The 69143-nt window shown below is 52.9% G+C and overlaps 3 protein-coding genes, 1 non-coding gene and 1 pseudogene across 6 annotated transcripts; 1 reads left to right on the forward strand and 4 right to left on the reverse strand.

Moving 5' to 3' along the window:
* Positions 1-1543: 1543 nt before the first annotated feature.
* On the reverse strand, positions 1544-7891 carry RRP7A (ribosomal RNA processing 7 homolog A). 2 transcript variants are annotated; one of them, XM_016210252.2, is made up of 7 exons: positions 7796-7891; positions 6704-6846; positions 4982-5107; positions 4193-4310; positions 3940-4037; positions 3328-3526; positions 1544-2873 (listed from the first exon to the last, which is right to left on the reverse strand). In XM_016210252.2, exons 1-7 carry the CDS (start codon positions 7866-7868, stop codon positions 2788-2790), a joined length of 843 nt encoding a protein of 280 aa, XP_016065738.1. In that variant the 5' UTR covers positions 7869-7891; the 3' UTR covers positions 1544-2787. The 2 variants fall into 2 exon arrangements, with proteins under 2 accessions (XP_016065738.1, XP_016065737.2); XM_016210251.2 differs by having other exon boundaries at positions 2785-3526.
* Positions 7892-9882: 1991 nt separating this feature from the next.
* POLDIP3 (DNA polymerase delta interacting protein 3) lies at positions 9883-31957 on the reverse strand. Of its 2 annotated transcripts, none has more exons than XM_016210249.2 (9): positions 31855-31957; positions 23709-24099; positions 22927-23013; positions 21920-22015; positions 19658-19837; positions 19032-19109; positions 15898-16027; positions 13053-13119; positions 9883-12096 (listed from the first exon to the last, which is right to left on the reverse strand). In XM_016210249.2, the coding sequence occupies exons 1-9, from the start codon at positions 31911-31913 to the stop codon at positions 11919-11921; spliced, it is 1266 nt and encodes a 421-aa protein (XP_016065735.1). In that variant the 5' UTR covers positions 31914-31957; the 3' UTR covers positions 9883-11918. The 2 variants fall into 2 exon arrangements, with proteins under 2 accessions (XP_016065735.1, XP_016065736.1); XM_016210250.2 differs by lacking the exon at positions 31855-31957 and adding an exon at positions 31222-31524.
* Positions 31958-32295: 338 nt separating this feature from the next.
* LOC148093953 (U12 minor spliceosomal RNA) lies at positions 32296-32445 on the forward strand. The gene has a single exon (XR_015714167.1). It is a non-coding gene; the product is annotated as a U12 minor spliceosomal RNA (small nuclear RNA).
* Positions 32446-35812: 3367 nt separating this feature from the next.
* CYB5R3 (cytochrome b5 reductase 3) lies at positions 35813-60483 on the reverse strand. Its single transcript, XM_087814955.1, has 9 exons — positions 60416-60483; positions 51941-52072; positions 48722-48794; positions 48255-48361; positions 45946-46075; positions 45410-45493; positions 45103-45188; positions 41262-41361; positions 35813-36952 (listed from the first exon to the last, which is right to left on the reverse strand). The coding sequence occupies exons 1-9, from the start codon at positions 60434-60436 to the stop codon at positions 36780-36782; spliced, it is 906 nt and encodes a 301-aa protein (XP_087671081.1). The 5' UTR covers positions 60437-60483; the 3' UTR covers positions 35813-36779.
* On the reverse strand, positions 42942-43003 carry LOC148093954 (U6 spliceosomal RNA; annotated as a pseudogene).
* Positions 60484-69143: the final 8660 nt, after the last annotated feature.

Below are 69143 nucleotides of genomic sequence, written 5' to 3' on the forward strand. Positions count from 1 at the left end.
TGCTGAGCACAGGGCTTAGAAGGCATGGGTCAAGATATGCAAATCCAAACCACTGCACACCCACCAGGATGGTTATACTCGAACCGAGACAACAGTTTACATCCGCAGGATGGGGCGAAGCCGGAGCCCTCACACGCAGCCATGGGATCATAAAGTGTGGCCACTTTGGCAAACAGTCTGGCAGCCTCTCAGCATTCAGTTACCACCATGACCCTCTCGCTTGGCAGTTCCACTCCCAGGTGTAAACCCAACAGTCAGGTCCGCACGCCTTGCACACGATGATTCAGAGCAGCCTCACTCAGGACCGAAACGGGGAGGCGACCCAAATGTCCACCCGCACAGTCAGTGAAGTACTGACGCATGCTGTTCGTCCACAGCACGGATGAGCCTCGGAAACATTGCGTTCAGTGAGAAGCCAGCCACGGAGCGCGCACCACAGGCTCCCATCCCCGTGCCAGTCCAAGTAGGGAAACCTATGGACAGAATGTCACCTGGTGGTGGTGAGGCTGGCAGCTGTGTGTGGGAGGGGGAACACAGGTTTGGAGTTTTGTGATTTTTTTTGAGGTGAGGAAAATGTTCTAAAATTGACTAGTGATGATTGCACAACTGAATATATTACAAACCATGGAAGTTGACAATTAAAATGGGTGAAATTATCTCAGTAAAGCTATTTTCTTAAAAAGGGAAAAGCATGGACTCCCGCTGTTCACTGGCTCTGCCACTCAGGGGCAGTGACTGTGAGCGGGTTGCTACTGAGTGGCTGAATCTCAAATTAAACCTGAGCGTCAAGGGACCCAGCTGTGGGCAGGCAGGAGGGTGCCCACCCAGAGCAGAGGGCACTACCAGAGGTGGGCCTGAGATGAACCCCAGTTCCTTGCCTCCCAGAGCAACCCAAGGGTTCAATAACGTGTGAGAGAACAATGGTGACCAGGGGAACATGCTTTTCATGACTGACCACCTGAAATCCATCCTAGGAGAGGTAGGTGCAGGCTCAGGGTGGCTAGGGTCTAGAGGGGGCATCGGCCCTCTGGGCTCCACCACGCGGGCTCTTTCTTGCATTGGGGTCCCCGGTCTGCCTCAGCCCCCACCCCTAGGCCTTGCTCCCAGCTGTGGCCACTTACAGATTAGCACAGGAATACTGTTCGTTGGCAGACTCTCCAAATTTTACTGTCCTCATACCCACCAGGTCAAGCCCTACTCAGCCAGAGGCCATCCCACAATTTTCTAGGGTCCCAAATGGGAACAGAGGACCAGCCCCCTCATTGGGCGCTGGCTGCAGGGGTAGGGTGGGGGGCTCTAAGTTGGAGGGCTGGGAGCCACAGCACGTTACCATCACCATCCACCACAGACACCTGACCCTGGGGCTCAGTAGACATCTTCGTGTCCTCACGAAAAGGGAGGCGTGTGTGTGGCTGGCCAGCCAACAGGTGGCACCTTCCTGTCTTGTCGGCCTTTCTCCCAGCAGGAGCAGGTGTGAAAAGCTGCTCCTTCTCTCTCAAGTGGGCCTCATAGGGTATCCTTAATGATGTACACACACACTGAATAACTGCAAAGGCAGTGTTTATTAAAGCATATCTCATTTTCAAAACTGAGCCACCAGCCATTAGCATGTATACATTTTTGGGGGACACCTGTAGAACCAGCAGCACCCCGACCACTTGCTGTTCTTCAGCGTCGCTCCGCAAGTTCACAACTCAGAGTGGCCCAGGACCCCAGGGTTCAGACACTCCCATCCCAGTGAGGTCTTTCTCATGACTTGGAGCGAGCACTGAATCACCAAGGGGTGCTATGCATAGATGGGCCTGAGAGCTCTGGGTCAGTCCCGGTCCTGCAGCTCACCGTGGGGGACACTTCTGAACCACAGGGAGGCAGACCACTGGAAAGCCTCAGCACAGGCGCCCTTGGAGCCCCCCCTCTGGGCCACACTCCACCGCCTGTCCCCTTCCTCTCCAGTGGTTCGTTTGTGGAAGTCCCCGACAATCACTATATCCACATGAACCAACCAGATCTCGTGGCCGGTGTCATGAGCTCCTTCTTACAGCGCAGGGACAGGATCCCAGCCTAGCTGTAGCCCTGGGCCTGGGGCTACTGAGACTTTGTGCTCTCAGCTCACCACCCGGACACCCAGCTCCCGCGGCCCCCAGCCAGGCCAGCTGCCATGGAAACAGGCCTCCCTGGTCTTGACCAGCACGAGCTGGAAGTGGAGGTGTGGGGTGAGGTTTGTTTCCAAAATTTGTGTCTTCACAGGGGGAAACCATGTCTGAATTCGGGGTAGTCTGTTTTGTGGATCATCTGCAGTGAGCTGGTGGGGCTGCAGGAAGGAGGGGCTGGGACAGGCCTGCCTGGCCTGCAGCCCAGCAGCTTCTGCAGCCTCTTCCTGCCGTCTGCCTGAGTGAAGAGTAAACTGTTCTTGTATTTTCTCTCATTGCTTCTGAGGCTTCACTGCAGTGGACGCTTGCCCCCTGAAGGTAAGGGGGGACTAGAGCAGACACTTAGCTTTTAGAGGGGATCCAGAGACAGGCTGGGAAGAGAGCAGGAGTGGGAAGGAACCACTTCCTGGGCCAGTGGCTTCCTGAGGCCAAGTCCTCATGCCAGGCCGGCCTCACCGGCACTGGGCTCAGGACAGTTGAAGCACAAGGACTGAGGGGTGACACTGTCCTTCACCCTGCTGTGTGTGGGCTCAGATTTTTGGTGCTGTTTGATGTGGCAGCCGCTTAGCCTGGGCAGTCCAGTGAGCATCCAGGCCTTCATGTCCTCGCTGGCCACCCACTACCCACCTGTGCCAGTTCAGTAGGGACGAAATCTGCGTTGGGCTCGCATCAGTTCAATCCTCTGCTTGTCCTCCTCAAACTTCTTGCGCAGTTGTGCGAGATCTGGGGCACGAGGGGAAAAAGCGAAATGGCCAGAATCAGACATGCCCTGTGGGAGCTGAGCCCCACTGCCCCCCATTAGAGTTGGCCTGCCTCTGCCCCCACCATACACACACATGGCCACAGCCTTCTCTACACCCACAGCCAGCACCTGAGATCCACCTTCTGCAATCTGGCTCCAGCACTAACTGCTCAGGGGTCTGGCTGTCGGTCCTAAATCCCAGGTGCCTCTACAGCCCCAAAGACCCAGGGGCCCCCACAGCGACCTCTGGGGAGCAACAGGGGGGCCAGCACACAGGTGCTGCTGAGCTGGGACCCCAACCCCAAAGCCTGTTGGGAAATCTGGGCCTAAGGACACCCTGGCCCAGATTCCAGGTCCAGGGCCTGCCACAGGCCTTGTCCACAGGGCCAGGGGCCAAGGGCAGTGGGGCAGTGGATGGGCTGGGGGCACCCTTACGCTCCATCTTGGTCTCGCGGTGCTGCCAGGCGTAGAAATTGAGCAGCTCCTTGCGGGCGCGCTTCCGCTTCTCCCTCTCTAGCACCCGAAGGCTGGCTGCCTCTGTCCGGGGGAGTACAGGCCGCCGGCCACGGCGGGTCACCTTCACCCAGCCCTCATCGTCAGGGACTCCTTCCTCCTCCTTGGCCTTAGCTTCCTCCTGCAAGGAACAGGACCCTGTGACGGTGCCAGGACTCGCCCTGTAGCCTCAGGAGCACTTCACCTCTATTCCTCTCCAGGCTCCCCCCACCCCACACATCCAGAATCTGCTCCCAAGGGCACCTGCTGCTCCCTCTACCCCAGCAGTGTTGGTGCCCAAGTTGGGGGGTGGAAGCAGACATGCCAATGCTGCCTCTTCCTCCAACCTCGGACGGTTCTTACTCTATAGACCTAGAGACTAGACATTACCAACTCAGGTGACCCAGGACTCAGCAGGCAAAAAGGAAATTTAGACTCTACATGGTGACCAGGATAGGCTGCCAATTCCCCCTCAGGTGCCACACAACGATACCTGTGGCACCGCCTTCCCCATAGTGACACAGGTGACATGCGGCCACCCCATAGAAGCCCCACCTCGGCTATCTTCTTGTCATATGCCTCCATGAACGTGTCCACTTCAACCCTCAGGGCCTCTGGGTCCGGCACGGAGTCTATATAGTCACTGATCCACTCTGAGGGAGCAGGGAAGAGAGAAACAGGCCTTCCTCAGGCTCAGCCTCCCACACGGTGTTCTCAGGGCAAGTGAACATGGCTGCTGCTGCCCCCACAGGTTCTCCCGCCACCCCAAGGCCCAGGAAGGAGGCCCCAGCCCTTGCGCAGCACTGACTGTGAATGCCGCTCTTCACGGGGTGACTCTCTGTCGAGACCAGCAAAGGGCCCTTCAGGGCTAAGGCAGCTGGCACCCCACTTGGCTTCTGGAACACCACGTAGGCCACCTGGAAGCCCTGGAGGGAGGGGGAGGTGTCACAGTGCTGGGAGCCTCCCTTTTCTTCCAGCCGCCCACAGCCCACACCAGGCACATGCGTCCCACCTACCCTCAGCCTGACCTGACTCTGGACCAGGGGAAATGTGCAGGGCTGTCCCCAAACGGTGACGATAACCAGGAGGTTGTCCATAATCCAAAGGGGAGGGCTGTGCTCCTGGTTACCCAACATGTGCCTGTTCCCACCAGGGGCTTTTCTTTTAGTTATGGGGGAGATTCAGAGAAAAGGTGCTCACCCCAGGCCAGGAGTGGATGGACATGCAGGGCCATACTAATTCCAATTCCACTACACCGGCAGGTGTGGGCTCCAGGGACACGGGAATGACAATGGGGCCACTGCAGCCCTGACCTCAGAGAGGCCCTCAGGCAGGGGGAGGAGATGGTCTCTGAGCTTCCACCCAGGACAATGGAAGAGCAGCAGGAAGCTAAGGGATGTGGCAAGTCTGGGGTAAGGAGCAGAGGCTTTTCCTGCCAGCCCTGCTAGACCACACACTGCAAGGCCTGGCCCAGGGCACTAGGGAATCCTCTGAAAGTCCCACTGCCACCAGACACCACCTTCCCCTCACTCCAGGGACACTGACCTAGGCCACCCCGCACCCCCATTCTTGCAGACCCCAGCACTTGCAGGCTTACTGGAACGGGCTTGGGGTGAAAAAACTTCGACTTTGGCTCCTTTGGGATCTCAGTGAGCTCGGGCTTCCCCTGTAATTCCACTGACTGGACGGAGCCACAGGGAGAGAAGAGGCGGGACAGCGACTCCTGCCAGGGCCCAAGAAAACAGTGTGAGTGGCTGCAGGGCCTTCCAAGAGCCTCCCTACAGCCCTGGAGGTCTGTGCCCAAGCTGGGGACACAGACACGCAGGGAGGGCCTGGAAGCCACACCCTCCTCAGCGTGGAGGTTAAAACCCTACCCTCCCAGGGCTCGTGGGAACACACCTCCCCTGGCAGGAGGAGATGGAGTGAGACGGAACTCAGGTATAAGGTTTCTGGCTTTGTGACAGGACCCTGTGGAAGCACATGCCCAGATGTGTTTGGTTTTCTCACCAAGTGAAAGAGATTTCTCACTTTGAAAGGGCACCTTGCTGAAAGATCAGTCTTTCCTACCAATTTCTCTGGGTACATGATCCCAAAAGTGGGATTAAGTTCTAAATTTTTAAAAAAAATTATTATGCACCCTGGCCAGGTGGCTCAGTTGGTTAGAGCATTGGCCCAATGCGCCAAGGTCGTGGGTTCGAACTCGGGTCAGGGCACACACAAGAATCAACCATCTCTCTCCTTTCCACCCCCATCTCAAATCAATTAACAAAACCATTTTTTTTAATTAAAAAAAAAAAAAAAGCCCTAGCCAGTTTGGCTCCGTGGTTAGAGCGTTGGCTGCGGACTGAAGGGTCCCGAGTTCGCTTCTGGCTAAGGGCACATACCTTGGTTGCAGGCACGATCCCCAGCCCCAGGCCGGGGTGCATATGGAGGCAACCAATCGATGTGTCTCTCTTACATTGATGATTCTCTCTCCTAACTCTCTCCCTTCCACTCTCTCTGAAAAGCAATGGAAAACATATCCTCCAGTGAGGATTAAAAAAATTTTTTTAAATTATCACAAGAATAGGTAGGGACATTATTTTTGGTGTTATTCTGAGTATCTGATTTTATGAAACCACCAAATAAATTTTACTACTTGAATCAGCCTTTTAAAAACAGAGTTAAACCTATGCTGTTGGAATCAGGGCGATGGTTAGCCTTGGGGGGCGGGGTACGAGCGGACCTCGAGGTGCGGGTGCTGCTGACATGGGCACCATCAGCCTATGCAATACGGGCTGGACACTGCTGCCCAGGCCTTCCCCATACATACATTATTCTTCAGTCAAGGTTAAAAAGGACACCCTCTCCTCTTAATGGTTTTTTCTCTAACTATAATCTTTTAGAAACTGATATTTCTTTTTTGGAAAAAGAAATTAGTTTCTCTTCTATAAATTTACATAATACTAAATTTAGCAGCTTTGTGGAAAAAAGTTGCTATGTCTGGAGAGATTTAGAAGTAATTTTGTTTTCTTTCAGTTTTCCTATTTTTACTATGGACATGCACCACTTTTAAAATCAGGGGAAACCAACATGCAACTGAAACAATTCTACGTAATAAAAAGCTTTGGGCTCCTTAGAATTATGTTTTTAAAAGCACATCTTTAAAAAGCAAATTTCCTGTCAGGAGAGAGAGAGGCTGCCCTCTGGATACCCTCCCTTGGGGCTTCAGTTAGCTGCCTCCATCTCACCACTAAGGGCGTGGTGGGGGCCAGTGGAAGCCCAGCTCCCCCTGGAGCCCCACCCGAGCCTATGGGCTCCCTCCCAGATACCACCTCACCTCTGTGCAGTATGGGGGCACGTTGAGGACAAAAAGGGTCCTCTTCTGAGGCCAAGAAGACTTGGTGCCCTCTCGGACTCTGTGCTCTCTCATATACAGGTAATGGGAAGCCTGCTGCTTTTCAGAGAACTTGATCGGAACGGCTGAAAGGAAAATGGGGCAGGGAGGGATGGCATGAAAGTCAGGTTCAGGCTGCCCCTTTCTAGTCCCCTGTCCACCCACCCTTCCCTGAGCCCTCCCTCTACGAAGGCCTGTGCAGGGTGCTATGCAGTCTATGAGAGTGAGCGAGCAGAGAATCTGCCCAGGACTGGTGGAGGAGACAGAATGCAACGGGGCAATTATTGCAGGTGCGGAGTGAAACAAGAGGGAAGTTTGCTGCTGCTGCTGCTCGTGGGGTAAATACCAAAATCCTTAGCGTGGCTGGAGGCCCAGCTGACCCTGACCACCTCTGTGGCCTTTTCTCACACCATCCTCCCCCCACCACTTAAATCTGACTTTAGCACGGGCCAGTGGGGCTCAGCCGGCTGGGCATCCTCCGCGCACCGGGAGGTGGCCGATTCCGTTCCCGGACAAGGGCACACGCTGGAGGTGCCGGCTGGTGCCCGGTAGGGGGCGTACCGAAGGCAGCCAACCGACGTTTCTCCCTCTCCCTTCCTTCCTCTCTAAAAATCAGTAAAAACTGTAAGAAAATAAAACAAAGTAAATCTGACTTTAAAAAGAACTTCCTGGCACCTAGGGGGAGGAGAGAAGTCGGGGGCAAGACCAGAAGCAAGAGAGCCCGTTGGAAGGGCACGTAGCTGCCCGGGTGAGGGCTGACGGCCGGAGGTGAGACGTGCCCGCCGAGCGGGGTGAGGTGCAGAAGGACTCGCCCTGAGGGGGAGCGTGGACAGAGGCGGGGTCACCCAAGGGAGGCCCGGGCCACAGTGGGTCGTCCGGGGACAGTCTAGCCGGACGAGAGCAAGGCGCCGGGCGGTGCTGGGGGGCCCGCGGCCTCACGACCTTCCGGGGCCACCGCCGACCCCCGGGCCGTCTCTGGGCGCAGCCTGGCCGTACCCGGCCCCGCGGCCCCTCGCCTGTCCCGCGGCCCCTCACCTGAGTAGCCGGGCGGGCTCGGAACCGCCTCTTCGGCGTCCCGCGCCGCACGCTTCCTCCTGCGCGCCACCATCTTGCCGACCGGAAGCCGCACGGGCCGCTGGGAGCTGTGGTTGGAGCCCGGACCTGCGCGTTTCCATGACAACGGCGCCGGGTGAGGTTCCCGGGCTCTCCGTTACAGGCCCGCTTCTCTGGTCCCGGTCTCCCCAGCGTTCAACCTTCCTTTGCTCAGAATAAAGTCAGCGCATAAATCTGGGAATAATGAAGGCGTGGACAGGGGCCGTTAACTGGTGCGAACTCTACATCCATCCACCCACCCACCCGCTCACAAATAGCAGTGAATGCTCAAGGCAATGTCCTAAACGCTAGGGCTACAGAAGGGGAATAAAATACAGCCTTCCTGGAGTTTATAGTGTAAGAAAGGAAAGAAGCAGTAAATATACAAAGCAGCAAAATACAAAGCATATGCATCAATGCAAAGTGCTGAAAAAGTGGAGTAGGGGGAGTGTGGTGAGGGGAGGTGTTGAAATTTTAGGTAAGGTGAAGGCTTCTTTGAAGTGACATTTAAAAAATATTTGAAGGAGGTGAGGGAACAAGGCATTCAGGGGTCTGGGAGAAGAGTATTCTGAGCAGAGGGCCGGGCAAGAGCAAAGGCCCTGAGGCTGGAGCCTCCCTGGTGTGGCAGAGAAATGGCCAGGAGTCCATGTGGCCAGGACACAGTGAGCCCGAGGAAGAATCTGAGGAGGCAGGGCCTGGCGATCCCGTAGGGTTTGGTAGACCACTGGAAGTACTTTGCTACTCTGCCTGTGTGATGGGGGCCACTATGGGACTTTTCATTTTTTTTTAATGTCTTCATTGATTTCAGAGAGAGGGAGAGGGATATAGAAACATCAATGATGGGAGAGTCATTGATCAGCTGCCTCCTGCACATCGAACCTGCAACCCTGGCGTGTGCCCTGACTGGGAATCGAACCTTGATCTCCTGGATCCTAGGTCCATGCTCAACCGCCGAACCACACCCGGCCAGGGAACAAATCATTTTTTTTAAAAATGTATTTTTACTGACTTCAGAGAGGGAGAGGGAGTCATTGATCAGCCGTCTCCTTCATGCTCCCTACTGGGGATTGAGCCAGCAACCCAGGCATGTGCCCTGACCGGGAACTGAACCGTGACCTTCCAGATCCTAATTCAGTGCTTAACCACTGAGCCACGCTGGCCGGGCGGAAGTATTTCACTTTTATTACCATAATAAAACTATATGGGAATAGCAAATGGAAATTGGAATGATTCCTCAAAATTTCAGTAATAAAATTACCATATGATCCAACAATTCCACTTCTGGGTATATGCCCCAAAGACTGGAACTAGGGTCTGAAAGTTTTTTGTGCAGCCATGCTCACAGCAGCACTATCCTCAATAGCTGAAATATAGAAGCACCCCAAGTGTCCATGAGTGGATGAATGGGCGAGCAAAATGTGGCATATACACACAATGGAATATTACTCGTCTTAAAAAGGAAGGAAATCGACGTGCTACAACACAGATGTACCTTGAGGACATTATGGTAACATCAATAAGCTCACAAAAGGACAAATACTGTATGATTCCACCCATGTGAGTAGTCAAAACCACAGAAAGTTGAACGGCAGTTGCCCCCACAATGTACCACATGGCTGTGCAGGGAGCGAGTGCAGGGACTGGGGCAGGGAGGAAGAATGGGGGGTCGCTGTTGAATGGGTAGCTTCCGCTCTGCGAGATGAAAAGGATCACAGGGATGGATGGTGCTGCCGGCTGCACACCCACGAGCTGTATACTGGCTGGTTAAGCCAGTGAAGTTTGTGTGCGCTCCATCCGTCAGGCTCACCCCGCTTCGCACTGGCGAGCCCTCAGGCCCAGGAGGCACCGAGCTGCCTGCTAGGTGCTCCCACAGACATCAGTGCTCACACCTTGGCCGTGGAGAACTGGGTTCCGTGAGTTCTGTGAACTCTGCTCCAAGGTCAGCGCTGGGGAGTAGTAAAGCAAATGCAAATGCCTGTTTCTGGTTACTAAGGCCACTCAGTGAAACTTAAGAAATGACAGCTCAGAGATAGGAATAACAAACATTTATTCAGAAATGTGTAAGTAACAGAGTCTTCTCCATCCCTTAATACCTCTTCCTCTTCTTCTGAACGAGATGGGGAACGCAAGGGAGTGGGAAGAGGGACACAGGGTGGCCCCCACCTTCTCTTCTGTTTTCCACGATGCCATCCTGTAGACCAGAGGATGCAAACAGGCTTCACCCCACAATGTACCACATGGCTATGCAGAGGACCAAGTCCAGGTGGCCAGGCACTGCAGCTAGCTCAACACCACTCTGCCAACAGAGCAGCCTGGCCTGGGACGGGAGGGAGAGTGACCACGCAGGCAGAGTGTTTACCATCTCGGCTCGAAGCAGAGTCCAAGTGTGGCCAGACTGCTCTGGACCTGAGAAACAAGGTCCTACTGCCTTGGGTGCTCTATGGGCCAAGAAGTTTGGGCGAAGTATAGGAGGAATGTCTTCCAGCTACTGAGAGAATTAGATTTGCACCTGCTCAAGGGGAAGAACTGCAATGTTTAAAGAACTGGAAAGGGAGCACCAGGCATACTCCTTGGACTTGTCAGGCCTGGGCAACCTGCGCTGGCAGACGGAGCTGTGTTCAAACCCAGGGTCCTTCTGCTTGACAGATTTCTCTCTCTGGAGTTTCCAGGCTTTCTTCACTGGGCTGGCCCCAAGCAGGTCATGAGCAGCTTAGTGTCCCAGCCCTCTTTACTTTCTAGGTTTGTGCCTTTCACAGCACTTGCTACTGGTCCTGTAGAGCTCCCAGAATCCTGCTCCCCAACTCTCTTCAGCTCTGCCAGCCTAGACTCCCTTCACAGCCCCAACAAACCAGCCGGAGAATTGACAGTGACTCTGAAGCAACGCTGTCTGGTATTCAAGGGCTGCCCTGGGTTCTACAGTTTTGCCCCAACTCTGTGGAACCATGCTGAGTAACCCACCGCTTGCCTGGAAGGGCTGCTTTGCTCTCTCAACTCCCTCCTTACCACCCACCATTCCTTTCCCCTCACTGCCCAGGCAGGAAAATATCCCCCTGGTCATGGATGGATGGGTCACTTACAGTGGTGATGACAGTGACCCTTGGTGGTAGCTGCATATGGGCTCCCGGCATCCCTGACTGTTCTGCAGACATCCAAGGCCAGAAAGAACAAGCCAGATGCAAGCCAACATCTCCCCTTTCAATAATCGTTCAAACCCACAGTGTCAGAACTAGGGGAGAGGTGGCATTAACATCAAAGCCAGGGTGTGATGAGCGCCAGGCTAGTGAAAACTTGGACCAGCAACGCAAGTCATCCCAGCAGTGACAACCAGAAGTCCAGAGAGCTGAGGTGGAGCACTCAGCCTAACTGGAAGGAAAAGGGAAACATGACCCTGGGATTTACTGAGTTGCCTGACACAGCATGGCCCTCCAGCCAAGAGCTGGGGTGCACTCTTCCTGTCAGAGCAACAGCCTCACCCCACCCTTGCCAACAGGGCTCTCCAGACCAGACTCGTCTGGAGCCAACTGTGGGGAGAGGACAAGAACCTGTGACCTGATGTCCACCCAGGTCACCTCCACCGACCAGGCAGGTAGGTGGCATATCTTTGGGGCTGACCTGGCTCCCATTAGGATGGCAGGAACTTCCATTCTACATTTTCTTGAAAAGTTTAAGAAAAAAGGAGGCAAGCCCCTCACCCCTGGAGATAGCAGTGTCCTTCAAACAGCCCCGCCCTGTATTCCATGGAGCCACAAGAAAGCACGCAGAGAATCCAGGATGCCATTTCTAGGTAAGAACTCAGTTTGGGGCTGAGGTGAGGGGGAGAGATACTCTGAGCAACACAAACCTACCTTGGTGAAAAGGTGGAGGGAGAAGAAACACATTACAGGAAATGTTAACATACAGAAGAGCACAGGGTAGAACTCATCACAGAAAGGAGGGTCTGTCCAGTGAGGAAGCTCTCTACCCCCACCTGGGGCCTCCAGTCCAACGGCCCATTGGTCACAACCTTTGCTTTGGGAAACAGAGCCACCCTCCTCTGCCCCCACTTCTGGCTGCCTCACTCCCCCGCTTAAAGTTTGATTTTGAATTCTGTGGGCTGTGTGGTCACAGCGGCCCCCGAGGACTTGAAGAGCGCCTTTAGGATGGTGTCAGGGTCCACTTCGGCAGGAGGGTTGGACGAGGCAGCAGAGTTCACCCTGCGAGGCAGCTCACTTTCCTTTTTCACTGAGGGGCTGTCACTCAGCCGTCTGCGGAGAGCACAGAAGAGTCAAAATCCTTGTCAGTTTCCCTTAGATGGGGAGGGACCCGTTGGGCATGTTACAAGTCAGGCACCGAATGTACTGCTTTCTGTGCCCTGTATCTCATTTCATCTTTCCTGTTTGAGAAAACTGAGATGCAGTCTGCTGGGAGCTGGGGTGTTAAGTTTAGAAAACAATGCGCTTCCCTCGGGGATGGTTACACACATGATCGTTATTATACATTCGGAGAAGTCTTGAGGTAAAGAAATCAACTTAACTCTGTTTAGCCCAATTATTCCCAAACTTATTTAGGTCATGGGATACACATTTTTCAGAATACAACTTAGTTCTGCAATACAGTTTAAGAAGCTTGTCTAAATCACACAATTCAATATCCAGGGTTCACATTCCAGTCTTTCTAAATTTCAAAGTCTATTTCAGGCCTGTCCCGTACTACCCCACCCACCTTGGCAAGTCTAATATCTTCCCCGGGCCTCTGTCTCGTTGTCTATAAAAGGATGTCCTGCCAGTCTAAACGTTTTATGCATCTCAGTCCTGGTCCAGCATGTATGCCCAGGCGGGTGGGAGAGAATGTGGGCCAGCAGCCAGCACCATCTCCATCAGAGCCATCACAGGAGGTGGAGTTCTCCGTCCCCTTGGACAATGCACCCAGTTTTGCAATGAGGGGCACATCTGGCCTGCTCTCCATTTCTTCTCAGGTGTTTCTAGATTAGACTGGGAACAGGTCTTAATGCTAGCCCCTGTGAAGCCAATTCCCTGCAGAAATGACGAGACAAGCCACGTTGTACAAATCTAAGCACCCTGACTAACCGCCTGCCATCAGAGCACAGGAAATGGATGGAGCTGTGATGCAGGCAATTTACCCCTCAGGATAGAGAGGTGATCGCAGAGTAAGCGAGGAGAAAGCTCCATGCTGCCCCCAGACCGCTGCCTCTGGGACTTACAGCAGGATGGGCTGGTCAGAGGTGATGATGTTCCCGTTCATGTGAAGGTTGCACTTCATTGGTTGCCCTGAAAACCCGAAAGAGAAAAGGCTTTGACACAAGACCACAGCTCCTCACACTAAAGGACAAGACTGCCACCTTCACCACTAGGGTCAACACCCACCACTGGCAGCTCTGGCCCCACACTGGGGATACGGCTGCCAGGTTCCAGCAAAATCCAGGACTCAGAAAATCCCAATGTGTGAGGCCCACAAAACCTCGGCAACAATAGCACCGAGAAGCAACATGAAAACAGACCTTACTTCGCACCGGAGGAGAGAAGAGCAGGAGTAAGGGAGAACCTGGACTCGGTGGGAAGCCCTTTGACCTTGCTTATGAAGTGATTAGTGAGGGAAAATGTTTGTGCTGTGAAATTAAGATCCAAAAGCCTATGTACAGACTTCCACTCGGCCCAGGTAAGGTTACCTGTGCTGAGTAATGCATTCCCGCTGTGCGTACGACATGACAGGGAGAGCAAAACAACGAAGGTAGATAAAGAAAATTTTAAAAAAACAAACTTAAACATTAAAAAAAAAAAAAAAGAACAGCACAAAAAGAGGGAATAGAGCCATACAGAAGTAATGTTTTTATCTCACTGGACTTGTTAGTATTAATCTGAAATAGATTCTGATTATCTATTGGAGATTCACTTCATATTCAAAGATACAAGGAGGTTAAAAGTAAAAGGAGATACCTATCACCCAAACAGCAACCCCAAGAAACCTAGTATCAGCTAAAATAGACTTTAAAACAAAAAATGTCACTGGAGATAAAGAGCGATATTTTGTAACTGATAAAAGGGTCAGTCCCCTAGAAAGAAAACAATTAGAACAACTGTAAACTTATGTGCAACTAACGACAGGCTCAAATACACGAAGCAAAAGCTAACAGAAGTGAGAGAAGTAAACAATAGTTGAAGGTTTCAACACTTCACGTTCAGTAATGGACAGAACAACCAGGCAGAAGATCAACAAAGAAACAGAAGACTTGAACAACATAACCCAACTAGACCCAAAAGACATCTACCCAACAGCTCCAAAACATCTACTGTCCCAAATACTCAGAAGAAAATCTGGGCAACTCACAAACATGGAAATTAAACAAAACAATCTTAAATAACCAATGGATCAAAGAAAATCACAAGGTAAATTAGAAAATACTTTGAGATGAATGAATATACAACATATCAAAACTTAGGGGATGAGCCCTAGCCGGTTTTGCTCAGTGGTTAGAGCGTTGGCCTGCAGACTGAAGGGTCCTGGGTTCAATTCTGGCCAAGGGCACATACCTTGGCTGTAGGCTCAAATCCCCAGCCCTGGTCGGGAGAGTGCACGAGGCAACTAATCAATGTGTCTCTCTCACATCGATGTCTCTCTCTCTCCCCCTTCCACTGCCTCTGAAAAGCAATGGAAAAAATATCCTCCAATGAGGATTAAAAACAAACAAAAAAACTTAGGGGATGTGGCTAATGCAGTACTTGGAGGAAATATATCGCTCTACATGCATATATTAAGAGGAATAAAAAGACAAACTACATAATAGGAGAAAATACTGACACACCATTTATCTAAGAGACTCATATCAAGAATATAAACAGATGCCTGGCTGGCGTGTCTCAGCAGTTGAGCATCGACCTAGGGTCCAAGAGATCGTGGTTCAATTCCCGGTCAGGTCACATGTGCCAGCTGCAGGCTCAATCCCCAGCAGGGTGTGTGCAGGAGGCAGCCGATCAATGACTCTCTCATCATTGATGTTTCTCTCTCTCTCTCTCCCCCTCTCCCTTCCTCTCTCTGAAATCAATAAAGATACATTTTTTAAAAAGAATATAAATAGAACTCTTACAACTCAATAATGAAAGAAAACTCAAAAAGTGAGCAAAGATTCTGAACAGACATTTCTCTAAGGAAGATACACAAATGCCCCAAAAGCACCTGAAAGGATGCTCATCATCATTAGTCGTCAGGAAAATGCAAACCAAACTCCCACTGACTGTTTTATTACTTTCTGTCCCTTCATTGCTAGCACAGGGCCTTTCTCCATAGTAGATACTCAACAAAGGAACAAATAGGTGGATAGAAGGAGCATGGCAGACAGAGTTCCTCTCTCTAGGATACCCAGAGACAAATGGGAATCTGAACTCAGTGAAATCAGTGGTTTACTCACTAGAAGTTGAGCTTGCCCAGGTGCCAATAGTTAGACGATGCTCCAGGCCATTAAGGAACCTGTGTCCTAGCACTAAGCAGTCTCCTAGCACTGAGCAGACCAACATCTGGAAGGGGGAGGCTATGGCTCCTGGTGTACCTGCCAAGACTCAAGAGAACCATTCATGGCCCGGCTGGGCGTGGCTCAGCGGTTGAGCGTCGACCTGGGATCCAGGAGATCGGGGTTCGATTCCCGGTCAGGGCACATGCCCAGGTTGTGGGCTTGATCAATGACTCTCTCATCATTGATGTTTCTATCTCTCTCTCCCTCTCCTTTCCTCTCTCTGAAATCAATAAAGATATATTAAAAAATAAAAATTAAAAAGAAAAAAAAAAAAAAGAACCATTCATGGAGAAATGGTGTTCCCCTAGCTTAGGTGCTAGGTTGTGTGAAACCCAGGGCCCTGTGGGAGAGGCAGCTTGCAGGTCAGCATCACCCAGACACACCTCCCTGCCTGGTCTTGGTGCACAAAAGGCCCCAGTGGTGCGAATGCACCAGGATAGCCTCCCACCCACCTCAGAGGAAGGCTTGTTCCAAAAGCCTGCTGCCTGACGGTAAGCAGTGAGGAGTGGGAGGTGAAGGAGCTGCTTTCTCCATGACTTACCGTCTAGACACCGATTATTGTATTTCTTATATGCAGTGATGGCATCATCCTTCTTCACAAAGACCACCTCTGCTACTCCAGGATGGACCAGTCGAGCCCGCTTCAGGGCTCCACATACACAGAAAAGCTCCTGCAAAGAGCAGAGGGGTGAGGGTTGGGGGAGAATTTCGGGCCATCACCCTGCCTGCCTGCCATTTACACATCCTGAAGGCTCTGAGTTGACTGGTGGCTGCACTACAGCTGAATATGCCCAGGGCCCAAGACTTCAGGGAAGCTCCATTTTAGGTGGTGTGCTTGGGACATCCACAGGCCTCAGCATGGACCAGAAGGGGACAAGCTCTGCTGGAGAAATGGGCCTGAGCTTACAAACTGTGGAGTCCCTGTGACCTTCAAAAAGTCACCCCTAAGATCCTCCTGCCTCAGTGCCCACTTAATTCCTCTATTTTTAGGGATAATAGTTATGGAATTTCTCTCAGAGAACTCTGTCATGAGAATGAATGTACAGACTTATTTAAAAAAAAGACAGTGGCTGCCTGGCCAGTGTGGCTCAATGGTTGAGCGTCAACCTATGATCCAGGAGATCACAGTTCAATTCTCCGTCAGTTCAATTCTCAGTCAGGGCACATGCCTGGGTTGGGTGCTCGATCCCCAGCAGGGGGCGTACAGGAGGCAGCTGATCAATGACTCTCTTATCATTGATGTTTCTCTCTCTCCCTTCCTCTCCCTGAAATCAATAAAGATACATTACAAAAAAAAGACAGTGGCTAGTATGTCGTGCAGGAATCTGTTAGAAATAAATTCTGGCCCGGCTGAGCGTGGCTCAGCAGTTAAGCGTCGACCTGGGATCCAGGCAATCAGGGTTCGATTCCTGGTCAGGGCACATGCCCAGGTTGCGGGCTTGACCAATGACTCTCTCATCATTGATGTTTCTCTCTCTCTCTCTTTCCCTCTCCTTTCCTCTCTCTGAAATTAATAAAGATATATTTTTAAAAATTAAAAATTAAAATAAATAAATAAATAAATTCTGGAGTTCTATAGAGTGACCAATCGTCCCAGCTTGGCTAGACTGAGGACATTCCCAGGATACAGGACTTTCAGTGCTAACCAGGAGGCAGCAAACCCAGGACAGCTGGTCACTCTAAATCAGACCAACTTGGATTTGATCTCCGGGGCCCTGCCTCTCAGCTGTATGACCACAGCTCTAGCAGATTATTCATGTCTCTGAGGACGTTTTCTCTTCTAAAAAGCAGCACTGGTCTAGCCTACCTTCCAGGGTTGCTATAAAGCTCAACTGAGAACTTTTTAAGGTAGTGCTTTGTACACACGTTATCATTTACTCCAACCCCCCTTCATTTTACAGACCAGGAAACTGAGGCAGAGAGGGAACACAATGTGGAGACAGACCTTTACAAAGGCTGATGAGTTAGTACCCAAGCCATTTCTTCACCTGCAACTGCCCTTTGCAAGGCTGTTATGGGATAGACACTCAATTTGTTTTTAATGATAAAGGAAAAAATGTCAAATATCAAAACCAAGATATGGAAATGAATACCGGGTGTGATCCCAATTTTATTACTGTTGTTCTTTTAGCACTACCTTTTTGGGTAGAAAAAAGTGAGGGTGATGGTTACTGGTAGTTTTCTTTGAGTGGTGATCATCAGAGGTAATTAGTTTTTCCACTATTCTGTATTTTCAAAGATCCTGTATACAAAGCGCCTGGCACGTTAAGTACAGTGGTACCTCCATTTTCGAATATAATCCATTGCGAAAGACCGAGTTCTGAAACGTTCAAAAACCGAGGGATCAACAGCCGACAGCTAGGCCTCAGGATCTTGCCCTCAGCAGAAGCCGTGTGGCACGTTCGACTCCTGAGGCGTGTTCAAAAACGGAAGCATTTACTTCCAGGTTTACAGCATTGGTAAACCAAAATGTTTGTAAATGGAGGTACCACTGTACTCAGTAAATGGTAGCTAGTATTACTTTTACAATCAGGAAAAATTTGTTTTCATTATCACCTATCAAGTATTACACAAAATTCGCTACAATTTCCATTCTCGTGTGCCATTCACTGGAATGCCTGCTTAGCTCTAAGTGCAATCACATAGCACTTGTGTGTTACACACAACCGTAACAAACACGGGACCACTGTAGGCTGCTCCAGAACCTGGGACTCTGCTGCAGGGAGAGGCTGAAGTCTCGAGTTGCATTCATTCTGTGATCTGACAGTTCAGAGGTAAAAAGGGCACCTGGATTTCTAAACTAACACCTTTTCTTGGTGCCTGAATGAAAATGAGGTTGAAAAGAAGAAGTCCTGGCTGGATCTGGGCCCCCACTCACCAGGCACCTGAATTAGGTTTTGCCCGTAACTGCCAAGGGTAGGACAGGATGGACCAGGAGGGCAATCCATAGAGATCAGCCACCAGATAACAACAATCCATCCCACTCCTTTCCTCTGGAATCATCCTGTGAAATCCCTGGAGGAGGCATAAGTTCTGAGGACTCACAGGAAAATAGAAACCACTGGATGTTGTACAGCAGGACTGAAGAGCCCACTCAAGACGTGCTCAGCACAAGCCCCGGGCCCTGGTGTAGGAGCTGTGTGGAGCAAGCTAGCACAGCCCATCTGACTGCTGTTTCTGAAAGGCCGGCTTCCAAGGTTGGCCCTTGGCTGGTGTCTGGGGACTTGGACTGTGGGAGGCTCCCACCCCCTCAGGAGTGGCTCACTGTGTCCGAGCACCTGTGATTTATGCTGAACATCCTCCTCCTGCTTTCCTCCCAGGAGCCTGGAGCTCTGGTATGTGTCAGGCAGAGGGTGCCACATGACTGGTCCCTGACAAAAACCCTGGACACTGAGTCTCTAACGAACTTCCTTGATTCACACGCGTCATCACAACTTGATGCCGGGAATCAAGTGCATCCTGTGGGACTCCACTGCGAGATCACTCGGGAAGTTTGTGCCTAGTTTCTGCAGGCCTTTGCCTTTGCTGATTTTGCTTTGTGTCCTGCAATGACCTCTTAGTCCTGATACGACTCTATGCTGAGTCCTGTCAGAATCAGGGAACCTGGGGGTGGTCTTGGGACTCTTGAACCAGAAGGGGTTTGAGACAGAAAATTCTGGTGAGCACAGTACTCACAACAATGTCCTCCTCGGTGACTCTAGGGTGCAGATTATTCACAGTCATCTTGGTGCCTTCCAAAGGGCTGAGGATAGGCTGCCGCAGACAAGAGTATAATCAGAAGGCAGAGAACAGCTGTGTGCTCAAACAACTCACCCGAGGCAAGTGACCTGGAGGCCCACTTCCCACTAGAGACCTCAGCACCCATCATGCCCCCACCACCCTACGCTGAGGATGGAGGCTCGTTTCCCAAACATGCGGCCCTTTTAGGCCTTTGCACCTCTGCCTAGAATGCCACTCCTACTTCAAGACCCACCCAGCTCAGCCTTCCTAGATTTGCCCAGTGGACTCAGCTGTGCTCTCCTCAGTGCTCCCAGCAGTTCTCTGGGCACAACTGCTGTATCACCAGACACAGGCTCTGTCCATGGCTCTGTTTTCCCCATTTGTCTGCGAGCTCTTTGCACACAGGGGCTGCTGGGTCTTGGTTTGCTCATTTGTAAAATGGGGGTGGCAACGCCTACCTCAGAGAGGCGCTGTGAGGACGCAACAGGGTACATACAGCACACTGCCCACCCAGCACAGGCTGACTCTCAACTGGTGTGGTCACTTCCACTTCCTCTCCTTCACCTTCACCTTCACCTCACCTCAGCAGGCGGCAGCTCTTTGGGGGAATCCTCCTTGTTCACTAGTGTCCGGGACATGCTGGTCAAGGCTTTTGTTCGAACCGAGGAGGGGAGAGCAGGAGCCGTGTATGCATCATTTTGAACCACTTTAGTCAGAGGGGGGGCCTTGGACATGGAAAGCTTGGAACTGCTCAGCCCAGCCTAAAGAAAGAGGCAGACAGGAATCTGAGAGGCTAAGTGACCTGGATGCCTAGCTAGGGGCTGACAACCCCCACCCGAGGCCTCCCAGTTTCCCAATTTCATTAGGGCCTGAAGCCAAAAAGGCTGCCAGTGGCCTCCTACAAGAAAGGAAAGGCACAGGAGGGGAGAAAAACACACAGCCCGCACACGTGCTCACAGAAGCCTCTTTCCAGTGTTAGAAGCCCTTGGGGAGAAGCATCCATGAAGCCCTGATCAGGATCCACAGGCTCACTCATACCATTTGGACTTTATAAAAACCCAACAATTTGGGGCTGGTCAGAAGGACAAAAGCTTGGGACCAAGTATATTCCCACATATGCTTCTATCACAATGGACTGATCATCAGCTCCAGGCTGGCTGGGCCTAAGAACCCACTTTTAAGAAGGCCCAGCCTGGCCCTGGCATGGCTCCATGGTTGAGCATCGACCTATGATCCAGAGATAAAGGTTCAATTACCAGTCAGGGCACATGCCTGGGTTGCGGGCTCGATCCCCAGGAGGGTGTGTGTAGGAGGTAGCCAATCAGTGACTCTCTCATCATTGGTTTCTATTTCTCCCTCTCCCTCTCCCTCAAATCAATAAAGATATATAATAATAAATTTTTTTTAAAGTTAAAAAAAAAAGAAGGCCCAGACTCCAAGCTTTCTGGTCCCTGTTCTGGCCATACAGGGACACCATGCATAGCCCTGGCCCTAGCAGCTCCCAGATTGTCAAAAAACATGCTGGCAGAGTCAGCACATGGAGACCAGCAGAAACAGTTCCCTCCCTGCCCCGCTACCCAATTGGGGATGTGGTTGGAAATATAAAGCAGTCAGGTCCCTGGTATTAATGTATCTGAGGACAAAGATGCAGAAGTGGCAGGTAGTCTTGCTGACTGAGGCAGTGTCTACCAGACAATGACTTAGGGAGGGAAGAGGAATGCAGCAGCCAGAGACAGAGTATGAGACAGGGTCGACTCAGTAGCTTCTCTAGTTTTAGATGAAACGTCCTCCCCAAGTTGGGTTTCACATTCCTCAAACCGCTTTTTCAGTTTCAAGAGTGAAGACAGCATAGCGGTTAAACACATGGCCGAGAACCAAAACTGTTTACACCTAAATCCTAGATCTTCCACTTACAAGCTCGGTGACAATAAGCATGTTTATTTAACCCCTCTGCGCCTGACTCCTTGTCAGTAAAATAGGGGTAATAATGGTACCCATCTTGCAGGATGGGAGGGAGGAGGAGTCCTAAATGAATTAATAGAAACACAGCATGGTTCTCAATTCAGGTCAGTCACTGAGCCAGCAGATAGCCCCTCTGCAGCAGACCCAGCAGTCTAACGATTGGAAAGCCGCCCCTCTGTAAGACTAGTTATTATTCAGCCTCTTGCAGCACTGGAAGAACTTCACTGGTAACCAAGAGACGTCCACGCATTCAGTGCAGTGACCAAAACTGAGTCTTTGGGCCTCTGAAGGCAAAACAAAGGCACTTGGCTTGGGGGCCACTGGTCTATCTGTAATTGGCAACATCCACTGAGCTGAGCAGCACAGACCTGCCTGATGTTGTTGTTGCTTTCTTTCCTTTTCTGCATGGTACCTGACCAGCATCCTAGTTTACCAAGCTTTTCTTGCAAGCAGGCTGCACCTGGTGGAACCCACAGGTAAGGTTCAGATTAATTTGCTAACACACTAACCAAGGGAATCCAGATTTAAGAATAGGGCTAGAGGTGCTGACCATGGAGGAAAGGGGAACAAGTAGAATGTTCTGCCACAAATGAAAGAAAATGGGATTCTGTGGGGTCACCCACATTTCTCCCAAAGTGACTCAAACCTACATCAATTGGGAACTATGGCTCTATACTTCACTAGCTGTGGGACCCTGAACAAGTCACTAGACACCCTGGTCTCAGTATTTATAAAATGAAGGGTTGGACTAGTTCAAGTTCTGAAAATCTTAAGATCCAAGTGAAGAAATATTTCTGAGTCAAAAGGCCAATTCTCCACCACCTCTACCATCCACCTGATCAGACACACAGCGAGCACAAGCAAAACATAAAATACCCTACCATGTGGTGGAGAAAGCTGCCCGAGGCTGCAAATTTCATCTGTTTACTAGGAATGGGAGCTGGAATGTCATCGTCTTCATCCAGGTCATATAAGTTCTGAAAATAAGGAAATATAAGCTAATATGGCATACAGGCTGTCAACAGGCACTTGGAGCAAGGACAGCAGGGGGAGGACTGCTGGAGTGATTGGGGTAGAGGGAGAAGCGGGTGTTCGGGGTGCCTGAAGAGACTGATGCTCCAGTCCTGATACGTGGCTCCCCGCCCACAAGGGCCTGATGGAAGTGCTGCAACTTCCAGATACAGCAGAAGTACATTCTTACAAGGACAATGCCTAGGAAGAGTTCCCAAAATGTCTGTTTATATCCTTTGGCTTGCAAAGCCCAACCCTGGCGATCTGGTCTAGAGAAACAAACCCAAACCCTATAAAGAGTGTTATCTACAAAGATGTTCAGACAATTTCTAACAGTAAGAAGTATAGAAAAATGGTTTAAAACACCTGGAACGTGAACTCAATGTATTATGCAGTTATTAAAAACGCTGTTTACAGTAAACATGAATCACAGAAAAATGCTTGAGTTATAAAGTGAAAAAAGAATGATACAAAATTGGATTAAGAATATAATCACAACTGTAACTATGCATTAACTAAATAATAATATTTAAAAAACAGGAAGGAACCAGGGCAGAATTTCAACAATGGTGGGCTTTGGAGAAGAGGAGCAAAAGGAACTTTTTAATCTGTCTCTATTTTGCAAATTTTCTGCATGAAGCACATATTAAAAAAATTTTTTTTTCAATTTGCATCTCTGCCCCTTATGCTTCTCCTCCCCAATTATGAAATGTCTTCTTACAACTCATAAAATACAAACGGTCAAATATAATTCCTCCCCAATTCTTCTAACTGTGAACCTTGGGCCAAGCATCAGTTAATCCACTTAGCAGGTCCAATCAAAACACATGCTTGTGTACACACACACGTCCAGAACACACACACACTCACAGCCTACCTGTTTGGCCTGGTGATTGTTGACAACGTTAATCCTCATTCCAGCAGGATGGGCATGAGGTGGTGTTATGGCCTTCTGCTGTGGAACCTAGAAACACCCACTGGTCACAATTCATCACATAGGGTACACATGCATTCACTATGATCACTGAACTTGAAATATGAGGGGCACTCAATTTTGGTCTTTGGTAAAAGGACCTACAAAGTGACTCATACCCAAAGCAGGAGAGTGACAGGAAGACTGGCTGTCCCAGAGACCACATGACAATGCATGTGTAGGGCTCAATGAACCTGGCTCAATAAATGTTCCCTGCTGCTGCTGTTCCTACTACCAAAGTTGCTGTGGAGATTAAATGATACTGCTCCCATTCCCTTTGGGGTGGTGGCTGTGCAGGTGGCCAGGGCACTGTATGAGGAGCCAGGCCTTCCCAATGACTGGCTGTGAAACTCTGGGTATGATTCACAGCTCTGAGACTGAGTTTCTTTGATAAGACTGGGATAATAACCTCAGGGTTGCAGCGGGGAATACATAAGGTCATACAGGGTAAGTGCTTGCCATGTAGCACATGCTCAACAAATGCTTTGTCCTTTCCCCTCTCTTCCCTCCACTGCTATCTCACTTGAGAAAATCACTTCAATTCTCTGGACTCCCCCCTTTAATAATATCTTGCCTTGCTTATATGGCTAATACACAAACACTTTGCCCAAACATTTCCTGACCCCTGATCCCTGACAGAATCTAGTTACTGGCTTCCTGGGAGTTATAGCAAGAGCCACACCTACCTGGATGGTTTTAGTGAGCTTCAGAGCTGGGGTCACCGTCCCGATGGGGGGGCTCATGAAGGAAGCGGGGGAACTCCGCTTCAAGCTGAGCTTCTCCCGGGCATCGGCTACCTGGTGGGGTTTTGGGGGCACCGTGCTCTGCTGCTTTCGGGAGTTCAGCATCTCTCTGGCATCCTGCACTTTCCCTTTGATCCGGAAACGAGCATCTTTCTGCAAAAGCTTTTCCCGGGCATCCTTGACTCCCAGCTTGAGCCGGGCATCTGAGAGGCCAATCTTCTGCCGGGCATCAAACCTTTGCTGGAAGGTGGCTGTGCGTGCTGGTTGGCTGAGGAAGCTCTGCTGGATCCCAACATATGATCGGACACCTCCAACTCCTGGTCTGACACTGAGCCTGCAAATAAAAATTGCAATGTTAAGTGAATCTGAATATCAATAGCAATTACACTAAAGACAGAGGCTGGAGAAACCAGAAAGCTGCTCCTTGTCCAAGGAAACAATTAATAGAGGCTTTCTTCCTAGTTTTATGGCTTTTAACTTTGCATTGGAAACAAAATTAGGAAGGAGGGTCTGGCAGTTTCTATCACTAGGTAAAAGTGTTTTGCTCCCTGGACCAGGTGTTTTGAGACACCATTAGGGACAATAACCTCTAAAAGATGTCAGTCAAAAAAAATCAGCATATCCCAATTCTGAGTATTTATCAGAAGAAATCCAAAACACTAATTCAAAAAGATACATGCACCCCTATGTTTATTGCAGCATTATTTACAATAGCCAAGATATGGAAACAGCCATTGATAGGCAACTGGATAAAAAAAAGGGTGGTACAATGGAGTATGACTCAGCCATAAAAAATAGAAATCTTACCATTTACGACAACACGGATGGACCTAGAGGATATTGTGCTAAGTGAAATAAGTCAGAGAAAGACAAATGTCATAATTTCACTTACCTGTGGAATCTAAAAAACAAAACAAAAAACCACAAAGCACTAGGGCCATGAAATAGGAATAAGCCCCATTCTCCCTCCCCTCCCAGTGCAGGTGGGGAGAGAAAACAGGCAGATGTTAATAGGCACAGAGGGCTGTCCTAGAAGAATGAGATGGTTTCCCAAGAGGAGGCGCGGCTATGAGAGTTGGAGGTCCCAGGCAGGGCACCTCCACAGGAGTGCTTTGTGTGGTGGCTGGAGTGGAGAGGCCATTAAAAAGGGCATGGTAAGCAACAGGTCTCTTGGGGCTCCGATCTGGGGGTGGAGGGCATACAGATACCCAAACAATCACCAGACTACTGTTCTAGGAAAGCACAAAGTCTGTGTGGGACATCACAAACAACTGGACACCTGTAGGATGGTGGGCAGGGTTAGAGGTCCAGGGTGTACAGAAAGAGTAGTGTGTCAAGGGCATTCTAGGCAGACTATGGAAAATGTCCACTTTAGCCCTACTTGGGGCTTCTCTGCTCTTGCAGCTCTGGCAGCAGGAGATACTGAGCCCCACCCCACTTCCACTCTTTCACTTCTACAGCAGGACAAAGCTTCCATTAAGGCACTTACCATGCTTCATCTCAATGATTTGTTTACAAGTCTGCACCTCCTGCAGGATTAAGAGCTTCTCAGGGGCACACCCTGCAGCTCCTCACCAGTGTCAACCCAGCACCAGTGGAACGACAAAGGCTCAAAGAGCTTTTTGATCCTGAGATCCTGCGAAGTGTCAAGGCCCTTACAGGGCTCCTCTATCAATCATTATCTTTCCAGGTTCACAATCTGTTAGTTGCCATCACTATCATCTCCTCTGTAAGAACCAAATCAGAGCTAGTGGCATGACTGGGGCTGGACCCCAGGTCGACCCGACTCCAGAGCCCACAACCTTTCCCTTATAATAGGATCCAAGCTTCCCTCCTTTCTACTCCAAGCCCCAGGGGAGGTGAGAGGGGAGAAGTGATGACTGCCCCTGAAAGCACTTCTCCTAGAGAAGGCTGCCTCTGCAAAGGCAGTCCTCTGTCCAGCCCCCACCGACTAGTGCAACACCCTGCTAGGATCCTGGCCACTAATTGCTCCTCCCAACTCCTACCCATGCAACCAGGGCACATAGGGTAACCTTGGGCCTGACCCTAAAAGTGGGACCTACAAGGACCTTGCCTGCCCCAAATAGGGTAAGATCCTGAACCTCCCACAGGGGTTTCGGGAAAGGGAATTACAAGGTGAACCAGGCTGTATAAACTTTATTGATGAGCACATCCACCAGTGGGGGTCAGACACATCCTAATCCAAACGTGAGCTTCTCCTGAAGATCTCCTATCTTCCTCTGCCTTCTCCAAATCCCACCCCCTCCAATCACCAGGGTACCCTCCTCATTACTAAAGGTTCCTGATATTTATAACTAAAGGAGGTAAGATGCTCTTATCATGCGATACTCTGTGTGATTTTACAATACCACAAAATCGGACAAATCTAGCCACCATGGCATCAATTACCCTTTCAAAAATTAAGCTACCAGCCTAGCCAGTGTAGCTCAGTGGTTAAGAGCATTGGCCGAAGCACCAAAGGGTCACAGGTTCACTTCCCGCCCCCAGTAGAGGCATGTGTGGGAGGCAACCAGTTGATGTGTCTCTCTCACATTGATGTTTCTCCCCCTCCCTCCCTCCTGTCCACTCTCTCTGAAAAGCAATGGAAAAAAAATTCTCAGGTGAGGATTAACAACCCCCCTCCCCCCAAAAAAACTCACTAAGCTACTCAATTTCACCAATCATTCAAGAAAGAAAACATTGCCCATAAAATAGGGGGGAAACTCGGCCAGGCGTGGCTCAGTGGTTGAGCGTCGACCTAGGATCCAGGCGATCAGGGTTAGATTCCCAGTGAGGGCATATGCCCAGGTTGTGGGCTCGATCAATGACTCTCTCATCATTGATGTTTCTATCTCTCTTTCTCCCTCTCCTTTCCTCTCTCTGAAATCAATAAAGATATATTTCAAAAAATAATTAAATTAAATAGGGGGGAAGAAGATAACCAACAGAAAGTGATTATTTTGAATAACTAAAGGAAAAACGAGCTTCTCTTTTTTCCTTCAGAGTAGCTTTTATTCATAATCACCAAAATCTGAAAACACACCAAATGCCAATCATTAGGTAAATGGATATACACTGTGATATATCCATACAATGAAATATTACTCAGCAATGAAAAGGAATGAACTACTGATACACCAAATAACACAGATGAAGCTCAAAAACACTATTGCTGAGTAAAATCAGTCAGACATAGAGTTCATACTGAAAGACTCCCTTTCTATGAAGTTCTAGAAAAGGAAAACATCTATAGTGATAGTAATCAGATCAGTGACCACACAGAGAACAAGATTCTTGAAAACAAAGTATATCCCTGAACAGAGAATGAAGAAAAGGGCAGATCCGTAAACCTCCATAGGAGGGGGAAGGGAGAGTATGCCTCTGTAACCTTAGTTTATTCCTATTCCTCAAGTTTCCCTCTCTGATGATCAGTAAGGGATGGTAAGTGCTCTACTGAGAATTCACAGGAGTCTACGGTTGACAAGCCACATAGGGACAACTGGCCATCGGGATGAATGGAAGGTTTTATAACAAAGATGATCTCAACTAACAGCTGTGGGCACTTCCTTAAGGTCCATAAACTTTGACATACCTCCTTTAACCCTCATAGCTCTGAGAATTAGGTTATTATCCATTTTATAGAGGAGGAAACTGAAATTTAAGGAGAAAATCCCACATCACAGATCTATAATGATGAAGCCTGGATCTGAACTTCACTGTATCTAGTTAAAGTACCAATAAATTAAGCATGGGTCAAAAATAAAGACGAGAATTGAAGAGTTAAGGAAGTGAGTAATGTCCCAGGCTAAGGAAAATCTTAGGACTTCAGTCATGTCCAGGGGGAAAGCACACTCACTAGTGACCAGAGGGTGTGCAAATACACTGAGAGTGGCCACACTTTTGGGACCCACACACCATACTGCTTGTCAGGTAAGAAAGACCACCAAGAAATACCAGCCTTGTGCTATCGTATTTTATCTACAGGAACAGTGCAAAAGGTTTGTTGCAGGAGGGAGGTGATGTAGTTGTGGTGAGTAAGCTACTTTCCCTCAATTCCCTGCATTCAGTTCCCTGGTTACACCAGTTCTTTTCAGCTCCACTCATGAACTAAGGCTTTAGGGCATTCAATGTTCACAGTGCTCAGGTATTTTATAACCACTGCTCCTCTTCCTGCACAAAAAGACAGCTATTCATCCCAGGAGGTAGCAGTACTGGTTGTAAAGCAGATATTAGTCATCAGGAATTTTTCAAATAAACATTCCTGCTAGAAGTAGGTCTCTAAAACATAGAGTCAATTATGTTACCTTCTGCTCCAAGAACAGCTGAGGGTTTCCTAACAAAGCCCAACCTCTCTCCTTGGAGTCCCTGGTCTGGCCTCAACTTCTGCCCGCAGCCTCACCTCTGAACGCAGGCTATCTAATGTTCCTGAAACACATCCTGCACTTCCTGCCTCAGTAAATGTTTGGGAAGAGGGGAAAGGGACGTTTTGAGCAAGTCTCTTAATTGCCCCACCCAAACAGTGCAAGGCCGCACTGCTTCCAGACACTGGCCAAGTAGTCCACGGGTCTTGGGGAGGGTCCTGGTGGGCGAGAAGGCAAATGCCCCACCGGAGCCCAAGCTCTCTCCCCTAGACCATGACTGGAGTTGAGACATATGTGAGGACCAAAAAAAGTCTGTATAGGGCTAGGAATGACTCTCTTGACTATCTGTGGAAAAGAGAGTGGCAGCTGGCTCTGGACATATGTCCAGTCAAAGGATTCAGGCCAATGATGGGGGCATGGATTAGTATAAAGTGGATTTTAATCCATGGGGGGCTCTGGGTTAGAGTACATGTGTGTCGAGGTCATCTTTATAGGGAGAATACACAGTTTGGTTTTATTACCCTGGGTCAATTCTGAATTAGGTACTTTAAAGATATAAAGAAAAATAACACACTAACCTCTTACCCTCCAAGAGTCTTGTGCAGCTGTTTCATTTTAAATATTAATTCTCCCCTTTAAGTTATGTAATAACTAATTTTCCTCTTTGTTTTCAGTATACATTTCCTTTATCTTATTTCAACAGAGAAACAAGCACTGTGGACCCAGAACAGGGCCCTGGCCTGAATTGAAAAGCTCTCTAACTCCCTCCTTCCATCGCTCCAAGGACTCCTCAGACAGGGCATGTGGCCCAGGGCTGTTCAATTCCAACACACTTAAGGCCCAACTTTCCCATTAAGGCTGCTTGCCACCTTCATCTAACTGCATGGATGCTGTGGATAGCTATCATTAAACTAATCAAACCAGACGTTATCTTGACTAGCTCTATCAGCGATGCTCTCTAGATATGAAATTGACCAGAGGAGCAGCCTGCACTGCAGCTGGCGCCCGGGGCTGTCCTGGAGACTCATCCACAGTTCTTGAGCAACTAAAGTCACTAGAGATATGCTATGCATGGGGAAAACAGTGCCTCACCATGGCCTGGATGAAGCAGCACTTAAAACTATCCCCTCCCTTTCTAGAATTTCGAATTAATCAAGGAAACCTCTGATAATTAATTGGGGCCCAGATAATAATAATAATGACCCCTTTCTTGACTTACAAGGTGCAATGAACGTGAAACAGAATGGCTGTTCTAAAGTACAAGCACAAATTGGGGGTAATACCATCAACAACTAAAAAAAAAAAGTCCAAGCACATTCCACGCCCTGGGGGGAAAGAGGTTATTTACACTTCCACAGGCTTTTTTTTTTTTTTTTGCTATTTCCATTAAAAAGATGGACATTTTCTGCCCGGTTTGGCTCAATGGTTAGAGCGTTGGCCCTCAGACCACAGGGTCCCAGGTTCGATTCCAGTCAAGGGTGAGTACCTAAGTTGCAGGATCATCTCCAGCCCTGGTGCATGCAGGAGGCAACCACTCAATGTGTCTCTCTCACATGGATGTTTTTCTCTCTCTCTCTCTGAAAAGCAATGGAAAAAATATCCTCGGGTGAGGATTAAAAAAAGGGACATTTTCTGAGATAATCACAGGTTCTTCCTAAAGTATTAAGATCGAAGTTCCTGGGACATTTATGCAATGTTAAACCGAAGTTCCCAGTAAGGAATCTTCTAGTAAGCACGTAGAAGACTATATTTACTGTAGGAAATGATATTTGTTCAGACCTTTTACATGTCTTGACAAGGACTCCCAGATCTAGCTTTTCTCTTTGTTGGCTGTGCAAGTAAAATAAAAATGGAGTTTCCAGCAGCTTTAACTCACACACAGCATGCAGTCCAGTTTCTTCCACCAGTCTTTGACTGCATTTTCCCCGAATCCAATCTGCACATAATAGCAAAGCAATATTCTCATTCGGGAAACTGCTAATGTCTACTGAGCACTTAGTATTCATCAGACACTTTGCAAGTACTTTAGATAAATTAATTCACTTAGCCCTGACAATAACCTAATGAAGTACTGCCCACACTTTATAGGTAACGAAATGGTTAAGTAACTTGCATAAGATCACATGGCAAGTGGGAGCAGGGAATGGCGGTCTGACTCCAGGGCCTTAATGCTTACCTAGCACGTTCCCAAGGGAGGGGCCCATGATAACTGCCATCACCTGCTGAATATTTACTAGCTGGTACAAACTTTGGAGCTTGTGGGGACCAGGTCTGCCTGGCTGCACACACATTCCCTGTTCTTCCCATGGATGCACACTCCCTGCTTCCCTGAAGCCCACCCCCTACCCAACCCAAGGCTGCACACAACCACACCAAAACAGTACAGACCGAACAGACAGAGGCCACCTGCAGCTGGGAACTGAGGGGAGGGATTGCAGAGCCTGGCTCATTCAGCAACTATTGAGCAAACCTGGGAAACCGGGATGGGTTTAGAAGTGGCCAGAGGACCCAGCACCAATTCCTCCAGTGACTGGAGAAGACCTAGGAGATAACTACTCCCCAGGAATGGCTGAGGAAACTAATACTGAGTGCCCCTCGTGAAGCAGAAGCCAGGTGAAGTGCTGGCCGCTCAACTGTGGTGTGGGGGTGGGGGGAGGGATTCATTTTAGACAGCACCGGGAGGTATTAATAAACAGCCGCTGAGCGAATGACTGACTGAGAAAACTGTACGTAACATCTTTACAGCCTGGCTGTTTACAAACATTTAAACTAATTGAACGTCTGCGGGAAAACCAGGGGCCAAGTTCCCCTCCACACAGGTGAACTGGAGCTCTAAAGGCTGGGGGGTACTAACAATATTGAAGGGTCCCTAGGAAGTCTGGGGCACATACTGCTGATCACCTCCGCAGCTCCCCACTGGGACCCAGTCTCCTCGGAGAACTGGGGAGCTACAGCCATTAAGAAGGGGCCAACCCCCAGCCCGTCCCACGCTTCCCTGCCCGAGCCTGGGCCCAACTCCGCCCGCAATTTCCGCGCCCTAGGCGCCGCCCCTCCGCTCTCCGTGGCCTCGGGCGCGTCCCTCTACTTCTCCCCACCTGGAGCTCCGCATCCGTAAAACGGGCACAACAGCCCAGCTCGCCGACGGGACAGCGAAAGGCAAACGGACGGCGCGTACGCGAACGCGCTGAGCGCGCCCCACGCCCGCGCACGGAGGCGGATGTTAACAGCAGCGGCTCGGGGCGCGGGCCCGGCCCGGGACGTGGGGATCAGGGATCCGGGCGGAGTCCGAGCAAGTCGCTTCGCCGCTCAAGTTCAGTCGTCCTAACTCGAAGGCCGCGCGGAGAGCATGGAGGAGCGGGGCTCAAGTGCCGATCTTCTCAGGGGAGGGAGCTGAGCCGGGGAGACCCTCGGGAACACGGAGACTAGCCCCGCCCCCCCGGAGGGCACCCCCTCGGCCGCCCCCACGAGCAGGTCCCCTAGCCCCGCCGCCGGCAGCGGCCCCGCCGGCCTCCCCTGGCCCGCCGGAGCGACGGCGCCCACAGCCAGTGGGCGGCCGGATGGCCGGGTCTGAGGCGGCCGCGGCGGCGGCGGCCGGGCCAATGAGCAGCGGCTACAGCAGGGGGCGGGCGCAGGCGGCCCTCCGCGTCGCGCCCGGACCGCTCCCTCCTCCGCCCCGAGCCGCGCTAGGCCGCGGGCCCTAAACCCCGAAAGGAGAAAAAGCCGCTCACCGCCCCTTTGCCGCGGCTCCCCTCTTCCGGATGAGCTCGTCTAAGGAGATGTCCGCCATCTTGCACCTCGGAGCCGCTTGGATTCCCTCACCCCCTCGAGCCCGCCCCTTAAGCGGCTGCGGAGGAGCTGTTTCCGGCGTTCTGTCGAAGAATTCTCGCGACAGCTCAAATCAGGCAAGAACCGGAAGGGGCGGGGCGCTCCCCGTGAGCCTTAGTGGCGCTGGCTGCTTATCTGCATACGAAGTGTGCCGGGGCGGGGGGTCATTATCATTCTCTAGTCTCCCCCGGACAAATAAAAAGAAAAGCGACGTAAAACCTTAACTAGTATTAAGCTCAACTTCAAAGGAGTGGGAAACTCAATTCAACCGTACACGTTGATACTCACCGTAGCACTAATGAGATTAAGATTCATTATGTAGAGAGTCACGAAAGCGATCCTTTATGCCTTAAACTTATGAGTAAGGAAAATAACGATTCGGGGTGACGCCCGAATCCTCACTGCTAATGTGAGACGAATTTTTGCGCGGGTAAAGGTCGCCCCTAAGGTGACCCGCCTACTTTGCGGGATGCCTGGGTGCCGCGATCTGCCCGACCCCCCCTTGCTGCAAAAACAGGCCGGTTCTAAGGAAGAAAAGCCCCGCAGATACGCGTGTTGCCAAGAACCGGGTCGCACGTAACCGCGGTGGGGGGGACCTGGCAGTGGCGCCGCTTTCTGTTCTCGGGGTGCCCCTTTCCTCGGGTGTCACGAAGCTGTCAATACTTAGTTACTGTCCTTAGGGCTCGTGAACGTGAAGTTGACAATCTTAGCCCGTCCTGTAGAAGTTCACCCTGCAGCTACTGCGTCTATTTACGGTGGAGAAATAAAGGTAAGCGCCGCTGCCCGCTGCACGGAGCAGGCGCCCGCTGTGTGGCCTACGATGCAGAGCTCACGGGGGTGGGAAGACGGCCGGCAGGAGCCACCCCTGGGCCTCCAGGAGCTAACAGCTGTCCCTCTCGTCCCCGTCTTCCTAATCTGTAAAAGGGGGCAAATGGCACAGGTCGTTGCCAGGGTTACACAGGCTGATTCATTAGCGTTCCTTACGTGGGGTTGTCTTGGTGCCACCCCCGCCTCCCGCACCGAGCTTGACCTGTTTGTAGAATCAATAAAAAAATGCGTGTGCCAGGCAGGGTGTGGCTCAGCGGAGCATCGACCTGGGATCCAGGAGATCGCGGTTCGATTCCCGGTCAGGGCACATGCCAGGGGTTGCGGGTTCGATCCCCAGTCGGGGGCGTGCAGGAGGCAGCCGATCAATGACTCTCTCATCATTGATGTTCCTATCTCCCCCTCTCCCTTCCTCTCTCTGAAATCAATAAAGGTGTATTAAAAAACAAAACCAAAAAAACATCGGGCAACGTCTTTAAAAAAGCGCGGAGCATGAACTCAGTGCTCTGAGTTGTATGACATTTTCTTAGGCCAACACTGCCAGTGGAGTAACATACTCCTTTGAAAACAAAATTATTAAGGTGACAGCACATCACACTACAGTTAAAAACCTGGCATCAGAAGCTCCATGGAAAAACTGGGCAAGAGCTGGTAAAGAAAGCCAGAGGGTTTGGGGTTGGGCACCCGACAGAGGGGAGTCCAGGTCCCACCTGGGCGCGGGGATTGGGCGCTGGCCGGCTCGCCTCTTCTCAGCTGCGAAGGGCGACCCCATCCCCTCCCTCCCAGGGGTGCGGGAGGAGCGCTGGGCCTCTCCCGGAAGAAAGGCGGCCTCGGTTCCGGCTCAGCTGGACTGGGGCGGGCAGGTGCAGAGGCGGGAACCGCTGGGCACCGGGCACTGGAGTTAAAGTCCTGCAGGGCCTCAAGTGAAATGTAAACAAGTTGCTTCAGTGATTTTTTTTTTTTTTTTTAAAGCCAGCACAATAAGGTCATTAACTGAAATCAACTTATTCTGGGATTCTCAGCTGAGTGGCCTTCCCTCGGGCATTTCTGAGCTTTGTGGGGCCAGGTTTGGTTGTCTAGATCCAGTCACGTGGAGGTGGGGACAGTCTTCTATCCCCAGTGACATTCTCTGAGACAGGCTTCACTCCATGTCTTGTATGACCACGCAGGACTTTTTGTCCAGTGTGAAAAAACATGAAATTGCCAGTAATGGCAGCTGAGTGGTAGCCAAAGGATTGGGTCCTGCTTTGTTTGGAAATTGACCAAGAATTGTGCCCCGCCTGGGAAAAGTTGGCTGGGATCAGCAGAGCCCCCGGAGCCTGAGAGCCCGGCTGCATTTGGGGCTGTGACAGTTCAGGGACCTGGCAAACCCTTGTCCTACACCCCTTCTTGGGAGACTTGGGCAGTATCTACATGCCAGAATATGCATCATTTTATAAATTCCTTTGTTTCTTGCTCTTATAATTAGAGCGCATGCATGCGTGTGTATGTGTTTAGATTGTGTGTGTAGATTGGTGATATTACCTGTGAATTCACTTTAGGAGGGTAAAGGGGCTGTTATAAATGTTATTTTAAAAGGGTGTTAGGTCTCAGAAGACAAGAGAATTACTGACCTAGTTCATGCACCCATTTTACAGGTGGGGAAACTTGAGACCAGGAGAGGGGAGACCAGGTCCAATTCATGCCCTTCTTCCCTGCTCCAGGAGACAGCTGCTAGTGGGCCCAGGCAGGTGTACGCTCAGACCCTGCCCAGCAGGCCTGTTTTCTCACCCTCCAGATGGAGACAGGAACGAGACCTGTGTGTCCAGTGCGCAGCAGAGCCTGGCACACAGTGGGTGTGGAGAAGGGCCATCAGGGCCTGGGATTCCCAGGCTCAGCCCTTTACCTGCCCACTGGGAACAGAATAGAAGGTGAGAGGAAAGGGAAAAGGGGCTCCCCTGATCCCCAAGGCTTGGCCTCAGGCATTTTTTTCCTGTGAACTCCCCCACTCCCTCTTCCCCTCTCCACTCCAGCCACACTTGTCTTCACTATGTTCCATGAGCCTTTCAGCAGGTCCCTTGCCCCAGGGCCTTTGCACTTGCTAGTCACTCCATTCCAGCCTCACCTGCACTAGCCCCTTAGCCACCTGCCTCCTCTGATCTGCCTGAAAGTCTATTCCATGAGCTTGTTCTGACCATGAGGCTCCTGTACTTGCTGTTCCCACCACCTCAAACACCTACCCCAGCAGGGCCAGGTCCTTCCCGTCACACCCCAGCAGAGTCATCCAACACTGTCTCATCACCATCTTTAATTCTGTCTTGGCATTTACCACCATCTGTTCCTTGTCTGGTGCCTTTCTCACGAGCACCCCAGGAGCAGGGAAGTGCCTGTTGGGGCAGCCAGAGTCCCCAGGACTTGGAACAGTTCATGAATGGATGTGGAAACTAGTGAGCGCCTTGCCCTTGGAGCCTTCCACAGGGCAGGGACACCAGCCTCACCCCAGGCCCCAGCTCCAATCCAAAGCCATTCATTGCTGAGCCTCAGTCTCTCCAGCAGAAAATGGGGCTAATGACTTCTCTCTACTTCTCTCAGGGCTGTCACGTGGAGAAAGCAAAAAGGAAGACACTGGGACATCCAAAGTTGTCCAAAGATAGGCCTGAAGACACCTTGTACGATCTCTCACCTTGGTCAGATGGTATGAACAGGGCGGGGCATAAGGGGAGAGTTTAAATGCTGGACTCCCAGGGTCCACAGCCCCCAGCCCAGCCTTCTGCCTCCAGGAATCTGTCCTGAAAGAAACAGTTTGGAAGGAGGGTAAAGATGCCACTGTTACGCTCATCTGTCATTCGGGGGAAAAGCAGCAGCCACACTTGGATCTCGTGGTCTCATTAGTCATCAGCATGTGCCTCTGGATGTCTGGTATTATTTTTTTCCTGCGTATACTTTCCTGTACTCTCTAAATGCCAGGTCCTGCGGAGCCCCTTCCTGTCCCCCCTTCCCGCCACCCCCATAGGGACACAGGTCACAGCCTCAAGAAGCCAGCCGCATACGCATGGGTTAATATTAGCAATGTTTTATTTCAACATTTTTTCTGCTCATAAATGACTCTGAAAAAGCCGATATGCAAAAGGCTAACCATTGCTACCTAAAGGCAATGTCGAGGCCACTGAGAACGCGCCTCGGACAAGAGGCTCTGCTCAAAATCGCCCCCACACTGGGGTGCAGGAAGCAGCAGGCGGGGTGGGTCCGGGACAGAGGAAAAAATAAACATTAGCTTTGTCTTACCTCTGCCATCAGGGCTGGAGGCCCAGGACCCTGAGCGGTCAACCCAACCACCGAGCTGACTGCTTGGAATTCCCGAGGCTGCCAAATGTTTGGGCGTGTTGGGGAAATGTGGAGATTTCTGGAAGGCTCAGGTGCCAGCCAGAGGGGCCCTCAGCCGGGCCCTCCTCCCTGGGCCCTGGGGGGGGACAGCCTGCCATCCCCAGCAGTCCCTGTCAAGAGGACTTTTGAGTAGTACCTGTCATGTATTGTCAGGTGCTGAGGCCTGGCCTGGCCGAGGCAGGAAGTGAGGGGCGCAGGCGAGGGTCCCAGGGTGGTGGCAGGGGACTGCCTGGCACCTCAGCTCTGGACTGCCCGCATATTTCCATTTGTCTCCGGACTGTGGTCTGCTCTGGAAGGGGCGAGTGGAACCCGGTGCTGGCGGCCTTGGCCCAGTAGTGTGGGGAGTGTGGAGACGAGGGAAGGGCAGGACCCGGGGCCGGGCGCCACTGGCAAGAGCCAGTGGGGGTCAGGCAGGAACCTGTCCTGAAGGTGGCCATGGCTGCCCACTGTAACCAAACCCTGTTCCCAAGGGGGCCCCTTGAGGGCCAGCCCACAGGGTGACCACCCAGTCATGGGCAGGCCAGGCTGAGTCTGGGGCCATAGTGTGAGACTTGGGGGAAGTGACCTTAAAGATGGCAGGGAGGTGGGTGCGGACAGGGAAGGTGAGGCGGGGCGGGCAGGCGCGGCCAGAGCCCCGCCATCAGAAGGAGAAGCAGCGCTCCTTGGGGTGGCCCACGCGGTCCAGGTTGGGCAGGCAGGCGTACTGGATCATGGGCGGGGGGCCGCACATCAGGATCAGCGGCTCCTCCTCCGGGGGCGGCAGGTGGTCCCGGATCATCTCCTCGTTCACAAAGCCCTCGCTGTAGTCCCAGGCTGCGGGCGGGAGACGGGGTGAGCCCAAGGGCGCCCCGGGCCTGACCGACAACTGCCCGCCTGGCCCCCGCCCCCCACGGCTGCCAACTGCCCGCCTGCCCAACACCCCCCACGGCTGCCAGGCTCCTGTGCCCTGAACGCCTCCCTTCCCTAAACAAACATCGAAACACGAAGAGGTTGCCCCGACGCCTGCCCCCAGCCTGGCCTGCCCCTGATACAATGCACGCCCTTCGTGGTCGCCCAGCTTGCAGTCTTTCACTTCCATTTGACCTCTCAGGTGGCCCTCAGAACCACCCTGTGGGTGGACAGGGGGAGGGTTAATGACCCCATTTTACAGATGTGGAAACTGAGGCCCAGAGGACCCAGAAGTGAACTGTCCAAGGTCTCACGATGAGGTGTGTACTCGGCTGGGATGTGAACTCCAGGTCCCAGAGGTCTATCCCCGGGCCAGTGTCCATCCCCAGGCTGGTCAAGGTGATATTCTCTACCAATACCTCCACAGGCCCACCATCTGACTCTTTCCCCCAGCAGGGTGCCGGCCCATGGGGAGCCCTGTTTGGTTTACAGCTGTGTTCCTAGTGCCCTGACAGGCCGGCACATAGTACTTGCTCAATTAATAACAAAGGAAGGAATGTGTCCTAAACAAGCAGTTGATGAACCCGAAAACAGCAAGACTCAGACACAAATGAAGCTCCAGACAAAGTGGCAGCCGCTCTGTCTTGGTCCTGCCCGCCTCCCCATCTTGCACACTCACAGTGAGTCTCCAGGTTTCACTTGAGATCTGGAAACTTTTTTCATTCCTCTACGTGACTGATGGTGCCCTTGGTGAGAACCTAGCTGGCACGGGCTCTAGTTCAACATGAACCCTCAGAGACTGACCCGCTGCAAGGGCTGCTCACAGGGGGGACCACGCTGCCCGGATACACAGTGGATTAAGGGGGACCCAGGGCTGGCAGGAGTAATACAGGAAAATGGGGCTCTGATGATTGGGGGCCACGTAGGGACAGAAGAGGAGGAGACAGATGCCCACCTCTTCAGCTCTGGCTTCCAATCTGCTGGGCAAATAACCCCTGTGCCTCAGTTTCCACATGTGCCATCCTGCCTACCGCACAGGGTTATGAGGTATGGGTGAGAGGAGGTCTCCCACTTTCTTTCTAATGTGCTGCCTAACTCATTGCCTCTTCTTTTGGATGAGTGAGGAGGGGACCCAGTATGAAGCTCACCTTCCTTCACAGTTCTCAATGTTCAGTTGGGACAAACACTACTTGAGGACTAAGGGCACATGCTGGCCATGCAGCCTCGGGCCTCTCAAATGACCACTGTGCCGAGCAGCTCAGCCAGAGGGACAAACAAATAGAGGAACCTGTGGATGCCCACCACCTGCCACACACTACCTCCCTTCCAAGGAGCTGCCACTGGCCACCTCCTGATCCCATTGTGGGTGCCAGACTCCAGGCCGGCCTCTGAGCTCTGGCCAATGGGTAGGGTGATCACCCAGGCAAATCCTCTAGCTTGGCTCTGGAGGGGCAGGGCAATGGGGATGGTCAGAGAGATGCAACAGGTGGAGGTTGGAGGGCAGGACTGAGCAGGAGGTGGGGAGCAGATGCGAGGGGAGGGAGAGGAGACGCAGGGATGCTGCCTCTGAGAGGGGCCCAGTGCCCTGCCAGGGCTGCCTGAGGCTGGGGATGGCTTTGTGTCGAGTCCCTCCAGCCCTGAACACGCGATTATCTGGCTTGTCTGTTTTCAGTCTGGATAAGCCTCACTAAAGTCATTGACACCAACAGAAACACAGCTCTAAAAGCCCAAGGTCAGGAGGAGGTGACCGAAGGACCTTGCTTAGATGAACAACACTCACTGTGTTCCTCAATGGGGGTCCTTGGGAGGGGCCAAGCTTTCCCAGCTAGCACTGGCAATGAAGTACTGAGCAATGGAAGATTCTGTATCTCATGGACACTGATCTAAGTAAGTGACCACATCTCCCTTTTTACTTTGGCTACTGGGAAGCTCAGGATGATATGCACGGCCCATTTGTGGCAAGTGTGCATCCTAGTCCATGTTTTTGTATAAACTGCATTCCTGATTCCATTTTATGGCCCTGCCCTTGTTTTTCTCTCACTCCCACTTTCTATTTGCACCACTCTGACTCACCCTATGAGTCTTTATAAGCTGCCTAAAATCCCTTCTGAAATGAGGCAGGGCACAGACACATGTTTTTATAGCTGGGCAACAGATCTGAAAGGACTTTGCAAAAAATCACATGGAACAAAACCATTTGCTAACAGATGAAATGTGCGGGTATGTAAGACACATCTCAACTTTTAAAGAGAGTGTATTTTCCTTTATATATGTACTAAAAGTGGCTCCATAGGGGAAGCACAAAGCTGCATTTGCCACGTGAGCTGGCCCCTCTCCTGTTCCTTTGCTTAGCTCCAGGACAGCTATGCTGGCCAGTTACCAGTTTCTTTCTCAACATCTAGAAGTTTAGTTTACACCTAATATTATAGCAGTACCTTTAATGTTCTTGAAATGTGGGTCAGGGTAACAGTAAACGTAAATATAAAATGAGAATGAGAGGAGAAAACCCACGGTACCTGCCTTGGCCTGTAACCAGTATGTTCAATCAGTCCCTAGGAGGCAGCACTTCGGTCGTGGTGCTGCCATATGCCACCAGGAGGGGTCAGTGTCGTCCCCTCCTCCTGTGGATGGGCCTTTCACTGGGGCTCACGAGCCTGCCTACCACACAATCAGAGTCTGCAGCCAGAACAGAGCTAAACTGTCCCCCATTCTCTCCCTTTTGACTGAGACCTGGGTACAAGGTGCAGGTTCCTTTCTTTACGAGAAGAGCAGTTCTGACTCCCAGAACCAGTGGCCCCGCCCCACCTCCACTCACAACCCCTTGCCTGACTCTACTGTGTCTTCCCGGGGTCTCACTGACCACCTGCTACCATGCTCTATAATTTACTAATAAGCCTGTTTCCCTCCATCCCAGCAGAACATCAGCCCATGGGGCCAGGCTGGTCTCATGAACACACAGCAGAGGGCCTGCCGGGGAGGGAACCTGTAGCTCAGACGGGCTAGCCCAGGACGGCTGGTCCGGCCAGAGGCCTCGGGCCACAGCTGTCAGGTCCACCAATGCATCCAGGCCCAGGTGTGGCTCTCAGCCAGGAGGCCCAGGACCTGATCTGGTCACCCAGGAGGAGGGCTCCTCTTCCAGGGATGGGCCCAGATGACCAGCTCATTAGATGGGCACCAGCGCCCAGAGCCCATTAGCTCATTTCTGGGAGAAACAGAGGGCAGTGTATTCCCTGCACCAGGGTGGAGTCCCAGGGAACTGTGGGGCTGTGTGAGAAGCCAGAGGCCAAGCAAGAGCAGGGTGGCAGAATGTGAATGATTACAAGCTGGTGCCTACGTGGGTACTTAGAAAACGTTCCTAACATTTAGAAATTTCCCATGAAAATGCAGATCCAGCTTCCCTTAAAAAGTGGCAAGGCCTGGGCTACAGGGCTGAATTCCTGCATAGCCAACTGACTGCAGCTGAGAGGGGGCTGCCCACTCTGGACAGGGCAGATGCTCTCCAATTTGCTGCACTCCCCACTACTCCCTATTGTCTCCCAACCCTGAAGCAAACATCACTGGTATTATCTGCCAACAAACCTGACCTACTGCTTTTCCCACAGCAAAGAAGATGATATTTTTTTCCATCCACATCTACCTAAGGCAGGAAAATGAAGTAATTTAGCTCCCAGAGGGCAACTTTGCTTCAAGTTTGGGGGCCAGCTCTCACTCACTGCTTCCTACATGGTTTTGGTTCTTCCACAATCAACTGTGTGACCTCGGCAAACAGCTTAAACACCTGGACAGGCAGGGGATAGCTGTACGTCAGCCCAGCCCACCTCAAGGGCTGATGATTGGAGAGAAAATGGGTGGAAAGTGCCTGACAGGGTATCAACTGCACAGTGGGAACAGTCACCCCCTGCCCCAGCACTGGCCCTGGAGACCCGCGCACAGTGAGCCCCAGCCCCAAGGGAGGAGGCCAGCTCCCTTTGTCCAGCAGGGGGCAGTGCAGCCAGGGGAAGCCTTGGGCTCTGGAGGAAGAGCACTGAGTTCAAGCCCTGTCTCTGGGGTTTTCCAGCTGTGTGACATGAGGCACTTACTTCCCATCTCTGATCCCTCCTTCCTCATCTGTGAGCCGGGGTCACAGCACCTCCCTCTCACAGGGCCACAGGGAGAGCATGCGGGTGAGAGAATGCACCAAAGGACACCAGTGCCCCCACCCCAGCCTGTCCTGCCCGGGGCTTCCATCACTCACCTTCAGGGGCCTTGTCCACCGTGAACCAGAGCTTGAAGCGTGCAGAATGCTCGTTCCTCAGCTCCTCCAGCTCGGGCCGCAGCAGGATGTCCTTCTCAGTCTGTGCGGGGGGACAAGTCCGGCGGTCAGGAGGGATGGTGGCAGGGACCGCCCTTGCAGACGCTCGCAGCCCAGCGGCCCGTCATCCTGCCCACCCGTGGGCCGCACACTTGGCAGCGCTGGCAGGGGAACAGCCTGGCACAGCTCGCCAGACTCCTAAAAACACTACCCCTTTCTCACTCCCCTCAGGAGCGGACCAAGCTGCTGACGAAGGTGTTCACAACAAATGCCGTTGGCAAAGTTTTTAACGCTGTGGTAAATGTGAACGGCGTGGGGAGGGGAGAAAGTGGGAAACAAAACTAAAGATGGGAGCACTCAACTACAGAAGAGAGAGACGGGAAGAACATGTGCCAAAGCCCTCACTGCGATGATCCCTGGGGGCGGTTATGATACCCGATGACAGTGGTTCAGTTAAAAAATACAGGCTTGCCACCCACATCCCCGGGACAAGCCTTTACATTCCAGCATCTCAGGCTGTACATCCTTAAATTAGGAAATAGACAGCTGGCAGCCCACATAGCCCTACGGGCTCGGCCCACTGACCTTCCCTCCAGGAAGACTTCCTGGGCCCCCAGGGGCGTGACTGAGAGTGTCCATCCTCCTATACCTTCGCCTACACTGGGTGACAATTGTTTAATCTTTGCCAATCAGACTGATGCAAAGTAAATCTCGTGTTTTATTTTTTATTATTAATAAATAAGTCTGTCACTAGTTTAGTCATATTTTTTTATTAGTTCAGAAAACTCTCTTAATATTAAGGATATTAATTGTTACTGGTGATGCATTGTTTTTTCTAGTTACTTATCTTTATACCTTCTTTATATGCCCCCCCATATAAAAACCTTTATATGTTTTTATTTATTATTTTTTAAAAATATATCTTTATTGATTTCAGAGAGAGGAAAGGGGAGGGAGAGAGAGAGATAGAAACATCAACGACAAGAGAGTCATTGATCGAGCCCGCAACCCGGGCATGTGCCCTGACCGGGAATCGAACCCCGATCGCGTGGATCCCAGGTCGATGCTCAACCGCTGAGCCATGCCCGGCCGGGCTTTATATGTTTTTAATTTTTTAGCAGAGGACTCACTCCATCAGTCGTTTCCTCTCTGTCTGGCTTAGACTGACCATCCGCAGTCATTCATTTATTCAACAATACTTCTTGTAAAAATGCTCAACCACTACTTTTAAAGCTTCAGGGGTTTTTTTGTTTTTGTTTTTTCACAGACATCTTTAACCTAAACTTCATTTTACTATAAGATAGAGTGGGGATCCACTTAGTTTTTTCCAAATGAAGAGCAACTAACCCAACATCCATTTTCTTTTGTATTTCTTAATTGTTTCTTTGTCAAGAGAAACTATTCCTAAGCTCAGATATTCAAGTTTCATAGTTCAAGAACACAGGTCAGTGACAAACTTCTATGGAATTCAACCCGAAGAAATTCTTGACATTCCAAGATCACTCTGACCTCTGAAAGATACCAGCCTTCCTCCTCTCCTCAAAACCTTCCATGGAACCATAATTTCTGTACAGAAATACGGAACGTCCCTTGGCCCCTGCGCAAGGATGACACGCAGATTTACAGGGGCCATGCTAATCTCTGTATTGGTCCAATTTCAGTAGATGTGCTGCCGAAGCGAGCACCCAACACACATTAAAAAAAAAAAGTTTTTACTGATTTTAGAGAGAGAGGAAGGGAGAAGGGAGAGAGAAACATGGATCGGCTGCCTCCTGCGGGATTGAGCCTGCATCCTAGGTACGTGTCCTGACTGGGAATCAAACCAGCGAACCTTTTTGGCGCACAGGACGGCGCTCAACCAACTGAGCCACACCAGCCAGGGCCCAACACCTCTCCCCTCAGCTTTGTGATGTCCCCTGCATCATATACAAAGTCTCATATAGACTTAGGCCTGTTTCTAGGTCAGTCTTGTTCAACAGAACTTTCAGCAGTGATGGGAATGTTCTAGATCTGTGTCATCCCATGTGGTAACCATTGGCCACATGTGGCTACAGAACCCATGCAAAGTGGCTAGTGAGACTGGAAAAGTGAGTTTTTAATTTTAATCTTGACTCATTTAAATGTAAATAGCCACATGTTCTAGCATATTCCAGCACAATCTAGACTTTCATTGACACCCAGAAACGCAGCAGGCCCAGTAAGCCCAGGTCTCATGTGTGGTGCAGCCACATTTCCATCACTGGTGGTCTTCAGGGCATTTGAACATCAAGTGTGCTACGTGTTTCCCTGTCTTCTTTTCCAGACCTTTCTTGGCTGCACATGTATTCTCTGCCTTCCAGACCATTCCCCCATACGAAAGGGGGAAAATATCCCACCGGGAAGTTGCGTCTTGCCTTATAAGGAACCGACACCTTTAGACCATCAGCCTCACTGCTCTTAACTCTCCTTTAATGTCCTTCTGAAAAGTCCCTTCAGAGGGCCCATGAGGCCAAAGCGACTTTCATCTGGGGCTAGGACTTTCCTGGCGCTTTTCGCACCTGCTCTCTCAGGAAGGCCCAGGGGAACTTCCAGAAGCTCCGAGACCTGAGACACTGCACCGACTGAATGCAGAAGCAGAGGTGGAATCCAGCCACTTCCATTAAGCCAGACATTACAGAGGTTTCCCAAAATGTAAAACAAAACAATGCTCTGTAAAAGTTACTTTTCATAAAATACACTCTGGTTCGAGTGCTGGTTCCATCACTCCCTGTGACATGGGTAGGCCAAGCCCCTCTCTGGGCCTCCGGGTCCAGAGTTTACAGATGTGGGACAATTACACCGCCCAAGTAACGGGTGTGGAGGTGCCCCATATGGGTGACAGAGGGCTGACGGTCTCCACGGAGACTAACCCAGCACGGACAAGTCCAGCTGCCGCCTGCCCTCCTGCCCCACCAGCAGCTTGGAATTTCTGGCTCTTTCCACCCACCCCTGGACCTCGTGAAGGCCACCATGGTTGGCCACAGGGCAACTTTCTGCAGCTGTGCGGGAGTCCAAGGACCTCAGGCAAGTCCCTAGCCCTCTGGGCTGCATCCTCACAGATGGATGGTCAGAGCCTGGGGCAGATGAACAATTTGAGAGACACAGGGGGCTGGGCCAAGTGCCCACACTGTAGAGAAGGAATGTCTCATCTTAGCCTCCCCCTAGGGACGTCACTTTATAAAATCCACATAATCAGTCGTGAAACACTGAACCAGGAAAGACCTATGATGACCTTGCTCACTCCAGCTATGGGCTCAAAGCCCAGAGAGGGAAAGTAACTTGTCCAAGGCCACACAGCAGGCCAGGGCAGGCACGCAGCAGGTGTGGGGAGGAAGATATACACTCAGGAATGAGAGACCAGGTCCAAACCCTGTCCCAACACCCCCAGCTCAGGGACCTCATGCAGACGGGCTCTTGGCACCTTACCTGTGAAAACACGCTAGTATTTGCCCACTACACTGGTGGGTCCTGAGCTCTACTCATGGAAGGAGCTCTGAGGTTCAAAGGAAGCAGCCAGGGGAGCAAATCTCAGGTGGGGGGTGCTCCAGGTGCCTGACCCCTCTCAAGTACAAGTGTCAGGCCAGACACTGAGCTCTGGGCTGAAAAGCCCAGCTCCACCCGCCGCTGCAAAGGCTGCCAATGTGCATTATGCTCAGAGCACCCTCACGTCAGCTGTCCGGAGCATCTCCACAGGGCGCATCTCACCAGGCCCCGAGTACCCTCTCAGCAGGAGCTGGGTCTGCACATCTCGGGAACGCCCACTGACCTGGTTAGCAAAGAGCAGGTGGCACACGGTGTGGTCATCCGGGTCCTTCATGATAGCGCGAATCACCTGCAGCATTGGGGTGATGCCTGCAAAACAGCACCACCCACAGGCTGAGTGAGCCCCTGCTGCATATACACAGACCCTGTGCCAGGCAGGTGCCTAGGGGAAGGTGCCAGGACAACTGGGCCAGGGTCCTTGACTTTGGGCAGCTCACAACTGCTCATATCTGTGCCTCGTCCCATGCCCTGACCCCAACCCACAACATCCACCCACCGGGGACTCCAAGAGGGGCTCTGGATCCACACACCTGTTCCGCCTGCGATCATGCCCACAGACTTCACCGTCTTGATATTGGGGTTGGATTTCTTGTCTGGGCGGATGGCAAACCTCCCTGGGGAAAGGAGAAGGGGTGAGGCCCGGCTCTCACACATGCCTGTCTGGGGGTCAGATGGGCTGGAGAACCTGCCCCCACTTGAGGGAGAGCACAGTGGGATACCAGGACCAACTCAGATACTGGAGGAGCACAGCATGGGTCCCTCATGCAGCAGGCCTGGGGAGTGGCACACTGGCTGGCACATGGGCAGCTTCCTGCACAACCTTCCACTTGTTTTCAGCCAAACAAGGCTGGTCTGTGGGCTACAAGTGGCCCCCAAGGGCAGCCAGTCTGCAACTCCTGCATTGGCCAACTTATCATATCCCTTGTACAGCTGCGGAAACTGAGGTCCAAGAGAGGAGACAGCTTGCCCAGCAAGAGTCATCCATCCAGACAGCAGCAGAGTCAGGACACCGGCCCCGGGCATTCGAGGGCCTGCGGGGCCCTCGGGGGATCCCAAGCCGAGTCACCTTTGCCCTGGTAGACCAGCAGCCCGTTCGGGCCCCGGAACTCAATGGTGTCTCCGATCTTCATGCTTTCCAGGTACTGAGACATCTTCCCTCCAGAGGGAAACTTGGGATGGGTGTCTTTGAAGTAAACCTGCAAGACACACCCACAGTCCTCAGTCCCTGTTCCCAGGGTTGCCGGGGTAAGCCCTGGACCACAACGGGAAGTGACCCTTAGGGGCTCTTCTGCAGCCTACGTGTGGCCTTCTCACAGTGCCCCATGTACCCATCGAAACTCACCTGTCTGTGCCCCCTACCCCCCGGAGTCTGCCCTCCCCCTAACATGTCCTTGAAATGCAAGGCAACCGACCCCAGGGCTTGATTTGCTGTATTAACGCCCCACCCAGACCCCTCCGGATGGGAGATTCCAGCTGTCCGCAGGCGAAGGCAAAGGCTCCCGGAAGTCAGTGCAGCCACGCCCTCCCGGGGGACGTTCTGTTCTTTGCATTTTGTGCTGTCATAAAACCATCACTCTTAGAACAACTTCCTGCCATGCACCCTTTGGGATTAGGGCTTTGGACAAAAGGAAGCACTACAACCCTCAGATAAAGAGAGGCGGAGACAGGAGCAGCTCACCCTGCCCGGGGCCGGGCCGGGAGGCTGCACCGGAGCCCTGGGCCTTAAGGGCCAGCGGGAGTGACCGGCAGAGGCGGGGAAGACGGCTGGGTAGGGACAGTGTGTGCAACAGCCAGGCAGGGACAGTGCGTGCAACAGCCAGGCAGCCTGCAAGGGCTGGGGAGCAGGGGAGGGAGAGGGGGCGCGTGGGTGTGTGCACACAGGGCGGGAGTGCAGGGGGAGGGAGGGGTGGTCAGAGCACACTGTGTGCCCGGAGGGGACTCTGACCTTTATCCAGCGCCAACAGCCACCAGCCAAGCCAGGAGGGGCCTGGCGAACGTGTTTTTATACTCTGCCTCCACCTGAACCACCAATACCTCCACACACAGCGGGAGTGATTTCAACGAAAACAGATGCTTGACCCCTCACCATCTTCCTTTGCTTCTGGGTGAAGCCCCAAACCACCAATACCCTGCGTGGCCCTGCTCCTCTATCCTGACCTCGATCCACGGCCTTCGGCTGCTTCAGTCCTTGTGTTACCTTCCGACCTCAAGGCCTTTGCACCTGAAAGGTCCTGTTCCTCCCTCTTTACCTGGTCGCTGCCCCCCTGGCTGCCAGGTCTCACCTCACTGTTGCCTACTCAGGGAGCAGCTCTCGTCACCCCACCCCAGCCCCAAGTCTGGTACCCATTCCAGGCGCTCAGTCCCATGTCCCCTGGAGCAGCACCGACCTCTGCGTGACCACATGTTCACTGTCGACTCTCCAGCTAAAGAAAGGGTCCGAATACCAGGCCTGGGCACCCAGCAAGAAATGACACTTAGCTAAGAAGGGACCCAGGCCAGAGCCAGGACCAACAGGCCAGGCTCCCTTCCTGCCCTCAGACCCAGCGCCAGACTCAGCAGGGGCTCTGCCTCTCCCTCCACCCCAAATGGCCAGGGAGGGGCCTGGGGCCCTCACAGTGGAGTTAGGACAGTAAGCCTGGGCCCAGGGCGCTGAGCCAAAGCTGCCATGAGGCTTTGGCCTTTGTTGGGGATGGTCTCTGAACCCCACGCCCACCGGCTCAGGTCGGTCCGCCTCTGTTGGACGTGCAATCAGAGAACGTGGATCAGTACTGTGAAGTCTATTTCTAATTTTCACAAAAGGCCCTGTGCTACAGTCGTCACTTCTCTTTGCACTCAGCACAATGTTTTTACAATCCTGGCTGGTTGTGTGTGTTTCGCTGGTCCACGGCCTGTAACGTCTGTGTCATCCTCAACACTCACGCACCCACACTCTGGCCCCTCTCCTCTGCTCCCCACGGGATGCCCATGAGCTCCTCACACTGCACCCCTGGGGAGTCTGCGAGATGTCTCTCAGGGACACGCACCCAGGAAAGGACCTACTGGGCAGAAAACCTCGTGTGACTGAATGCGGTGGAACGGGTGGCCCAGCCACCCCGAAGGCGCCCAGCTCTGAGAGCGGGACAGTGAGCTTGGCGCCAGCTGGTCGGCCATCCTGGTCCCTTCTGCAGATGGGCTGGCCTTGTGTGAAGACCTCAGCCTGAGCCCCCCACACGTGGCGGTTATTGGTCAAATACAATTTGCTGTTCACTCTGAAACCAGGCCTAAGAAGCGCCAGGTCGGCAGAGACCAGGCTTCAGGAACATGGGCTCCCCTGGAGGCCTTGACCCCCGCACCTCCCACACCTGCCCCTGCGTGGCTGTGGCCTCAAGACCTCACCTTGATGACCAGGTCCACGAAGCCCTTGTCGTCATCGCTGGAGACAGGTGTGTAGGGACGAATGACCAGGTTCCCATCAATTCGAGCAGAGAGGTAGATGTGTTGGCCTGCAGGATGGGTAGAGGTGACCCTGGGTCAGGGACTATCCCTGCAGGGTCTGCTGGGATAGTCAACCAATTGCCCGGTGCCCACCCAGCAGTCAAAGCCTGCCCTGGCTCGGCTCCCACTGCCCCCTCAGGGATTCCCATCATGCCCCAGCTTCCCGCCACCATGCCTTTGCTTGTGCTGTAGCCAATGCCAGGGACACCAAGGCAGTGCCTCTCTCATTCTGACACTTACTCTTAAGGCCCACAGTGGCTATCACCTCCTTCTTGAAGCCTTCCCTGCTCTCTCTAGTTAAAGTGCAAAGTTCCCCCCCCCCGACCTAGCACCTGCCTCCGTTTGGACTGGGTTGGGGCTGCACTCACCAACAGGGAGGCCCAGGATATGCTGGGGTGACGGCAGGGCAAAGCGGAACCGCCGGGTGTCATGGTTGATGACCTGCAAAGAGGCCCGAGCTGTTGGACGGCACCCAGGGCAGAGGGGCCACAGACCTCAGAGCCCCCACCCCTCCCCAGTGTCTCCAAGTCATTGAGAGAAGTGACACTGATGTCATCACATGTGGACACAACCTGCAGGAATGTGTGCAAGGGCACAGAGGTCAGGTTCACGCTGGGTGTGTGCCTCTGTTCTCACTGGTCCAGAGAAGGACAGTCACCTGCCTAGGGCCACACAGCAAGACTGTCAGAGTGGGAACTGTACTCAGAATCTCAAAGGGAAGCTACCAGATGGCCCAGAAAATTACAGGGGCAGGAGGGAGGGACCCACCTCTGCTATCAGCCTGAGTGGTGTCCTGGGGTGGCAGGAAGAACCCAGGGACTGGCTGGCAAACTAGGGGCAGAGCTGAGACAGGGACCCAGATGCCCAGGTAGAGGCTCAAGAGAGGGGCTCTGAAACCACTACACTCAAAATCGCCTGTGAACCAGGGCAGCCACAGCTGCACAGGGTAGGAGGCGTGGCAGCCTCACTGCCCCGGGTCCATGGTGAGAGGGTAGCAGCTATTTCTCCTCCAAGGTGGGGCAGAGGCTGGCTAAGAGAAAGGAGCCAGGATTAAAGCCCCAGAAACCCCCCTACCTGGTCTTAAACTGAGGCCAGGCCAGCTGTGGTCAGAGCTGGGAACCGAACCTGGCACCCTGACTCCCAACCTGGGCTCCAGAAGGCCGCTGTGGGGTCCCCCTGCAGCCAGGAGGATGGGTGTGGAGGGGCGGTTGGGAAGTCAGGTAAGCGTCCAGCACATGTTCACATAAGGCCAGGTGACATGGCAAGGTCCACTGACAGAGTGTTCTCACCAGGTGGGGTGGGGGGACACAAAGACTTCTCCACAGGGACAGAGCAGCTCTGAGCATCACTGGAGTGTGTGCGCAGGGGCACCTGGCCTGGATCTCAGGGGAGGTAGCGCCCAGTGGCGGCAGCAGCCAAGGCCTGAAGCTGCCTCCCCCAGAGGCCTTTGCATTCTGGGCAACAGAGACCGAAGGCTTCCTAGGAGCAGATTCCAGAACCACTGACTGGTCCTGGGGCTCAAGGTCAGACACCCACAAGCCAGATAATTTTTGGAGGAAGAACAGAAATGAGGGAGACACTGACAATTACTGTGCTGGACACCCTCTCGCAGGGCATAGCAGTCAAGAGGCTAAATCTGTGCCGGGCTCAGCAGGGGGCCAGCATCCAGGAGACTGTTGGCTGAGACATCTGAGCAGCAGACTCGGAGAACCTTCCGATCACCTGGTCCCGTCCAGGCAGCAGGGCCTTCCCCAGGCCCATGGCGGAGCACAGCAGGAGTATCAAAAAGCAACCCCACCTGCTGACCCTGAAAAGCCACCAGTAGGCTAAAATAACTGCTAGGACATTTGCACATGCTCAATCAGAGGGGACTGGAGGTCCACTGTGTGACATCCCTATGACGATGTACTAGACGGTCGTCAAAAATAAGGAATCAGCTTTGGGATACACATGTAAAAGTGTCCATGTTATATGTCTGGGTTAAAAAAAATAAGGTTATTGCCCTGGCTGGTTTGGTTCAGTGGTTAGAGTGTGGACCTGCGGACTGAAGGGTCCTGGGTTCGAGTATGGCCAAGGGCACGTACCTCTGTTACAGGCTTGATCCCAGGCCCTGGTTGGGGCTCGTGCGGGAGACAACCAATTGATGTGTCTCTCTCACATCGATGTTTCTCTCTCTCTCTCCCCCTTCCACTCTCTCTGAAAAGCAATAGAAAAAATATCCTCGGGTGAAGATTAAAAAAAAAAAAAAAAAATCAGGTTAGTAGAAAAAAGAAATTCAATATATGTACACCTGTACCTCCACACGTGAAGCGCAGGGAAGCCTCACACTGCCCGGTGAAGGGGCTCACAGTGTGGGGGGGGGGGGGCTGGTGAAGGGCCCACTGCACAGTGTGGGGTGGGGGGGCTGGTGAAGGGCCCACTGCACAGTGTGGGGTGGGGGGGCTGGTGAAGGGCCCACTGGACAGTGGGGGGTGGGGGGGCTGGTGAACGGCTCACTGCACAGCGCCGGGTGCGGGAGGATCGTTCACTCCCTTCACAAACAGAAATTTTCTAGAGAGCACATATAAATCACACATTACTTCTGGGATGAAAAAGCAACAAGGAGAATGAATATTAAGAACGGAAAAGCTTTCAAAACCTTACAATTTCATTTTAGTAAGAAAAACGTGGATAAAACATATTGAAAGGGTAAATGTGGTCTCGTCTAGGAGGGGGCAGCTTTTTTCCCCTCTCTCTGGTCTTTAACTGTTCTATGAACTCCTGGTACAATTCCAGACACACGTTCCATCGGCTGCAGGAAGCCCCAGCGCTGTGCCAGGGAGATCTGAGGCTCCTATGGAGTCCAGGGCAGGTGACTTTCTGTGCTCCATGACTCAGTTTCCCCTCTGACACCCTTCCAGGGGCAGCTGCAAGTGACCAGAAATAGCACCAGGGAGGGGCTTTGATGGGGGAGAGTGAGGGGCACAGGGTTTTAAATCAGGATCAGAAGTTTGAAAAGAGAAACCTCGAATAAGGTAGCAAGAAAGAGCCTCTGGGAAGGGTAGATGGAGCAGAACAGAGATCAGGATATCACAGGGAGTCTGCAGTGGTAACAGTGCCAGGCCCTGAGCAGATGACCCTGGGGACGGGGAAAGGGGCGGGGAGCAGTCCTTGTTTTCAAGGAAGGGGTACTGGGATTTGAAGCACCTGGGACCACCGGGAGGCCTGGGCCTGAGTTCAGGCTCCACTTCTACCTTATAGTGTGACTTAAATGCCCCCTACTCCTCTCTCACCCTCTGTTTTCCCATCTGCTAAATGGGCACCTGAGGGGTCCCTCCCATTCAGACCTTCTGTGGGATAATGAGTGTGGTTTGGAGAATGTGCTCTGTGGTCAGAGACCTGGGTACAAATTCCTCTGCCTGGTGGTCATAAAAATGGACATCACCTTGCTTTCCCCATCTGGTACATGGGCAGATAATAGGATCTACTTCATCGGGGGGTGATGTCCGGAGCACACAGTAGGCTCCTGGGAAATGCTGTGATGCTGACAAGGGGAGAGGTGCCTCTGGGGCCCACACCCTGTGACCCTGCGGGGGGCTGGCACTCACCTCCTTGTCAATGAGCCGCAGCGGGTACTTGATGTCCGGGCTCTCGAGGGTGATGGCCGGGGTGGAGCGCTGGAACATCTTCATGAGCAGGTTATAGAGGAACCAGACTGGGGAAAGGACCACGTGGCCCAACTGAAACGAGAGACAGACCCACAAGGTCAGGGCGGGCATGGGGAGGGGCCTGCCGCCTGCCTCGCCCTCAAACACACCAGCTGGTTCACACCTTCACGCCTCTGCTTATGCTGTCCCCTCTGACGGGAATCCCCCTCCTCCCCACCCCCATTCAGGGAACCCCAGCATGTACTCTGGCACTGGCTGGGAGAAGTTACGAAAACCAGACTCCTACAACCCATCAGTGCTTTACTGAGTCACTGGAAAAGCTCCATTTCCCCTGAGGAGCAGGGACAAAGAAAGCTACATGACTGAGCATGTGTCCCTTTTCACTCTGGCTGCCAGGAAGCTTGGAGTCAAGTTCCCAAGGAATTGTGCTTATTCTTGAGCACTGTGGATCTGTGCTCCCTTCCTCCCTCCCTTCCTTCAGTCAACGCCCCTGGTCCTAAGCTCTATTTAGACAAACAGACCAACCCCTGAGCCCTGGGGTTCTGCCTTCAGGTGTGAGGGGCGGCTAAGGCACTGAACTGGGCACTAGGAAGCTCTGCTCCTTGCTGGCTGTGTGACCCTGGGCAAGTCCCTTCCCCTCTCTGAACTGAACCAGACCAGGCTATCTGCAGGGTTCTCGGAAGCTCTGAGAGGCCACTGCTCAGCACCATGCTGAGCCCCACACAGGCATTAACCTTGTGACAACCCTATGACCCAATCCTGTCATCACTACCATTTTACAATGAGGAAAAAGTTCAGAGAGGTGAAGCAACTTGCCCAAGTCACCTGAGTCCACCTGCCTCCCCAGTCACACATTTAAACATCAGGTCCACTCTCACCTGCTTGCGTGGCCCTAAGACGCTCCTCCTTGCCAGCTCCCTACCCCCCCACATACCAGTCTCACAAAGACCTTAAGGGGTGGTTTGGATTTTTTTTAAAACAGAGAAAATCCAAAACCCATGGGAAGATAGCTCATTGCTCAGGTTTACCTGCAGAGGACCCCTTTGCTAAGACAGAGACAACAGGTCTCCCGCCCTTACTAGCTGTTTGTTTGTTTTTTAAACATACCTTTATTGATTTCAGAGAGAGGAAGGGAGAGGGAGAGAGAGAGATAGAAACATAAATGATGAGAGAGTCATTGATCGGCTGCCTCCTGCACGCCCCCGACTGGGGATCAAGCCCGCAACCCGGGCATGTGCCCTGACCAGGAATCGAACCTCAATCTCCTGGATCCTAGGTCAATGCTCAACTGCTGAGCCACGCTGGCCGGGCCTTACTAGCTGTTTTTGTCCCTGGGCAGATCACTTAGCCTCTCTGAGCTCAGTTTCTCCATCTGTGAAATGGGGATCATAAGCCACACTCCCTGGGTTGTAAAGATGGAAATAAGCCATGGAAAGTGCCTACCTAACCTAGGCCACGCCTGACCCCACAGGGCATTTGCTGTGCTGTACAGCAGCTACTTCTTGACCACCCAAAAGTTGGGTCGTGAGCAGCCTCTGGACCACAGGAGAGGGGCGGGAGGTCGTGCGCCTCCCGATGCGACGTAAGAAGGGCCCACCACTGCCCCATGGGCTTCCTGCAGAAGCACACAACCTGCCTCCGACCACACGGAAACACTGAGGGCCGCTCTCCAGAATAACTGGGCATGACCTTAAAATGTCAACGCCACAAACAACAAAGAAAGTCGGAGAATCTGGTCCACATTAAAGGAGGCTCTGGTGGGCTGAATGGTGGCCCTCAGAAGATACGTCCACACAGATCCTGGGAATGTGACATCTGGAAAAGGGTATCTGCACATGTAAACTAAGGATCTTGAGATGAGCTCATCTTGGATTATCTTGCTGGACCCTAAGTCCCATGACAACTGTTCTTATGAAAGAGAGGAGGCTCAGAGACGGCCGTGTGAAGACAGAGGAGACTGGAGGGAGGGTGGCCAACAGCCACGGGGAGAAGAGGAAGGGCCCCCCTTGAGCTCCAGAGAGCGCGGCCCTGCTCACGCTTGGATTTCAGACTCCTGACCCTCAGAACTGCGAGAGAATACATTTCTGCTGTTTTATGCCACCTAGTTTGCGGTAATTTTCATGCAGCCCTAGAAACTAATACTGAGGCCAAAGAGACAGAACAACTGAATGCAGTGTGTGGTTTTGGATTAGATTCTGGCCCAGGAAAAAAAATAGTTATGAAGGCAATATTGAGATGATGGTGAAGTATGAATTCACAATAAAGCAAATATAGTAGATGTTAACATTTGGTACATCCGCATAAAGAGTATACAAGAGCCCTTTAAATAGTCTTGCAACTTTACTGTGAGCTTGCAATTATTTCAAAATAAAAAGTGGGGCATGGTGTAGGGGAAGCCCACGTGGGCTGGTGGTTCAAACAGGGAGGCTGAGAACCAAAAGTTCACACAAAGCACTGCTTCTCAAGAAAGCCGCATAGCTCAGTGGGTTAGAGCGCTGTTTCTAGACTCCAAGGTTGCAGGTTCGACCTCTGGTCAGGGCACATACGAGAATCAACCAATGAACGCAAAAATAAGTGGATCAACAATCCAGTGTTTCTCTCTCTCTCTCTTCCTTCCTCTTGCTCTCTCTCGAATCAATCAATAAATAAAAATTTAAAAAGAAGAAAGCTGTTTCAACTTACTCTCCCTAGGAAACCTCCTGACTTCAGTTCTCTCAGCAAATGACTGTGTGCATTCTTCTTATCATAATCCTACAAGTTCCCCTTTTTGCCTTGGCTGCCAGGAAGCTTAGAGCCAAGTTCCTTGCTTCCATGAGGGCCTCTCTGCTTCCTTTGGGGGACTCTTGAGGTAGTGTATTCAGCAGGGCACAGGCCTGGAAGTGGCCCCTGCCCTACTGAGGGCTAGGTGAGACGACTTTCACCTCTCAAGGCCAAGCCCTACTACTCCCCACCTTCCTGGAAGCCCTCCACACTCTCTTCTGAGAAGGAAGGTGAGAGCCACTGCCCCGCCCACCTCCTAGGGACCTAGGATATGAGACGAGATGAGGGTGGCCCAGGTCACAGAGCGGTCTATAACCTGAGAATTATGGGCACATGCACAGGAGCTTTTCCTGCCACCCTCATGGGGCCACTGCCCTGGGGAGTTGGAACACCCAGGAGAAGGAAAGGCAAAGGCTCCAAGATCCCACACCAGGCCTGGTCCCTGCCCCCAAACCGGCCAGGCAGCTTTGAGTTGCCTGGCTCCGCTGAGGTTACCTGCCCTTTGTTGATTTCGACAACGTGCGTCTCTCCCAGGCAGGGCCTCCAGGCTGGGTGCAGCTGAGTCCTTGCCCCACGGGGCCCCTGGTCTGTGACTAAGGGTCTAAAGGGAAGGCCTGGGGGAGCTGGCCCAGACCACCCCCTGCCCAGGGCCACCTGCCCATTTAACTAGCACCTGCCATGTTCTGGGTACCATGGGCATTTCACCCCTCCCAGGTCTCATTCAAGGCCCCAGCGGGCAGCCCTGGACTCGGGGTCCAGAGACCAGGGTTCAAGGTCCAGCTCAGGCCTTCAGGAGAGAATCTTTGCCTCTCCAATCCCCACCTTCCTCAAGTGCATGAGGATGGGGAGGAAATGGGGGGGGGGAAGGCCATGCACAGAGCAAATGTGGCCAGTGTCCCTAAGCTGACACTGCTCCAGGTGTGGGACATGAGTTCCCTGGGATAATCCTCACGTCTACCCTAGGCCACAGATGCCGGGAGGAGACTGAGGCCCAGAGAGGATCAGTAACTTGCCCCAAGTCACATCAAAGCCAATCTTCGGAGGACCACACTCATGACAAGTGATACTGCTGTCCCTGTCTCTCAGAGATTAAGTGACTCGCCCATGGCCATGCAACAAGTCAGGGGTGAAGCCAGGATTCCAACCCAGGCCCGTCAAGCCCAAAGATGGGCTCTTCTGAGCCACCTCCCAGGACAGGTGCCCACAGCCCACACGCCCTGCCCCACCATAATCCAATATCATGCCTCCTACAGTGAGGCCCTAGATGCGCAAACCAACAGGCTGTTCCATCCCCTCCTCCAACATCCACCATGGCTCCCCACTACCTACACTCAAGGCCCCTACTGATGGCCATACCACCAACTGCAAGCCCTTCTTGCCTCAGACCTTTACATATTCTCCCTTCTGCCCAGAACACCCTTCCTCTTCCCTCAGCCAACCAGCAAACTCCAATTCATCCTTCAGAGCCCAGCTCAAATGTCAAATCTTCCCTGATTGGCACTCCCTAGCTAATCAGGCCTACAGCAGACTTCCACAGCCTCTGACTCCCCACTCCCGGGGGGGGGGGGGGGGGGGGGGGGGGGGTGAAGACAGTGACAATTCCTCGGCTGCAAGCCCCTCCCATGTCAGTCAGAGAAGCCATATCCACGGGTAACATTGTTTGGGGAAAAGTTGAGTAAAGTTCCATTCTCAGGAAATCACCATTGTTGGGAGCCCTGGAAATGAACTTAAACGACACTGAGAGCCAACTGGAGCTGTGCTTGGTGCTTCCAGGAGTTTAACTTTCCCCCCCGCCCAGCTGTTTAACTGCACAGCCAAGTTCAAGAACATAAGACCCTTTGGCCTGTAGCTTGCTCCAGCCTGTAAAGCACCTTCCCTTGCATTTCCTCACTGACCCACAGTGGTGGGAGACAGGCCAACTGTGTTCTTCATTTGACAAATGGGGAAACTGAGGCTCAGGGAGGCCCAGGGTGGAGTCTGGGCTTTGGATCACAATTTTCTGTTGCTCACCCCAAATCTCTCACCTGCCCCAAGCCCACAAACACTGGCCCGTGCTGAGGGCTGGGCCATGAGAAACTCATGTGTCAACTGCTCTGAACACGGGCCTCAGAGCAGACCTTCTAGATCCTAGGCGCCAGCCCTGGGGGCGAACAGCCGGGCAAGCTCCCCACACCTGGTCACAGTCAACATGAAACTGCAGGCCCTGCAGCAGAAGCCCCAGGGGGACTGAGGAATGCGTGTCATCACCAATGCATCCCCAGTGCTCAGAGCAGGGACACTCGATAAATATTTGTGGGTAAACCTGGGAAGGGACAACAAGTCCTACTCCCCAGTTTCTCTTTTTTTATTTTGTCTGAAAGTTTCAGGAACAAGGGCAAGATGCCAGATCCCTCCCTGGCCAGGGTGGGGCATGCATAGCCCATCCAGTGTATCTTAAAAACCCAGAGCCCCCCACAGAGCAGAGGCCATGGGGGCTGGGATCCTGGCTTCCTGGCTGTGTCCTCACCTGTTAGGCACACCTACCTCCCTGAGGCGTGGTGGGACTAGAGCCACAGCTGGAAGAACGCTCATGTGGGCACCTGACAAATGTCAGTGGCCTTCCAGTCTCCACTCCCAACAACGGGGGGGGGGGGGGGGGGGGGGGGGGCTGCAGAGCTGGGAGGCGGAGCTGTTAAAACCTCTATTTCAGGTGAGGACTCTGAGGCTTGGGTGACAGTGCCAAGGGCCAGGACTTGAATCCAGGTGCCTGGCTTGACTCTGTGTACTGAGCCATACTACCCAGCTCTCTGTGCCCCCAGACACTGCCTGGCCACTGAGAGAGCAGAAGAGGGCCTCACTGTCAGTCAATCCCTCAGGCCACAAACCCCAATGGGCACACCTGCTAGGGCCTATGCTGGATTTGGGGGACACAGGCCAGGGGACCCCACCCCTGAGTAGCTCAAGCCAGTGGCGGAAACAGACACAGAGGAGAAAACGTGCAGTGGAGGGGCGAAGGCTTTGTCTCCAGAACGTGGGAGGCTTTGCCAGACTCACAAGGGGTGGGGATGCCATTCCTTCGACTTGAAGATGAAACAGGATCTGAGCCCCCTCCCTGCCTACAGCACCCCTCCCACCCCTGCAAGCAGTGGAGAGAGTAAACAGGAGGCAGATGGTTGGGGCCAAGGCCTCACCCCAGCTCTTCCTCAGCTGTGCAGCTCTTAAATATATGTACACACACAGCACACAACACACACACACACATGCCACATACACACACCACCTCACCACAGGCACCCAGGGGATCTAGGAAACAGCTGCCTCCTGGGCCTTGACCTGATGCTCCACAGTCTATGCTCTTTCCCACCAGGGAACCCCATGACCACCACCTCTCCTTGCCTCTGATAGCACTGGGGGCGGGGGCAGGAAATGGGGTGCCAGAGTCCCAGGATGTCCCCAGGGAGCCCCAGCTCACCAACCGTAGCTGAGGGCTGAGTAGCCTTGCGCCCCGCCACAAGGCACCATGCCCTGGTGCTCACCCCCTGGAATTCCCCCTTGGGACCCCGGTATCCACTCTGCCTAGGTCAGGTCTGCACAGGACCCCCCACTGGCAGGCCCAGCCCTCCCCAGGTGCCAGCTCCCTGTGCTGAGGCTTACCTGCCCGCTGCCTGCCGGATTGCCAGCTGTCCCACTGAGATCTGAGTGGCCACCTCCCTCCTGGTCCCCTTCCCAGGATGTGGGAGGGAGTGGAGGAAGTTCTGCGGGGAAGGGGGGACTGGGGCTCCTGGGTTGCAAGTTCAGGAGAAGGGAACCCAGGAGGAGGGGCAGGTAGACAGCAGAGCTGCCCTCTGTAGGGGAGACACAGCCTTGTCTCTCAGGGGCCACAGATGAGGCATGGAGCTGCCACAGGCCGTGTGGCAGTGGGCCCACTGAGCCCTCACAGCTGCGCTGGGGGCAGGGGAGTCACAGTCCCCAACGTTCCCCTCAGGTGGCTGGTAGACTCAAGTGCCAACCCCTCAGCTGGGCCCCGCTGGAGTGTGGGAGGAGGCCTCCCTCGGAGCCTGCGCATCCCAGATAAGATACCTGGTGCGCCAGCCCGATCTGGCCTCCCACAGCCTGGCCAAGGCCTGCTGTAGGTATTCTGGGCCAACGGGGATCCCTGCCGGGCCCACGAGGAAGGGGCCATTCCTGCCAACCCTCAGACAGATGAGCTCTCTGACTCCAAGACAGGGCTCTGCTCCTCACAGGGGGGCTGCCAGGGGGCCGTGGCTGTTCCACAACAATGTGTGGAACAGCCACAGGCTGGGAGCACAGCCACAAATCCAAGCAACACTGGCTAGAAGGTGAAAAGCACCATGAGGGTGGGGGACAGGAAAAGCCATTTCTAGAAACGGAGAACGTTACACTGGGGCAGGGGTGATGCCCACAGGTTTGCCCTGGGCAAGGCTGCCTCTTAGTCAGAACATCCCCCAGAGTCCTGGGCTGGGCCATTCCTTCAGGAGCAAACACCCTTTGGCCTGGTCCCACAGGAGCCTCAGAGAATCAGAGGCAGGAGGGGGGTGCCCTCCAAGCCCAAGGCACCAGGGGTCGAGGCAGCGGCTCTAGGCCTAATCCTCCCAGTGCCAGTCCTCGCCACCCACCTGGCCAGCACCTGGGTGGGGCCTGCCCACTGGCTAGTCTCCAGGTGGAGCACAAGCCCCCAAACCGCCACTGTGGCTTTTGAGAAATCCAAGAGGAAGTGGGCCTGGTGGGAGGGAGGGCGGCTCCGGGCCAACCCAAAAGTGACAGTGGACTTTGGAGCCCCACAAATTCAGGCTCGGCCACAAGTCACTGGCCAAGTCTGAGTCCAATTTCTTCATCTGTAAAATGGCCCACAGCCCGGCCTTCTCACTGTCGGAGAGCAAGCTGTGCGCTGGGTTAAGGGGCTGGGCCCGGAGTGGTGGCTGTTACTAAAAGGTGCATAAAACCCCTCTGACCTAGCGGCATCACACCCACTCACACTCACACCACCCACACCCACACCCACCCTTCCCCTGGCCCCGCTGAGTCACACACATTTGCACTCAAAACTCACGTGCATTCACATTCGCACGCACACACGCCCATTCCCACATTCACACTCTAACCCAATTCACACACTCGCACTCACCCACATGCGCGCTCCCACGCGGCCGCTCAGCCCCACGCACACACTCATGTCCACACTCGCACGTACACCCGTGCTCGGCCGCGCGCACTCGCACAAGTCACATCCACGCCGTCACACGCCGTGCGCACTGTCACACGCAGTCGCGCACAAACTTTCCGGGTCACAGACACTCTCTCTCACACTCACGCGCGCACACACGCCCACGCACACGGCTCCGCTCCACCTGCGGGGCCTGCGGGGCCGGGGGTGGCAGGCAGGGCGCCCCCGGGTGCCCGCGTCTTGCACATCCCTGGAGCCGGAGGGCTGGGCCCCGCGACAGAGGCCAGGGCGTGAGTCACAGCGCCCACGGCACGCCCAGGCCGGGCGGGGCGGGGTGGGGCGCGGCCGGCTGGGGTGCGGCGGGGTGCCACCCGCATCCCCGCGCCCCGCCGCCCCGCCCGCACGGCCGGTCCCCGGGGGCGCCGCCCGAGCCCGAGGCCCGGGTGCCGGCGGGTCCCCAGCGCCCCCGCGCCCGCGCCCGCGCCGCCTACCGTGCTCAGCTGGGCCCCCATGGTGGCGCCGCGCTGCGCTCGCTCCGCCGCCGCCGAGACTGCCGGGCCGCCGCGCCCAGGGCCCGCCCCGCGGCCGCGTCAGCCCCGGCGGAGGGCGGGACCCGAGGGGCCCAGTCGGGGCGCGGGGGCGCGGGGCCGAGCGCTGGGCCCGCCCCGCCGCGGGGACGCGGGGCCGGTGCGCGCGCCCGCGCTCCCTCCGGCCCGCCGGGCGCCTGGGCGCGGCGCTGGGCTTCCCCGGGCGCGTCGGCCGCGGCGAAGGGAGGAAGACGGCGCGTCCGCGACGGGGCCTAAAGTGAAGCCCGTGCAGCCCGCCGCCCGGCCTCCGGGAGCGGCCCCGCCCGGCCGGCTGGGGAGGCGCCGCCGAGCCGCTGCGGGCCCCCGGGGCTGCGCTCCTGGCGCGCGGAGCCGGGCCCCGCCTCCCGGCCTTTGAACGCGCCGTTCCCTCCCCCTGGACCTCTGTCCCGGGCGCCTGAGGCCAGCCTCGCTCGGGGTTGGGGTGGCGCGCCGCGGTCCCCCCTCGACCTGCCCGGCCGCTCCTCCCGCACCCCGCCGTCTCCGTTGCGCGCGGCGCGGCGCCCGAGTCCCCCCGCGCCTCCGGGGCCACGGTCCGGCCCGGCCCCGCCCAGGCCGCGCGGAGCTCGCTCACCGCCCCGCGGCGTTCAATGAACAAACTGAATACTGTGCGATGAAGGCCGCGAATGCTCGTCCGGCCAACAATCCTACACAATCGGAATTAGAATGGACTCTATTTCCCCGCCTTGTATTGTCTTCTATTTTCCGTATTTGTGGACTCCTAAAGAAAATAGTTTTTTTCCTCCTAAAGTTAGGTATGCTGTTACTGCCTCTATATTTATTTTTTCCAATCGTCTCCCAAGGGTGTGTTCTTACCGATTTCAGAGAGAGAGAGAGAGAGAGAGAAACATGACAGGTTGCCTCCATACGCACTCCAGCCGGGTATCAAACCCTTAACCTGGGTAAGTGCCCTGACCGGGAATCAAACCCAAGGCCCCTGGGTGTCCTGGACAAAGCTCCAAACAACTGAGCCACGCCAGCCAGGGTGCCTCTCCTAAGATCATATTAACTGTCCATTTCTTTCCTTCTTTATCTGTGTTAATTTATTTTTTTTTAATTTTTATTTATTTTTTAAACATATCTTTATTGATTTCAGAGATAGGAAGGGAGAGGGAGAGAGAGAGAGAGAAACATCAGTGGTGAGTCATTGCACGGCCCCTATACTGGGGATCGAGCTCACAACCCAGGCCGGGAATCAAACGGTGATCTCCTGGATCGTAGTTGGGTGCTCAGCCACTGAGCCACGCCGGCCAGGCTCTGTGTGCATTTCTTTGTGAATAATTGTTCCTGTACAGGGAATGTAACATCATTCACAACATAAATTATTGAGGCATTTTGCTCTCGCCGTAATAAATCCTGCCTGCGTTTATACCTCAAACCGCTGACACACTTCACTGGGTAAAGCACAAAAAGGAGATTTCACTCCTGGTTTTATCTGGAAGCTTCCCTGAAAAGTGACCTGCCCTCCAGGCCTGGCCTTGCACTGCCGTTGGCTCCCGCCTGACTGTGTAGCCCAGTCGGTGGCCGCACGTGAACTTGCGGAGGTCACACCTGGAGCAGAAGTGGACAAGGGCTGAAAATGAAGCCAAAACTGGGGGGTGGATTTTGTCTGCTTGGAGTGCCCATGTGATCAGGACAGTTGCTTTTGAGCTCTGCACTGTCACGACTGCCTGCGATGTCACTGGAAACCCCTTGTAGCCACACCCTCCAGTCGACTTGGCCCCAGGCCCAGCAATCCAGTCTTCCAGCTGCCCCTAGCCCTGGTGAGGGACTGGCCCAAGGACCCTTATTTTGCCCAGTTACTGATCTGGGCCTCAACTCCCAAATTTCTGCCTGGAATTTGGACCTGCTTGCTATAGCCGAGTGTGCCCCCAGGGCTTGTTGCTTTCCAGGGGACACTGTTACAATTCCTGTCCCCTTTTCTCTGAGCCTTCTTTTTCCAGCCTGTCTCAACCTGCCTATACCTTGGGGGGCAGGGTGTCTCTTCAGGGGTGGTGGACGGTGCAGGTTGGGGGAGTGGTGGTCCAGTTTCGTTGGAGAGGGAGGGGTAGATTTCTTCCCGGACCCCGTGGGGGCGCATCACCTCTAGCAGGAATGTAGGGTGGCCTCGGGGATGTGGTGTGGGGCACAGAGAAAACCTGGGGTGACATCGATGACGTGGCTTCCTCCTGCTCTTGAGATTCAAACCAAGTGGGGTGGGTTCGGCCGCCATTCACTGTGTGACCACAGGCCAAGGCCTCTTTTCTCTGCCTCCTCCCCCAAGAAAGGGTTTTGGGCTGCAGCGTCGTTAAGACGCTTCCACTTCTGATGTTTTATTCTGGGTGTGTGTTCCCTCAGACTTTCTACTTCAAAAAATGTCCAACGTACAGAGAAGCTGCAAGAACAGCACAATGAACTCTCGGATCCTCCACGTGTTGTTTGCACGTGACCTCTGTCTCTCTCCCTTTCTCCCCATTGATCTGTTTGCTGAACCGTGGAGAGGTGGCCGCAGTCAGTGACCTTCCGCCTCTAAACACCCCTCCCACGTAGCTCCTGAGACCGAGGCCGTTCGTTACACACCACGGTGCAGTGATCAAATTCAGGAAACGTGACACTGATACAACACTATTATCTGATTCTCATTCCACATCCCTCCTGCCCTGACTGCCTATAATGTCCTTTCTAGCTATTATTGTTTCTGGTCCAGGCTGTAATCCCAGGTCAAGCGTGGCGTTTACTTGGCAGGTCCCTCTGTACTCCTCTAATCTGGAGACTTGGATCAGAGGCCAAGTGATGAGTCGTCTGGCTATTGGTGTCTGCCAGGTCACCCCACTGCAAAGGGAACTCTTACCTTGATACCACGTGAACCTTTCCTCTTAGCATCTGTTGATGATCCTTGCCTGAATCAATTATCATTAAGTGGTGTAAGGGGTTTACAAGGTGCTTTGGGGAAAATAAAAGATCTTTGTCCTGGTTCCTCAGGGTCCTTCAGTAAGCCAAAGAACAGAGCGGAACTTGCCTTCTGGACGTGTCCTGTCCAGTGAGAAGCCCTGAGTTTGCCTTCTGGGCATGTCCTGTCTACTGAGAAGCCCCAGCTCTCCTCGGGTGCTTGATCCTTGGGAGGCTAGGAGGCAGGGCAGAGAAACCATTCATTTCATTATATGGCGGAGGAAACTGAGGCCCCGGGGGGAGAGTTGTGGGCGGTGTGGAGCAGCTCCTCCCAGGAGTCTCTTCCATGCACTGGGAAGGAAGCTTTTGGGCTGACTAGAAGACAAAGTTTCTGGGTCCAGGTTGGGGCTGTCTGACCCCTGGCAGTCCCCCTGGTCCCCGTTACCTGTGCAGGAGCTGGGTGGTCAGAGTTAGCAAATAAAAGGACAAGATTCCCGATTGCAAGCTCCCAGATACAACCTGGAGCGAAATATCCTTTTGTGCTTTGCTCAGTGAAGTGTTGAGTGGGCTGAGGTGTAGACGCAGGCAGGATTTATTACAGCAAGAGAGAAATGGCTCCATAATTTATGTTGTGAATGATGTTAAATTTTATATACAGAAACAGTTATGAAGAAATTCACACAGGTAAAGAAAGAAAGAAATGGACAGTTAATATGATCCTAAGAGAGGCACCCTGGCCAGTATGGCTAAGTTAGTTGGAGGGTCATCCCGTACACCGAAAGGTCGCAGGTTCAATTCCCAGTCAGGGCACATGCCCAGGTTGTGGGTTTGATCCTAATTTTTCACCATTTTGGACAAAACTGTATGGAATATCCTTGTAGGTACATCTTTGCATTGTTCCAATTATTTCCAAAAAATAAATGCTTAGACATGGAATTTCTTGGGCAAAGAGAGAGAAAAGTTTAAAGATTCCCGGTAACACAGCCAGACTGCGGATGGGCAACCCTGTGTGAGCAGGCATTTTCTAGGGCTGTCGCAACAGATTACGGCAAACTGGCTGGCTCCAGACACCTGTTCTCCCACAGGTTTGGAGGGAGAATCTGAAACCAAGGTTGCTCCTCCCTGGAGGCCCTGAGGGAGAAACCTTCCTGCGCCTCTCTCCGAGCTTCTGGGGGCCGCCGGCCATCCTTGGCGCTCCCCGGCTTTCGGCAGCACACCGCCAACCTCTGCCTCCCCCTTCTCTCTGTGTCTGTGGCCTCTCCTCTTCCCGTAAGGATGCCAGCCATTGGGTTTAAGGCTCACCTCAATCCTGGATGATTTAATCTTCAAATCTTTATATAATTACTTCTGCAAAGACCTCTTTCCCAATCAGCTCATAGCCCGAGGTTCTAGGTGGAGGATACTTGTCAGACAGGATGTTCCCAGGCTGGCAGCTGCTTGTGTGCGGGACTGAGCAGCCCCCTGAGGGGAGCTAGCCTTGGGGACAGGAGCTGGGCACCTGGGCATGACAACTTCTGCACTTTCTGAGCACTTTCCAGCCCCGTTCCAGGTGCCATGTGCGGTGAGCTGAACTCCAAGACAAAGTTAGCCACCAAGGGTAGAGGCATTCTGAGTCTATCTCACGGTGCCCATCACCAGCCTTGGTCTCTGAGCCACCCCCGGGCCTGGGCTGCCTGCTAGGGAAGGGCAGACTATGAGCTCTGCTATCCTGCAGTAACCCGCATGGAAACACTGAGCAGCCAGGGAGGGCAGGGCCAACTGGTGCAGCCTCATCACCAAAGAATGTCAGTGTCCAGCTTTCAGCAAGAAGGAAGCGAACCGTAGCCAGGCTACTCTGATGGACAGACTGGCTGACTGTGGGCACCACGTGGCAGGCACCCAGGGTCCCAGGTGTGTAGGATCCAGCATGCTCCCGGTTGAAGAGCTGGTGTGATGGAGGGCTTCCTGTGGGCCAGGTGCTGTTATAATTCATTCAACCCCCGCAATAAACCAATGTGGGTTACAGCTGGGGAAACCCAGGAACTGAGCTATTCAGTGACACGCCGAAGGTGACACAGCTAGTGAGTGCTGGAGGGGACGCAAAGCCGAGGCTGGCTCCAAAGTCCATGTTTCTAATGCAATGCGCTACCGCCTGGGGCAGAAACCCTATTCAAACTAGCCACGCAGAAAGGAATTTACCAAAAGGCCCCCTTGAGTAGCTCACCAAATCAAGGGAGGGGCCTTGGGGAAGGCTGGAGAATGACCAGGACTCCACCTCCCCACCTCTGACTCTCTCTGCCAGTGATGGGTGTCTTCCCACTTGGGTGGGCTTCCCATGATCCACCATGGGTGGTCTAAGTGGAAAAATCCTAGGGAAGGACCCTGATTGGTCTATTTTGTTATGTGGACCAATTGGTGCCACCAAGAGGCTGGCACTCTCCAATTGGCCCAGTTTGGGTCAGGTGCCTACTTAGCTAATCAGTCTGGTGAGGGAGGCAAGGTCAAGTGCGGGGAGGTTCGCAACTCCCATTGGGATGCAAAGTGGGTGCAGGAGGGTCCCCAGAAGAAGGGGACAGAACTCTTGTGACCTCGGGGGAGTTAAGTGAGCCAGCTGCCACTCAGTGGGGGTCACCACTAGGTCCTAGAGCTGAAAAAGGCTCTATTCCTGACTTGCTATGTGACCTTGGGCAAGGAGAGGATGGGAGGGTGCTCTGAGAACCTCAAAATGCTGCGTGATTTTATGCAAACAAAGTTGGAAGAGAGCCACCCTAGACTATTGCACTGTGCCAGGCGCTTTGCCTATGTGGAGAGATAGGATGGGAGATATTAATCTGGGCTTCTCTCTGGTTTCCACTGTATTTCCCCCTTCCCTTCTTTGTGCTCACTGCCCCAGGGGATGATCTAGGCAGAGCAGAAAACCAGCAGCCTTTTCTGGAGTTGGGAGAGGATTCCCAGCATGGACAGAGCTCCCTGGGGACATAAACAGGAAGAAAGCTCCCAGCCATGACCAGGGAGGTGGACCCAGGGCTGGGGCATGTGGAGAGAGGCTAAGGGAGGCCTGTAGATCCCGGATCCAAGGGGCCTGCCCTCATTACTATTGCGGGCCCATAGGATATCTTATGCGAGTTAGAGAAAAGTGCCAATGTTACCAGACAGGGGACCTGGCTCTAAGTGGGTCTGCCTAGGGCTAGCCGGTGGTGTGCAGGTTCTTGACTTCCTGCAGGAAAGATTTCACAATACAAGTCCAGATTTGGAGAGTACGTTCATTAAAGCTGGGGACAGTGAAACAAGGAAGGGCCTAGGATAGAAGAAGCAACAGGGGAGCCCAGGCTGGGCTACTTTGTCTCACTGAGAAGTCAGAGAAAAGGGGGCCTTAGAGACAGGTTCAGGGGCTTAGCTTGGGACAAGCTGCAACTACCCATTGCTCCTCTGGTTGCAAGTTTCTTGGGGACCCTTAGAGTTTAGGAGATGCGTGCCTGTGAGGGAAGAAGAGGGGGTAGGGGGAGGCATGGGTCTGCTCCCAAGAGGGAGAGTGCCAGCTGGGTCCTTTGCTGGCCCGGGGAGGGGGTGAATCTTAGAATTCACAAGGGAGGGTTTCAGCAGAATATTCATCAGTTTTCCAGGTGTATTTTTTTCAGGTTGTGGTCTCTACTGATTGGTCAGTGCCAGGGCATGGGGTCATTGCTCATTGCAGCTGGTCCTGGCATTACCCACCTGGTTCTGCTACTTTTCTGGGCCTGGAGCCGAAATACAACTGAGGCCTAGATGTTATCTCTAGGGAGGTGATCTTCCGAATTCGGCTATAAATTGTTCGGCCAATTTGTTCAGCTGTCTCAGTTTTCCCATTCTACTTGCCAAGGAATTTTCCCAGCTTCTTACTATTCTGCCTCATCCCTCTGGGAGATGCCCCCTGCTGGGATCCAGGGCTTGGTGAGTGAGTGTCCAGGCCGGGTTTCAAACTGGATTTCCACTCCCACCTCTGCTGGGTTCTTGCCCAACAGGAGGAGATGGTTCCAACTGCACTGCTTTGTGTGGATCTCCCCAGAAAGACCCAGACAGTCTCCCCAGAAAAGCCTCCAGAGCCCCCTACACACCAGGGAGGCAGCAAGGAGCTGCTCAATTTCGGCGGCCCTGGCCCTGTACTGATTTGTGAAGACGGGAGACCCGCAGCACTAGCTCCAGCCGGTCACCTGAAATTCCTAGGATTCTGGAGCTGAAGCGTATTTCCTGCCAGCTGGGCAGAGGCGGGGCATAGAGGCTGAAGCTGCCCTTTAGAAAACAGTGTTCCCAGCGCAGTTGTGTGCATGGAGCGAGATTCATATCCAGTACACACCCGTGACCTCGTTTTATTCTCACCTCGACCCTATGAAGCAGGAAAGCCCATCCCCATTTCCTAGATGAGGAAAGTGAGGGAGACTCAGAGAGGTCAAGGAGCCTGCCCAGAGTCACACAGCCCCACAGCAGTGGCACCAGGAGGCATCCAATCTCTAATTCAATCTTTCTCACTCCATTTCTGTCCTCTCCTTTCTGCTTTTTTCTTCTTTCACTCATTTGGCAATTTTAGGAAGTGCCAATATCCTCCTCACGCCCTGTGAGATCCTAGGCCTAGGGCGTGGAACAGGCCAAGCAGTAAACAGGGTCGGGGAGCTGAAAACTGGTGTAGAGCTTGGCCTCTGGCGCTTAGTTGCCTCACCTGTAGAATGGGGGTAATAATGGTGCGCACCTGATGGAGTTCTGGAAAGGACCCGGTCGGTAATCTGTACCCTTTGGAGGAAGTTTCTATGCTCGGCCACACTTGAGCAGAAAATTCTGCTTCACCTCCTGGGGGTTGGAGAGTCTACACGAGTTACTTGGAATTTTTCTGCAGAGGAGATTTGTGTCCTCGCTTTACTCATCTATTCAATCATTTATCTATAGCAATATGGACTCCTGGGTATATTTCTTATTTTTATGGGTATATATTTTCCTACTTTGGGTTATAATCCAAAACTTTCTTCCTCTCTCATTGTTGTATCTTTGGCCACTGGTAGCTTTTTCCTTTGGCCCGTGTCCCTTTACATGGCATGTGTGTCTTTCGGCACTTCCTTAACTGCTGGTTGCTGGCACTACACGTGCTCTTGGCTCAGTCTGTGTGTTTCCTGCCCCAGACCTAGACTCATTTCTCCAAGGAGAAATCATTTCTCCATTTCTCCATGGAGCCTTGGTTCCCTGGATTGGAGAGTGGTGTTAGAAACCACAACCTGGCTTAAGAATAGTCCGCTGTCTGGATAGGATATGTACTTCATTTATCCATTCATTACCTGTTTATGGATATTTAGGTTGTTTCCACTCTTAGGCTATTATGAATCACGCTGCTCCCTATGAACACCTGTGTACAGGTTTTTGTGCGGACATGTTTGCATTGATCTTGGAGATATACCTAGAAGTAGAATCGCTTTCTCCATTTCCCAGCTTCAGTCACTGCAGGACATCATGACAGGTCTGCTTCATCTGAGCCCCACTCTGTTATGTCCTTAAACTCATTCATTTTTCCCCTTAAAGAAGAAACTTTATGTCCGTAGGAGTAGAAAATGAGTAGCACTTGCCAGAAATAGAAAGTAACCATAGCGATAAACACAACGAAAGTAATGTGATTAACTCTGCTGGATGCTGCTGCGGCCAGAGGCCTGCGCTGGCGCTGGCACTGTCCTCTGGATGAAACAAGAGCTAGGTGGGGTCATGGAGGCGACCAGGTGTCCTAGCAACGAGCTGAGGCATTGTCCTCCCCGTGACGGGAAGGCTGGAAAGA

Source organism: Miniopterus natalensis, chromosome 2 (genome assembly GCF_054644295.1).
Source record: "Miniopterus natalensis isolate mMinNat1 chromosome 2, mMinNat1.hap1, whole genome shotgun sequence".
Classification (NCBI taxonomy): domain Eukaryota; kingdom Metazoa; phylum Chordata; class Mammalia; order Chiroptera; family Miniopteridae; genus Miniopterus; species Miniopterus natalensis.

Excerpts from the sequence above, each read along its gene's own strand:
- RRP7A (XM_016210251.2), bottom strand. The coding sequence starts at position 7,868 with ATGGTGGCGCGCAGGAGGAAGCGTGCGGCGCGGGACGCCGAAGAGGCG. Across the intron at positions 6,847-7,795 it reads GAGCCCGCCCGGCTACTCAG|CCGTTCCGATCAAGTTCTCT; the intron begins GTGAGGGGCCGC and ends TTTTCCTTTCAG. Across the intron at positions 3,527-3,939 it reads ATGACAAGAAGATAGCCGAG|GAGGAAGCTAAGGCCAAGGA; the intron begins GTGGGGCTTCTA and ends TGTTCCTTGCAG.
- CYB5R3 (XM_087814955.1), bottom strand. The coding sequence starts at position 60,436 with ATGGGGGCCCAGCTGAGCACG. Across the intron at positions 46,076-48,254 it reads TCGTGGACCTGGTCATCAAG|GTTTACTTCAAAGACACCCA; the intron begins GTGAGGTCTTGA and ends TGTGTCTTGCAG. Across the intron at positions 45,494-45,945 it reads GCTGGTCTACCAGGGCAAAG|GGAGGTTTGCCATCCGCCCA; the intron begins GTGACTCGGCTT and ends TCCTTTCCCCAG.
- POLDIP3 (XM_016210249.2), bottom strand. The coding sequence starts at position 31,913 with ATGGCGGACATCTCCTTAGACGAGCTCATCCGGAAGAGGGGAGCCGCG. Across the intron at positions 24,100-31,854 it reads GGAGCCGCGGCAAAGGGGCG|GCTCAGTGTCAGACCAGGAG; the intron begins GTGAGCGGCTTT and ends TTTTATTTGCAG. Across the intron at positions 16,028-19,031 it reads TCACCGAGGAGGACATTGTT|GAGCTTTTCTGTGTATGTGG; the intron begins GTGAGTACTGTG and ends TGCTCTTTGCAG.